The sequence below is a fragment of the Sardina pilchardus genome, chromosome 24 (genome assembly GCF_963854185.1).
Source record: "Sardina pilchardus chromosome 24, fSarPil1.1, whole genome shotgun sequence".
NCBI classification, from domain to species: Eukaryota; Metazoa; Chordata; class Actinopteri; order Clupeiformes; family Clupeidae; genus Sardina; species Sardina pilchardus.
The window spans coordinates 24,816,249-24,888,076 of NC_085017.1; the positions used below are offsets into that span (position 1 = coordinate 24,816,249).

The window sequence follows — 71,828 nt, forward strand, 5'->3', positions numbered from 1 at the left end:
ACACCACCTCCAAAATACACTGTCTCTCCCTGCTGGATCACCATAGTGGGGCAACGTGTGGGGGTATATGAGCATGAATCAATACACTATTACTGGCATAAACAAACCTCAGTCACTCACTATAATTGGAGCTGCCACTCATCCGGAGGTCCTGCATAAATATGGAAGTGACAGCTTGCATTTAGACACCGACAGGCATGGGAGTATGAGTCAGACCACCAAGTCAACAGGAGCCAAAATCCGTCCCAGCTCCGAGAGTGCTACAGGAGAAGGTTTTTAAATTATTATTTCAAAGGTTTGGCCAAGTGATGGCAAGAAGCAATGAAGACCTCTTTTCCAAAATATATATCTCCATTTTAAAAGCATCTTTAAAAGCATTAATAAGTATGTTTTTTAATGTCAATAACATTACAGTTATTACAGTTGTATTGTTTTGAATGAGTAAAGATACATTCAAATAACAATAGCCCAATATAGTTCCACAGAAAAAACCTGGAAAACAAAATGTTTGGAAATTCATTAAAATGGATTTACAGCATTTTGGAAAAGACCTCTTCAAATAGTATACTGTCTACTGTACAAGCTGTTTCACCATTAAATGTCATGGGGTTATTACTAAACTAAGACAACTCCACAGTAACTGGTGAGTACTCGCCTGAGAACTTTACTGGCTTATACATATGAATAATGAATGAAGGCTACTCACAGGCTTCAGCTACAGAGATCATACTTGTCTTTTAAAGAACTTAAATCAGTTACTCAAAATACCACAAAAAGTAAGGGAGTCACGAGGCGTTGCTTGCTGTGAGCATGTTTGGTTTTCAGGCAGCACTCTGCCATGAAAATCGAAGTTATTATTAATTCAGTCCGCCGAAGACGGGCTGAAGTACATGCAGGTTGGAAAATACTGACCAAGCCAGAGGGCAATTTCACCAAACCAGCAGGGACACCACAAACCTACCCTGTATTTTTTGAGAGAAGTCAGGCATGCTATTTACCCACACAGTCATAAAAGTGAGTTCTATATCAGTCACCAATCATGGCCTTGTCAGAGCCTGCTATAAAGCATGTACACTGCCTGGTGGAGCTGTGCATGAGCTTGTGGATCCATCACCCCTATCCACCCACCTGATGAAGTTTGGTTGACCAAATAACTGTTCATGATAGCGCCTATAATTACGAATCTCATAATATCCATCATTCTGGGGGCCAATCTGCGTTAATAACCTCCTTTGCCTGATGTCTCTCGGCCCCCTTATGAACTGCAATTATGCCGAACAATGCGAGGGTTTTGTGCTGCGGGGTTAAACCCACGCGATACAAGCAGGGCAAACGCAAATGAATGTTATTAAAAATGCCTCGGAAAGTTGGACGAGTTTCAAATGTGTCTCTGGCGAACTGAGTTATGAGAGAAAACTTTTACTGAACTGGAAAGCCGTTTGGTTTTCTCTGCGAGAGGGCCTAATAGTTTATTTGTATGTTCCCATGGCCAAGCATCAGTGCAAGGGAAAGGAGATGAGGTCATTCTGTGAGGTGAAAAGAAATCCGTATGAAATTCAGCAGGACGATTCTGTAAACAGAGGGGTCGCTAAAGAAGAATTACTCAAGATTTGAGATAAACAACAAATTTATTTCGTAAAAGTGCCCAGAGACTTCAGTCACAAAAAAATACACAAAGTAGTTGTCATTGGAAGGGAAGAATAAAAGCATACCGATACAAACGAGCATGTTATGAAAAGCATATTCACATTACGGCCGAGCTGCCCAGGAGTAAAGCATGTCAGTGTCTCACCAGGCTGGTGGTGCGCCTGAGTCATGACAGCCCATGACCCAGAACTGAGACAAGCACACTGAGCTGCATATCCAACAGGCGCACACACACACACACACGCATACGCACACGCACACGCACACACACACACACACACACACACACACACACACACACACACACACAGAAATGCATACGCATACGCACACACACACACACACTGTCTCTCTCTCTAATTTACCAGACAAACTTCAATACAAACACACAAACAAACACACTGTGTCTCTGTCTCCTTATCTCCCTCTCTCTTTACTCTCTCTATTTGTCTATTATTTACCAGTCAAACTTCAACACACACACACACACACACACACACACACACACACAGACCAAAGAGAGGGAACAGCAGGGCACAGGGAAATACCATTCACACACTCTCAGCCAAAAAAGATTTTCCTGCAGGCCCTGTAGGAGAAAGTGGGGCAGTGATCAGTTCACACTCAGCATGTCGTTTGTAGAACAACCCGCAACCAAAATTCAACCCTGTAGAACCCTGTAGAGAACATGAGGTTCCGGAACCATCTCTCCTATCTGCTCAGCACCTTTCCAGTGAACTTCAGTGCAAAGATCCAAGGATGCAGAATCATAGGAAGATAGCCCATATAGTAACATCAGAATAGCAAATAGTGGCAACACCACAGTATTAAAAAGGAGAGCAGGAAAAAAAAAAATGTGATAAGAACCAATCATCGACAATGTGTGCTTTTAAGTCCCTCCCACGTGCTTGGCATTCTCAGACAGATAGTGGTGGGAGGACTAGCTGTCCCAGCATGCATTTTTGTGCGCTGTCGAGCTCGCGTCAGGGCTCCTTAGGCTTGCTGTCGTGGGAAGGCGTGGCCGGCTTCGCCGTTGCCGCGGCGCCCGGCTCGGCCTTGCGCTGCCGCTCCTGCAGCTGCTTGACCTCCTCCAGCACCTCCTTGGCCTCGCGCCACGACACAATGGCCTCCTGGAGGAGGCGCTCGGCGGCCGCCCGCCGCACCTCCCAATCCGAGCCCCCGACCGTCGCCGCCATGCCGCCCTCACGCAGGGGCGAGTCCCTGAGTCCGCTCCGCAGGTGCGGCGAGCTGGCCGCCCTCAGGTGCTCGGCCCCCTTCAGGTGGGGCGAGCCGCCGCCTTTGGAGTGCGGCGAGCTGGAGGTGGTGGACAGCGGAGAGTCCGAGCCCTTCAGGTGCGTCAAGTCCAAGTGCTTCACCAGCGGCGAGTGGGGGGCCCTGGAGTCGGGCGAGTCCGTGACTTTGCCCCGCGGCGAGTTCGTGCTCTTGGAGTGCTTCGAGCCCTTGACCCGCGGCGAGTCTTTGGCCTTCGATCGGGGCGAGTCCTTCCCCTTCGGCGAGGACGAGTCAGAGCTCTTGCTGTGGGGCGAGCCGGAGCCCTTCGACTGCGGCGAGTCGAAGCTCCCCCGCAGGTGCCTCAGCCGCGGCGACTCCATGCCCCTGGCGTGAGCCGAGTCCACCCGGGGCCGGTGCGGCGGGTCCTGCTCCTGGATCTCGGCCAGCAGCTCCTGGGTGCGCTGCAGCCGCTGGGCGATGAGGTCCTGCAGGTGGCCCGTGGGGCTGTGGGCGAGCGCGACCGCCGCCGCCGCCGCCCGGCTCTGGTCCTTCCGGCCCGGCCGGCGGTCCCCGCGCGACAGCGCGTCGTCCATGGAGGCGCAGCGGCTGCGGGCCTGGAAGGCGGCCCTCTTCCCCGGCTGCGGGGTGCGCGCGTGGGCCGGGGTGCTGTGCACCTGGCTCTGGGCCTGCGCCTGCTGGCCCTCCGCGTGCTGCGGCCGAGTCCACGACATCTCGCTGCCCCGCGGGAGGCTGCCCGTCTTCACCCGGCCCTCGGCGGGAGCGGCGCGGCGCTTGGAGGCGTCCGTGCCCGATCGCCGGCGACCCGGGCCCAGCTTGTCCAGGTCGACCCGGAAGTCTTTCACCCAGACGTCCCCCTCGTCCTCTGGCGAGCTGCCGTCCTCCTCGTGGACCAGATCGAGGGTCAGCATGCCGTCAGACGAAGTGGAGGCCTGGAAACAGACAAGTCCCTCTTTTAGCTCTCTTAACATTACTGAAACACTCTTTAAATGACTGACACAAGGAACTACTAGCCTGGATCAAATTATGCCATTATAACAGAAGTGGGAAAAAACGAGGGGGAAGATCTTCCTTTGCAAAAATAAACTGTATCCACATTCATTATCATAAAGTTATGGCCATAAAGACTTTTCAGTAATCAAGAGAAAATAATCAACAGAGAAAGTATATAATAGCATGGCACTTCCCTCATATCCACTCTGCTTTTCCTGTCTGCTTCATTTGTTTTTATGACCTTTTCACTCCTCTAATCTCAATTACCCTCCTAAGGGTGTGGAAGTGTCACACTGTCAGGCCAGGCCACTTTGAATTGCAATGTTTTCACAAAGGGGGGGCACCACACCAATAAGTTGATTTGATGTGTTTTGACTCCCACTGTGAGGCTCATGGCACTTTTTTTTTTCTCTACCGCTGCAGTAAAGATGCTGTCAGATTGTTGCCACGACTTTTGTCAGAAAGGTCACAAGTTGGTACAAAACAGGGGCGACGCCACCCACCACAGTCATGAGATGCCCGCGAGTGGGCAGCCGGCGGCCTGGAGGAATCTTGGCGCGGTCACGTGTCGGGTGCGCCAGGAGGCTCTCCTCCTCAATAGTGACCTACAGAAACAGTGCAGAGGCCATTGGTGAGGGAGGGAAGGGGGGACAGACCAATGAACTCCGGTGACCTCTCGTCTTAGTAAAATTCCACTGGAGAATTCTCTGGCATAATTGAAACCCTCTTATTATCAGAAATGAAAAAAAAAAAAATGAAGACACATTACAGTAACAAGAAGAGCTGAGCTAACTCCTGACAGTGGTATTCCACTGACCCACTGCGGCCAGACTGGGCAGTCAGGGTTATTGTGGTTAGTTAATGAGGATAGCCACTGACCCAGATTTTACTTGGCGCGTTTGCCTCTGAAATACATGCACAAATAGATGATGTAAAACGTTTCCAAAAATAGCGCTGTGGTGAATAAATGCTGTTTGTCACATGATAACGATGTGAACTCTCTGTAAATGGTGGTGTTGGGGAGGGGGGATGGGGGGGGGGGGGAGCACTCAGCGCTTGTGTACTACAGACGTGTCAGTTTGTACCACACCACAGCGCACTCCGTAGGGGACCTCACATCAAACTCCCAGATGGAGCGCCACACTGAGGGCAGACCACAGCGCTCACTCGCACTCATTCTCACTCAGAGCGATATGGATTTTTTACACTCTGTGGTGTGTGTGTGTGTGTGTGTGTGTGTGTGTGTGTGTGTGTGTGTGTGTGTGTGTGTGTGTGTGTGTGTGTGTGTGTATGTATATGTGTGAGAGTGTGTATGTGAGAGAGTGTGTCTTTGTGTGTATATATATGTGTGTGTGTGTGTGTGTGTGTGTGTGTGTGTGTGTGTGTGTGTGTGTGTGTGTGTGTGTGTTTGTGTGTGTGTGTGTATATATATGTGTGTGTGTGTGTGTGTGTGTGTGTGTGTGTGTGTGTGTGTGTGTGTGTGTGTGTTTGTGTGTGTGTGTGTGTTTGTGTGCGTGGGCATGTCCGCACAAGTGGTACATGCCCATATTTGTCTGTATGGAAGTACAGACTTTGTGTTACAACATTAACAGAAAGATTTGCTCTCCTGAAGTCATACACATGCAATACAGCAATTAGGGGAAAAAAGGGGAGCTAGTGTTTGACCAAGTGTCAGATTTTGCAACAGCACAGTACTCTGTGCCTATCCTTACGATGTGATTCTACTGGCTCCTAGTGCATTAGTGTCAGTGGATTTGAAGTAAAAGGATTACTAGAACAGAAACTACAATCCAATAGAGCAGCAAGAAAAGAGTACAATAAAGAAAAGTAGGGACAGATGGAGAGACGGAGATAAAGGAAGCAACGGAGAGAGAGACAGAGAGAGAGACAGACAGACAGAGAGAGACAGAGACACACACACACACACACACACAGAACAAGATGAGATGTAGAACTGATAAAAGGATAGAAACAGATGGAGAAAAGCATTCAAGGGACTTACAGTAGAGTGAGTAAGTGAGAGAGACAGAGAGAGAGAGAGAGAGAGAGAGAAAGAAAGAAAGAGAGAGAAAGAGAAATACCAACCTCATCAAAGATGCGATTTTTGGCTCTGAGGATGGCTGCATTCAGGACGTTGATCCAGGACTCTTTCTCCTCTGGACTTACAGCCAAAAACACCAGATTGGGGGTCTGGGTGAGAGACAGACAGACAGACAAGGAGAAATGCTGTGAACTAGGGGAAACGGCAACGAATCAGACAGGGTTCTTACGTCCACAGAGCTGAACAAAGCCTGGCTAATTCTAAACGTGAATTGGATCTAAATAGTCTTCAGTCCATTGTGTTTGAATTAGAGGAAAGAGGCAGCCCAGTCTTTATCCGTTAGTCAAATAGAGAAAATCTCTGAATTTTAGCTGGCTTTGCTGAGATTTACCATCTATTCCAAACTTCTGCACAGTACTCCTCCCTATCAGTCTTCTCCACCCTCTCTCCCTTTCTCCCTCATATAGAATGATGGGCACAGACTCTGGGTTTTCAATTTCCACAGATGTTAAAGGAAACGTCTGATGTCAATATGGAGAACCATTAAAGGAGATTACGTTCTACATGACTGACAGTGGGATTGCCCGGTTGCATGATGTTGTGGTTCATGCAGTTGGGACCCAATAATCTGCCTGCATATGCTTCTATGAAATCCGCAGCAATATGGACTCATAAAGAACCAACCAACACATAATACATCTTCACACTCACACAAGGAAAAGCTACAGCGCAGCTTAATAAGAGGTGTTTGTGTTAAACCCAGAGGGCTCTCTGCTGTCATGAGGTAAAACCATGATATCCTGATATATTCAGATTCTGTTATGTTATGGAATTCAACCCATTGAAAATGTCATTTCCTGCAGGGTTGTATGAGCATAGGGTTGTATGAGCATAATGTCTGCATTGTGCTTGGAAAACATCATGTTAAGAAAGCTTGTATTCATCTCAGAGAAACAACGCCAGAAGCTAATCATGCAGTTTTTCAGTCAACTTCCATTAGGGGTACTAACAATTTCAACTGCTGACACTAGGTCACAATCTAGATGCATTTTGGATCATATTTTCTTTGCATTAGGTTTAGCTCGTTCTGGTTGTTTTTACTTAATGTATGTACCTTTCTCTGGACATACTAATGTAATTAAATATGTAACAAACTGGAACGTTGAATGTGAGGATATCATTGTAATGTTTTTTTACTCTAAAATTATGCAGAAAAATGTTTTTTTGTGAATTTCGTGATTTGCTGTATATTTTCTCTCTAGGACATCTTGGGCTACCTCGAAATACTCTCTGGTGTATACATGGCCCCATTTGACAAACACTGCTCCATATCCATGCATGACAGCCTTCCAGGGGCAATGGCCTTGATCAATTTTGCATGAGACAAAATGTTACTTTGGAGAACAATTTAACTGAAAAACGATGTCAGGTTTCTGCTTACTATGAAATGAACTGACCTTTCAGAAGAAAAGAAGAAAGTTCTTCATAAAAAGTCATCATATGTGACATAAAACTGTGGATATAGGATGACAATACACACAGAATCTCGTAGATCATTATTACTTGACTGAAATTTAACTGTGTGTAGTCCTGATCTAAGTTGTAATTCATTTACGTAGGCGGGTGTTTTTGAGTGCTTGCATGTGTGATGCCTGCGTGCATTTGGGTGACATGCGTGTGAGTGCACCTGTTGTTAGAGTAGGACTGCATGTTTAATCTTCTGCGTTTGGTACAAAATGTATTTTTTTGTGTGAAAGTGGAGCACTTTTTGCCTCTTTTCTGGGTCAGTGGAATACGATTAGCAGGATGTGATTTATTCTTTGGTTCATGAGGTCAGAACACACTCTGTCTAGCGAAGAGAGACAGAGCGAGAGAGAGAAAGAGCGAAAGAGAGAGAGAGAGATTGAAAGAGAGAGAGAGAGGGCACCCGCACAGACTCAACCACCACCTCTGTCCTCAATGAGTCTCTGTCCTCAGGCCAGCAGCTGACCTCCGCGTCTCTCGTCTGAACACGCCGCTCCCTGTCCTCTGCCCACCTCACACTACCAGCCCCGCTGCCGCTGCCGCAGATCTCAGGGTGACACTCATAAGGTATCCCTTACACCGGTGGCCCACACTGACATATACTGGGTGACAGTTCATCTCTCTGTCTGAGGCGGGGGCGGGGGGGGGGGGGGGGGGGGGGGGGGGAGTCCTGCCTTCTAAGACAGCATTCGGTGGTAGGAAGGCATGGAAGCGTGTCCAAATATACCTGACAAATATTGGAATATCGTAAAATTCGACCTCCTAATTTGTATAGAACTACTCCTTGCCCTCATCATTTAGCAGAATTTGGTATCACTTGGAAAGCCGTGTGCTTTGCATGCATCCTTCATGTTGCGCCCCCCCCCCCGCCCCTCCATCCCCCCACCCCCCCTCAGTTGTGTGTCTGTGTCACAGTGCTCACCCTGTTCCCAGGCTGCCGGCAGCGCAGGAGTGTGAACTTGCTGTGGTTCTTCTTGCTGCGACTCTTGGCCTTCCTCAGCTCCTCTGAGCGCTCGTACTCAGCCAGGTCGAACACCTCGTGGGTTTTACCGTCGTCCTTCATCTGTGGACAGCAGAGGGGGGAAAAAAGACACAGTTATATATGTGTGATGTCACAGTAAAAGATCTGGCCTTTAGGTGAAGGTCATCTGATCTACTAGGCTCTTTGTTGAATAAATGAATGCCATCTGCAGATTATGTACACACACGCACAAACATAAGTGTCTTTCTTTATGTACAAAGCGTTCATACACACGCGTGTGCATTTCACTCTCTAAATGTCCCCCTAATAATAATATTACACACACACACACACACACACACACACACACACACACACACACACTCACACACACACACACACACACACACACACACACACACACACACACACACACACACACACACACACACACACACACACACACACACACACACACAGACAGAAGGTCTGACCACTGCTGATCACAACAGAATGTATTAGCCCATTCCTCTGGGAGCAGACTCATTATTCACAGTTGCCATTTACAGTAGTTGCATCACGGCACAAAAGCACTTCTGCCCTCAGTTCAAACAGTGCAGTATTTTTCCAAATTATTCTTTACTGTGAGCAAGAGTTTCTACTGAGTGGCTCATTAGTCCTTGAACCATGTAGGAAAAAGATCCATTTTTGGACGCTCTCATTTGTATATGGAGGGGCCATAAAAGATATGAATATGTAGACAAATTCAAAGATTCTTTTCAAACACCATTAGCAAACTTTTCTGCCATCTACACTCTACATCCCGTGGGCAAATTTACTGTGTTTTTCATCTCTTTTGTCCTCCTCTGCACCATATCACCCATGCTGGGTGACCCCTTCTGTGCAATTGCCTAATTTAGACCTAAATCAATTCTCATTAACAGGACTTATGGGGTGAAAATACATGGTTTCAAGCAGCCTGAGGGACAGGCCTTCGACATCAGGCCCTACTGGGACCTTCCAGCTCCCCAGAGGCATCGGTCCGAGCCGAGGGGGGGTGGACCGCAGGGGGGCAGTCGTTTGGGGACACACAGAAAAAATCTGTCAGCGGGAGGGACGTCCTTGATGTCCGCCAAAGGAAGCGCTTTGACGGGTGGACGGATTAGATCAAAGTTCCATCCGGTTCTCACCATGGCAACAGGACATGGGTGACAAGGGACGCGGCTAACGATAAGACATTGCACAAGGTGAGTCATGCTGTCAGTCTGCGCGTCTGTGATCAAAGAGCTCGGTGTGAAATTCTAAAAAGGGGACCAAAAGGAATCCATTATTCTGTCTTCCAGACCGACCTGCTGTCATCTGACTCAAAGCAGGGCTTTCATTCAATTTGCTAAGGGATTTCAAATCTGTGAGCATCACTTTAATTTGCTGATAATGACTATTGGCTTGTCCTACAACTTGCGCTAAGCGATTAAAATGTTCTGTAAAGCAGGGCTCCGTTTATGATTTCGTCATCTGAGGCTGATGGTTTTATATATTTTTTTGTAGATTTCAGAGATGTTGAGGCATCTGAGACTTCAGCGCACTCAAGAGAAGCTGTATCAGTAATATCTTCCGAAGCGTGACACATTCCCAACCACATCCCCTGCCATGTAAACGCCATAGTTTAGTGGAGTAAAGCGGCCTCGGTTTAACATTCTCCCCCTCTGTCCCAACGGCAGGGCCCGTGGCCCCCCCCCCATTTCCTCATGGTTTAACCATCCTCACGGGGTCGCGCGTCTGAGAAAGCAGAGGCGAGGCGGAGTGTGAGAAAGCGCCTCCAAACGCTAATATGGGGCAAAAGACCCCCCCGAGGACCGGCACTGGGCGCTGGGCAGGCAGCGCATCAATATTTCAGTCCCCTGCTGTTGCACAGCAAGTTTTTAGGCGGGGGGCCATCTTGATCCGCGGATTAACCAGCTCCAAAAATAACCCAGCAGCCCCCAAGACTGCTGCCATGAAAACCAGAGACACACACAGTGCAGGGAGGCGAAGCATGAACAGCATGCATGGACAATGCTTGGAGAAAGAGAATACACATCGCCGAGGAAAACGCAAGGATTTGTGGAAATAAAAACACCGGGAAGAGTAGTTGAATTTTGCATGAACTGCTCACACAATCAAATGTACTGCTGTGCATATACAGTATGCATGACTTTGCATCGTCACATAATATATGCTAGAATTACCATATCATCAATGTATGGCATACGAGTGTGTACTCTATGCTCTTCATTACTTATGAACTACCAACAGTGCCAAATGCACTGCACTTCTTGGCGTGCTGCTGTGCTGAACAGCACTACAGACTTCTTCACCAATTACTTGAACATATAGGACAGCGCTTCAGGTACGGTGAACAATTTGTTTATCCATGTGTGTCAGCATGAGGAGGAGGAGGAGGAGGAGGAGGAGGAGGAGGAGCCTTGGAGGTCTCATCGAGGGAGGCTCCGCAGCCCAGCGGTTACGACGGCGAATCAGGCTGATGTGAAGTTAATACCCTGTAATCAAAGCCGCCAGAGGTTTTATTTTTTACATAAACCGACTGGGCATTAAAGGGAGAAAATGGATTAGTGGCGCTCTCTCCGAGTCACGGCAGGAGGGTTGAGCTGGCGCGCTCGGCTTTAGAGTTAGAGGACCAACTTATTTCCAGATCGACTGAGGAGGAGAGAGGGTCTCAAAATAACCGCCATTACCACCACCGAGACCATCATTGTCATCAACGGTCTTGTAACCGCATTGCAAAGCCTGAATGGTCTGACAGGGATTATTATGTGAGTCAATGGCTCAAACCACTTCCCTTGTTTTCAATATCAGAGCTATTACATAAACTACACCATCTGTTTCAGTCAATTAGACTACAGCATTAGTGCACTACAGACCATCCAACTTCACTCAGAAACATATGTGCCTGTACGTATGTTTATATACATATAATTACATATTAGTGCAGCAGATTAGTGAAAAAATCGTTCACTTTGGTATAGAAGCATGAAATTTGGCACAGATACTCTCTAAGGGCCATTATTCTGGAAAAAGCCGCTGGCCACTCAAAAATTCAATATGGCGGCCATTTTTCAAGATGGCCGCTATTTCTGTCAAATGCTCATTATGTTGATCGTTCAAACTGTGATGAAGGCATAACATTTTGTGAAAATAGTCTCTTAAGAATGTTTTTTGGAGAACGGTGCATGCCTAAAAAAAAAATCAAGATGGCCACCACCATTTTTCAAGATGGCCGCCATTTCTCTTAAATCCGCCATTGCTATTCAATAGTTATTATAAATCATTCATCAGTGATCCAAGCATAACATTTGATGTAAATACTCTCTAAAGGACATGATAATGGATGGAAAAAGATGCTTGTCCCAAATTCAAGATGGCTGCTATTTTTGGCCACCGTTCCTGTACAATATTAATTATTTCAATTTTTCATATGGTGATGCAAGGCAGAAATACTCATCAAAGAACACTTTTTGGGGAAAAAGGTATGTGCCACTCAAGAATTCAGGATGACAACCATTTTCAAGATGGCCACCAATTCTGTCAAATAGCCATAATGTCTGCTTTGTCTGCCTCCGCTCCTTTGACCTATCCGGCTTAGTTAAACTTGCCAGGGATATAAAATCCATGCCGGCATAGCTCTCAGGTTCATTAGAGACCACAAGCCTCTCCACCATGACAAGGTGCAGTCCACAGAGTGGAGGGACCACTGTTAGAAAAAGGAAATGTCTTTACACCTTTTTTGAAACAGTCAGTGGATTGTGATGCCCTGAAGGTGTCAGGGAGAGCATTCCACAGATGTCGGGCAGGAGCACAGAAGGCCCAATCTCCCATGGTCCTGAGTCTGGTTCTGGGTATGAGGAGGTGTGAGTGAGTGGAGCGGAGGGAGTGTGTTGTGTTTTGTGGGTTGATTTTTGGGGTGAGATTTGGATGTACTCTCTCTACTTTTGGGATGTAAGTCTCTGCAGACTCTTGCTAGGGATCCTAATGAGAAGTATGTTACAGTAGTCCAATCTGGAGGAGACAAAGGCATGAGACAGCTTTTCGGCATCTGAAAGAGAATGGGGTGGAGTTTGGAAATGTTACGGAGGTGGTAGAAGGTCTTGCAGAGGTGATTTATATGGGCTTCAAAGGTGAGCTGGGAGTCCTTTTTTACACAAAGAGTTGTGACTGTTGATGATAGGGGGATGTTTGAGCCAGGAAAGGTGATGCTGGTTATGGATGATGATTTGATTTGCTGAGGGGTGGCAACCAGGATGGCTGTTTAGTTGGAGGAAGGTGTGCTCCATCCATACCTTTATCTCCTCCAGACAGGAGATGATTTGTTTTGATGGGATGACTGTGAGGATGGGGTTGCAGCTGTGGCATTTACATAGAGCTGTGTCTCATCAGCATAGCAGCAGAATGATTTTTTTTGCTGCCTGATGATTTGGCCAAGGGTGAAATAGAGGATGAAGAGAAAGGGGCCAAGGGCTGAATCCTGGGGGACGCCACAGGTGACTGTGTGTGGATTTGATCTGGAGTGACCCAGGGAGATGTATTCTGTCCGGTTTGTGAGGTATGTTTTGAACCAACTGAGAGCAGTGTCATTGAGTCCAGTCATAAGGTGGAGCCGGTTTAAAACGATGTCATGGTCAAAAGCATCAAATGCAACAGAAAGGTCCAGGAGGATGAGAAGGAAGGGAGAGCCACCATCAGATGAGATGAGGAGGTCATTTTTGATTCTGATGAGGGCAGTCTGTGCTGTGGGCAGAGCAGAAACCGGACTGAAATTAAAAGAGTTGGTGGTCTTGAAGGTGGGTGTTAACTGCTTTCTCAAGCACTTTCGATATGAAGGGAAGATTGGAGGTGGGCCAGTACTTGGACAGGTCTTCTGGATCAAGAGTGGGTTTGTTGAGCAATGGTCTGATTATGGCATATTTTTAAGGCAGGAGGAACGTGACCAGTTTGGAGGGAATGATTTATAATAGTGGTGGTCAGGTGGGTAAGGACAGTGATATGGGTTTTCACCAGGGAGGTTGGGAGAGGGTCCAGGGGACAGGTGGAGGATTTCATCTTCCTGATGATGTTCTGCACCTCTTAAGATGAAACCTCAGGAAAGCAGTTTAGGGGTTGGGAGATGTAGGAGGAACAGTTAGGGTGGGAGGACCCAGAAAGGGCAGAGTGAATATGTGCAATTTTTTTTTTTTTTTAAAAACATGAATTTATTTTACTGCTCTTCTGTAATGGCAGTAAGTGTGTGTCTGTCTGTCTGTCTGTCTGTCTGTCTGTCTGTCTGTCTGTCTGTCTGTCTGTGTGTGTGTGTGTGTGTGTGTGTGTGTGTGTGTGTGTGTGTGTGTTGGGGGGTGGGTGGTTTCAGAAGGTGATTGACAGTGGAGTAAAACTGCTTGGAATTTCCTGGACTGTTTCTGATGCCATCAGAGTAAAACTGTGATCATACATCTTCGAGGGACTATGAATATTTGAGTTGTTGCTCCCGGTAGTTTGTGGACAGTGAGGCCAGAGGCTTTGAAATGCTGCTCAAGGACCCGTCCTGCTGCCTTCATTTTACAAAGCTCATTTATGAACCATGGAGCTGGGCAGGTGAAGGTGACCATTCTGATTTTAACAGGGACATGGAGGTCCAGGAGGCTGCTCAGATGGCTGACGTTGAATGTCTGCTGCCAAGAGTTCTGGGTTTATGTTTTTGAGGTTTCTGAAACATATATTCTGCTTAGGCTTGGAGAGGCTGGATGGGGATTGCAGATCCATAGAAATGGCCTTGTGATCAGACACACCTAGATCATACACCTGCAGGTTGGTGAGAGTTTGTAATGACCAGGTCTAAGGTGTGTTCCCTGGTGTGTGTGGGGACATCAACAAATTGTTTTAAATTAAATGTTGAACCCCACGTTGAGTTCCACGGCACTGAAGTCATCAGTGTGCCCTGGTTGTGTAATAACGTTCACTTTATTAACCAAAACCTTCCTTTACACATTAAAGATATACTATGCAGGATTGGCGATTTCATCACCGGTTTCGCTTTCACTTTTCATTTTCGCTCGTTTTATGCTTGCATATTTCTCTGCAGAGCTTCCCCTACAGCTTTAGCGTGTATATTTTACAAAACTCCTCAATCGGTCAGTCTGCCGTGCCTTTTCATGAGACTTTACATGACACTTCCTGGAGTAGAGCATGGGTGCGTGCCCGAGGTCTCCTGAAGTTGCAAGCGTGGTTCTACCGCTACAGACCACTAGAGCGGCCAAAAAAAACACAGTTCGGCCGGTAATGACTCATTTAATCATATATAACAGTATGGAACGAATTGATTAACTGAAAAACGTTGCATAGAATACCTTTAAACTGAACTCTGACAGAAAAGGTGGCCATCTTGAAAATGGTGGCCATCTTGAATTTTTGAGTGGCATACACTTTTTTCCACGAGAATGTTCATTGAAGAAGGTTTGTACCAATCTTGATGATAGCATCATCCTTTCATAAATTGAGGTAAGGATTTAAGAGAAATGGCGGCCATCTTGAAAAATAGTGGCGGCCATCTTGATTTTTTTGAGGGACAAGCACCGTTCTCCATGAAACATCCTTAAGAGAGTATTTTCACAAAATGTTATGTCTTCATCACAGTTTGAACGATCGACATAATGAGCATTTGACAGAAATAGCGGCCATCTTGAAAAAATGGCCGCCATTTTGAATTTTTGAGTGGCCAGCGCCTTTTTTCCAAAAAGTGACCCTTAGAGAGTATCTGTGCCAAATTTCATGCTTCTATACCAAAGTGAACGATTCTCTTGAAATATGCAATTAATCTGCTCCACTATATGTGTGAATGTGATGGTTAAAGTTCTTTAATAGATTCAATATATATTTATTATCTTAATGAAGTCTGATGTATCATATGAGGTCACTGTGTGTAGAAATGGGAGAATCAACTTTTCCCAGTTTCGTGCTGCACCCAGTATGTCTGATTCATTTGCTCCAATCACATTCCTCAAGATGACACGACAGAGATGTCATCATCTTACAGAGCTGGTTTAATCCTCAGGTGCCCTGGTTCATATTCACCAGGAAACAACACCTCCCACCACATAATCCAGTTAGACACAGAAAGACGATTAAATGAATATTCAGGTGCTGCCGCCTCAATTCTGAATGAGAAAAAAAACCCTCCCCGGACAATGAGACGAATTCCATTCATGTTCAAAGGCCGTTTGAGAGCACTGACTGTTTAATTACATTCACAGTGACCACAGACTGCGCAGTGGCGACGGCTATGTCAGCCATTATTAATTAGTCATTTCTTGCATCTACAGTCATTCATCTTCCCTGCGTGTAGCACTCTAAAACATTGCACAGTTGTTGTCATATTTCTATATGCCACACATTTCCTTTACAACACATACCGTGAGCTCATGAATGGTTTTACAAAGGGGGGGGGGAAAAGCTTCAATGCTTCCGCCCAACTCCACTGAGGACTGCCCTATATAGACAATGCACAGAATCCACTGGCCCATGTGATGCTGTGAAAACAGCCACGGCCATTTTTTTTCCGCCCATCTATAAGCGCAAGTGCGATCAATAATTCACACCGCAGCGAAACAGAGTGGCCGTGCGAAAAGCTCTTAGAACAACCCGTTAGGATGTTCCACTGTCCTGACCCTGCCCTGAGACCGGAACCCAGCACAGGAACAGCAGGCAGCAGTGCAGGAGAACACGGCGTTCCCTTTTTAAGAACTGCATGGGGTGTGTTGTGTGTGTGTGTGTGTGCTGGGAGAGAGAGAGATCACGTCATCAATATGTACTAGGTGGTGACCTCAGCCAGGGTGCATAATCCTGAGGTGCTGTCGGAAGTATAAACAGGCTTGATTGCACACAAACACACAGAGACACACACACACACACAGAGAGACACACACACACACACAAACACACACACACACACACACACACACACACACACACACACACACACACACACACACACACACACACACACACACACACACACACACACAAACACACACACACACACACACACACTTACACGGCCTCAAAAATGCATTGACACAGATGTAAGTACACAGAACACTCCACACTTTCACACACAGCCTGAAGGACACACATGCGAGACGCGTGTCTAGACACACACACACAAACACATACAAATGTGCATGCACTTTGATGGCTTGGTCTTAGTCTTGGTCTTCTTCTTGGTCTAGAAATCTCTAACTAGACTGCAAATGGATTCACAATCAACAGGACTTCAGGAACTGTTATCATGCACTTAGTGGATCAACACATTAGATCTATAGTTTCATAGTGAAGAATAGGGTTTGTAATCGCAACCCAAAGATACTTTTCCTAGCAACCTCTTGTATGACCTGCTCAGTCAAACTATGTTAACAAATTCTTGTCGCATCATTTAGTGTTGGCCAATGAGAACCATGAATTGGAAACATCTGAATACTAGTAATTTCATTACACAAAGTCATTTGAGGCGTCGAGGATCAAGACCCAGTTGTTGAGAACACAGAGCTCCTCCTTTAAGACACAACAGTCACAGAAGCACAATTTCAAATCACTCGAGGCCCAGCAGGGCCTCCAATCAAAATGTCTTACAGCAGACAACATGAAGGGAACATGAGAGGCTAAGTGGCTCTGAGAGCTCCATGAAATTTCAGAGGGCGCTCCCCAGAGTGGAGGGATTAACAGGTGTACACAATGGCTGGGATCCAGAGAAGAAGGCACGCCACAGCATGGCAGAAAGCACGATGATCAGGGAAACATGAAAACGACTACGGCTACACGCATTATTTTGTAAATGTTTATACAAGAGAAGCAAAATGTGAATGTTGTTGTTATAATCAATGTCACTACAAAGCTGGCCTTGCACATTCTTTTGATTCTTCTTTCTTTTTGAAGAGTTCTGTGCTTTCATTTGCATCTTGGCACAGCAGGAGGTCATGGTTGATTACTTCTCACAGCACATTTTCTTTTCATAGCTGAAACACTTACACATTAACTCAGAGGAGACAAATACACAAGACGATTGGCGCTACTGCATCAAATATTGCTCCAAACAGTGATAACCCTACGATTCAGTCTGCCAACTCTGCAACGGCATTATTAGCCACAGACATCACACTAAAGAGCAGCCTGTCAGGTCCTCTCTGCCCGCAATGAATGACTAAATCCGTTCCTGTCAGTTGCCCCTGCCCCTGTCAGTGTCGACTGAGACATCACTAAGAATCAGGTGATGTTGTGGAGAACACTATCTAGCGTCTGCGAGGCAGGTAATCTCCTGACTCAGACGGGAATGTGTGGTGCTGAGCCATGGCGGCAGAGCTGATCCTGTGTTAGCAAGCGAACACGTGAATCAGCATGCCACGTAGCTATATCCAACGCGGGCCTACTTCAGTGCACGAACAAGAGAGTCCTTGTCAGCTGCAGCAGGCACCGTGACGACACTCAGGAGAGACAAAAACCGTAAAACGGCGATAAGACCTGCAGCAGGAGGCTGAGAGCGGAGAAGTTAAGGGAGCGAGCGCTGGAAGTGCTTAGCCCGCGTGGTGCCTTTTAGCGAGATGCAAATGCTCCTCGTTCGTCTCCGAGGCCTCGCGAGGCGCTTTTGTTTGTTTGTGCAAAGTTCACATTTAAATAATGCGGCTCCATTAATCAAGTGCAACTCTAACAAGCTGACAAGCACTCTGCCACGGTTCGCTTGCATAGCCTGCACTCTCTCCTTGGCTGGTCAAGAGGCTCAATATCACACAGGGCACACAGGCCACATGACTGGTGGCCCCGAGCCGGAGGTTCACAGTACAGAGCCAGTGCTGGAGCAACTTAACCCTGTGAGATGAATGCTGCTCTGAAAAAACAACGAAACATTTATTAAGCGTAATAATTGCACTAATGAAGCCTGCTGGATTAAATGGTATAGAACAGAGCTCTTAAGCAGCATCATGTCTCATTATCGGGACCCCACCCCTCCTGCCCCCCCCCCCCCCCCCCTGGACTCTGTTACTTACAGTAAGCACTGTCCTGCAGAGCACTAACGGTCTGTGAGAGTAACCACTGACTAGGCAATAGTCAAACAGCTCATTAACTGGCACCACATCCACAGACAACACGCTGACGAAACTGTACAGGATCTCCATACGCTCATACTGTATATGGACTACATCGAGCATCAAGGAACAAAGACCCACACAAGCTCATTGTAATCATTGCATTATAGAAATAATGGCATCTATATGCAGAACGGTTTTGCCACTGAGAGGCCTTTTTGTCTACTCTGAAAGGGATGAGTGTGTGCAGGGAGCTCGTCTGAGGACTTAGGAGTAAATGAGAGCGGAGGGATGTAAGACAACCGCGCCTGGAAGTAGCCCCGGCTCTCACTAACCCCTTTAGACCTCAGTGCTGACACAGCAGGCTCGTAAATTGAATTTATATGGGATCACAAGGGGGAGAGACAGGTGTGTGTGTGTGTGTGTGTGTGTGTGTGTGTGTGTGTGTGTGTGTGTGTGTGTGTGTGTGTGTGTGTGTGTGTGTGTGTGTGTGTGTGTGTGTGTGTTTGTGGGAGAGAGACACTAATGCTGCTTCACCCAGAAGGACTTGGAGAGGCATTAACTGTGCCAAAGTCTGGGGGCCGCACTGTGATTGTAAATGTCTGATTAATGTGTATTGTCACAAAAGGGGCCATTAGGAACCGATAATGGCTCCGTGGGAAAAAAGAACGCTAAAAATCTGATACCCAGTTATTCATAGAAGGCTTTTTGGATGGCAGGTACATCGATGTCTAGGAGGGAATAACTCCTGGCCCATGGAACACAGCTTTTCAAACAGAGTGCTTGTCTGAGTATTAATGAATGTCTGTCAAGTTGAATGTCTTCAGTTTATACAGAATAATACTGAAAAAGTTACTGTGGTATGAAAACTGCAAGGGTACTTGCAATACTGTTAGTCATCAGAGCGGCTTGTTGCATTGATATTTCAGGTATCTACTTGTGTTTCCATTACACGGACCTCTGATGTTCAGCTGAACAAGCAAAAATGAGCAAAAGTGCTTTTACTGAGATGGCCTTATACATCTTCAGGATGCAATCATCTCAGGATGCTCTTAGTCTTGGATAAAAGGAAGTGGGTATTGTGCTAAGATCTCTAAGAGAAACAAAGATGGAGAATTTTGAGCTTGCCTGTATGAGTGAATGTGAATGTGAATGTGTGTGTGTGTGTGTGTGTGTGTGTGTCTATGTCTGTGTCTGTGCTTTTGTATATAAGTGCGTACAGTGTGTTTGTGTGCATGTTTAGGTGTGTGCGCCCAGATGTCCGCGAGCGGGCTTAGCAAAAGCAAAGCCTTGGGGACCCTCCAGCTCGGCGCTAGGCACAGCTGTGCACTTCTCCGCCTTTCATCTCGCCAAACCCGCGCACAAAAAAAAAACGGCAGCTTCTGCGCAGGCAGCTCACGGCAGGGGTGCGTGTGAAAACCAGGCCATGGCGATAAACTCCTTTAAAAGCACATTTAATGTTTTAGCACAAACTAAAATAAGACAAAAAAAAACGGGAAAAAATGGGAAGAGTGAAACTGACACCCCTTTCGGCTTGGCTGCGGGGGTCTCCCATTAAAGTGCTGGAGTATGATACCCTCCAAAAACTCGTGAGGAAGATGAATCTCGGCTCCAAAGCAGAGCCCAGGGCTGTTTCTGATAAAGACAGAACAAGGCCTGTGAGCATGGATGTCCCCATCTGAACCACATATATAGCCTTTTTTCATTACAGTCATCTCTAGTATGTGTTTTTGTTTGCGCACTTTAATATTTTGTCAAGTGGACCATGGATTTAATTATCCTAATGCAAGCTTCAAATGGACCCAAAAATGAATTTTGATGGTGGTGTTTTTTTGCCGCCCTTAAAGTGAACCCAGCCTGAAATTCATTGAGTGTCCTGATTATGAAATCTGACACATGATGTTTACATAATTTGGTTCATTTTCCAGCTGAACTGTTTGACTCTCTGGTAAATGGCACACCTGAGCATGGCAGGGACACGTTCACTGTGATGACTATGTGTGTGTGTGTGTGTGTGTGTGTGTGTGTGTGTGTGTGTGTGTGTGTGTGTGTGTGTGTGTGTGTGTGTGTGTGTGTGTGTGTGTGTGTGTGTGTGTGTGTGTGTGTGTGTTTGTGTGTGTGCTCTCTTTGACTACGCTGTACTGTACAGCTGGGTTGCTGCAGCCTTAGGACTGACGAAGGACTGCGTCTCAGAACATATCACAAGGATGTTGTAGTGGAAAAAAAAACAACATTAAACGTTACCAATCCTGAGATAGTAGGTCAGGACCCCTGACACAGGTCGGGAGAAAGCAACGCACATATTGTCACATGACTAATGTTAATACTAAGCTATATTTCAGAGCGCTTGATTCTACCATGAATAAAATGGCACAAATTCTGTAATCTACAAATACAAAATACCCCTATTCTACAGGAAGCTGCAAACACATATAGCCTATTGTCTATTTAAACTGAGAGTAATTTCAGCTGTCAAATCAGCATCTTTGGCTACAGCTTGGGGGTGGGGCTCAGACACTCATTTCCATATGGCTGTCATTGCAGAGCCAAGCTTTGAACTGATGCTAACTGTCCTGACGTGAGGAGAGATAGAGATGAAAAGAAGTTGTTCTGAATTCTGAAGCAGTTGAATGTGCACTCAGCCACCGATAGACAGGGACGATATCTTTACAACACTAAGTACATAGCTAATACAGTGAGCGCATAAGGATGTCTCGTGTTGTCTTCTGTGGCTGTCACCACATAGGCTGTTGCGGTTCAGTGAATCACACGCCCAAATGACGGCCTCGGTAGAGACACACGCAAAGTCATCTTCGCTCTATAAGAAGCCTGAGTTAGCACAGTTAATGCATCCCTAGTGAAAGTGCCACACGCAAACTTGGCAGAGGTCTTACTGCCATGCGCTTAGGGGAAACTTACCTCCTTTTCAAAGATATACAGATGGTCTCCTTTGAGCATCACAAAGCGGTTTTTCCATATTTCTCTGAAAATCCCTCTGCCACAGAATTTACGAATCCAGCCTACTTTATCTGGTTGCGACGACAGCTGGTTGGCATCTTGGAGACCCTGTTGAGAAAAAAAAAGCTTGTCAGTGCGGCGCAAAGCTTACATAATATGTGCGTGAAGTGTGAGGGCGCTGTCCACATAAAACAGCCCTATAAATGACCAATTTCCCTTCCTGACATTTAACCGGTAACCTATTCCGTGAAGGCAAACCATATGAGTAGGCTATACATTTAATTGAAGGTGTCGTTCAGGGTGTGGCTAATTAAACATTTCGGTGCATCTACACACAAGTGTGCTATTGCAAATAATAGCCTACGTTATAAGTAACAACAAAAATGCATTGGTAGCCTATTTGGTGTCCAAGCAGGTGCCTAGATTTATTTCATTAAGCATCTCCCGTAGGCTTTGGGCTATTGGTAGTCTATACATTACATTAGATAACTCGGCATGGTTGGCAATCCAAACACGCAAAACGGATGCTGTCAGACACATTTGAAAGATTGACTGTTTCAAGGCATGGCGCTCTCGCCAACGCTTGAAGATTATCAGCATCTGTAGCCTAGTTGTGCCTACAGGATGCTGAAAGAGGCATTAACACATTTATATAACATACCAATGGCATGCTTTGGAGAGATAGCTTACCCTTTTTGCCACATTGCTTTTCTTCATGATGAATGTAGCCTTGTTTCCACACTTGCAATCCAGTGAATTTCCTTACTTCCCCGTTTTCCCTCAAAGCTGTGCCAAATAATAACTACAAAAGGTATTCTTTGTGATGTCCTTAATGATGTAGCCTGCTTGTCTCCTCCACTGCGTTTCTAATGAACTGTTTTACAATTTGTCTGAGGCGCGGCACTCGTTCATTGCGCTGTGTGGGAAATGTCCTGTGCTACAGATCGCGGTGTTCGAGCATTGTCTTCCCTCTGACATCCGCGCAGCAGACTCCGAAGCGCACTGTGGGCTCCACGTTGAAGGACTGAAGGGGTATTCCCGTATATAGGACTCGACTGCTCCATCTATTGCGCCGGTTGGGCTGTCACCGTGATGTCACCAATTAGGCGCGGACGAAAACGCGTGTATTTTCCCCTAAACTGAAAAGGTTTGATCAGTTATAATGATGAAGAAAGCTATTACTAGAATGCTCTACTTAAATTAATTTGACAAAAATAAAACGTAATATTAAATTATTGAAAAATGAATCAGATCTGTCCCGTCTTAATATCTAAATATAAAATGCACACTCCATAAGCACAGTCAATCCTAAATATAAGTCATTAGGTTGTCATTAGATTGTGTATCACTGACATCAAGAAGATGAGAGGCCTCAAATCATTTGGGCACTTCCATGATTTAACCTTCCCTGAGGCACCTGTCATGATGATTACAGTGGTGATGATGATGATGAAGATGGCAGTGCAAAGATGCTCTTGTTTACAGCTAACCTCAGTGAAACTGTAGTAATCACAAAAAATAGTATCACTGGTATTAGTTACAGCCAGACAACTAATCCTACTTTTTTTTTTATTTATTAGGTATTTTTTCCTGTACGTTTTTTACTAGGTCAGTAACTGGGTCCCAGTTTCCAGGCTCCTGTGGAGAAGACAGAAGGCAGACATGAACACGGACAGACAGACCGCGTCGCTGCTCTGCTCTTCCTCGGTGAGAGTGACACAAATTGACCAAATTATGCCAAAGCATGACTCATATGCTTCTGGTTCACAATGGGGTCAGCGCAGCTCCACGTTTAAGACAAAAGGCCTGGAGGTCTTTCTGTATCCTCCATTTCTCCCTGCGTTTACCTTGCTGTATGAGTAAACCAAACAGCCAAATATCTCAAGCAGCTACACCCAATTTCATCCCTCCTTCCCCAGCCAGTCTCCACTACAGAGCAAGCGAAGTTATGCAGTTGATTTAGAGAATAGTGATGAACAAAGATGAACAAAATAGTACTACCACACAGTTGACTGTGTCAACCCGGTCCCAGTTACATCTTGACAATTTGGCTATTTTCCATGTTTGGAAAAGGGGGTTAGGGTTTGGGTACAGGGTTGACGTCAGGGTTATGTTTAGTGTTGGGATTAAGGTTACAATCCAATTCTGAAAAAAACACCCTCTGCCTCAGAAGCAGAACATGGAGCTTTAAAGAGGGATAGCAGTATAGCTCTGAGGTCCAGTGTAGCTGGCCACAGCAGTGGATGTTTTTGTTGATGCGAGGCAGATTAAGCGCTGTGAGCCCGGGGGGGGGGGCTTAGTCAGGACGCAACGAGATGCAAGCCAGAGAGCCCAAGAGCGCTGAGGACAGGACTGCTGGTGCTGGGGTCTGTAGGTGAGGAGGAGAGGAGTGGGTGGTGTAGGTGATGGGGGGGAGCGGAGCAGGTGGTGAAGGGGAGGAGCGGGTGGTGCTGGGGTCTGTAGGTGAGGTGGAGGAGCGGAGCGGGTTGAGGGGGAGAAGAGCAGGTGGTAGAGAGGAGTGGGTGGTGCTGGGGTCTGTAGGTGAGGTGCGGGTGGTGGAGGTGAGGGGAGAGGAGCGTATGGTGGAGGTGAGGGGGAGCAGAATAGTTGGTGTACTGTAGGTGAGGGGAGAGGAGCGGGTGGTGGAAGTGACGAGCAGGTGGTGTAGTTGAGGAGGAGATGAGCAGGTTTTGGAGGTGAGGGGGAGAGAAGCGGGTGGTGGAGGGGAGGAGCGAGTGGTGCTGGGGTCTGTAGGTGAGGACAGGAGTGGGTTGTGTAGGTGAGGGGAGAGGAGCAGGTGGTGGAGGTGAGAGGGAGCAGAATAGTTGGTGAACTGTAGGTGAGGGGAGAGGAACGGGTGGTGGAAGTGACGAGCAGGTGGTGTAGTTGAGGAGGAGAGGAGCAGGTTTTGGAGGTGAGGGGGAGAGAAGCGGGTGGTGCTGGGGTCTGTAGGTGAGGTGGAGGAGAGGAGCAGGTTTTGGAGGTGAGAGAGAGAAGAGCGGGTAGTGTTGGGGTCTGTAGGTGAGGAGTGGGTGGTACTGGGGTCTAGGTGAGGTGGAGGAGAGAAGCAGGTTTTGGAGGTGAGGGGAGAGGAGCAGGTGGTGGAGAGGAGTGGGTGGTGCTGGGTTCTGTAGGTGAGGAGTGGGTGGTACTGGGGTCTAGGTGAGGTGGAGGAGAGGAGCAGGTTTTGGAGGTGAGGGGAGAGGAGCAGGTGGTGGAGAGGAGTGGGTGGTGCTGGGGTCTGTAGGTGAGGAGATGGTCTCATATCTATTGTAGCTGCAGTATAATAGAATTAAACTGTTGACAGTCACATCCATTTTAAAGCAACCCTAAAGCACCTTGTCTCTGTTCTACGCACGCTATTTGTTTAAAGTATCTAGCAAATAACGATGTCCACAGACAATGCAGAGTGTTGTATGATTTTATGACAGTCTGATGTATTGCGACATCAAAGCAAGTCAAATTTGTAGTTTCTTTTGTCTCATTCCACCAAACTACAGATCTGCTCTGGTAAACTTTCTTTGTGCGGTTATAGCCAATATGAGGGCCGCAAGCGGATGCAGAAGTGCTGTTCAGGCTGTTATGAGTTGATGAGCCACAGAAATGATTTTGGAAACATTATTTCAAGGTATAAAAAACACTTTAGTGTTGCTTTAAATACTGTCCCATTAATATATTCATGGACATGTCCACAGTAAAACATTCACAGTAGTCAAGGGATTTATTTTCCGCAATTGAATTTCTTACATCACCACATGGTCAACTGTACAAAGGCATTGATAAAAATGTATACACAGAAATGTACACACATCCTCAGGAGGAAAACCAAAAAAATGTACATGGGGCCCAAACTGCAAGAGTTGTTTAAAATAGACTCCAATTAGATCAATTCTGAAGAGCATCCGTTATCCAGTTAAGATGGCCTCCCTCCGAGGACTAGCTTGAGAATCACTGGTCACCATTTGCATGCGTTTTGCACTTTTTTGAACTGTGAAACACAACTGATAAAAAGACAAAAAAAATAAATAAAAAATGAAAGCCATGTCATAAAGTGCGACCTTCGTCTTATCCGCCATGACCTTGTGAAAGCGTTGGATTTGCCTTTAAGTTAGTATTCATAACAGCAGTGTTTGTTCTGAGATGACAAAATCTCCATGATCTGAGTGGAAGAGCAGGGAAAGCACTTGAACAGTAACAGGAAAAGTGATATGGTGGTGGATAGTCGGGTTACTTTGTTATGTTTCAGGTTTTTAAAAAGAACAGGTAGATCCATTTCACTTGACTCAAAATAATATAAAACATTTTCAAGCAATGTTGGAGGAGTATTGAGTTTGAGCAGAAGTTCATACCTATAGCACATATCAGAGTGCCCAAGTCTGAGAGGAATGTCTAAGAGTGAAAGGATTATGCTCTCAAATGAATGTGTATGTATGTGTGTGAGTGTGAGTGTGTGTGTGTGTGTGTGTGAGTGTGTGTGTGTGTGTGTGTGTGTGTGTGTGTGAGTGTGTGTGTGTGTGTATGTATGTGTGTGTGTGTGTCTCAACGTCGGTTCGGATGACGACCCATTCCTTGCGAGTGTCCTCCTTGTCCACCACCGGCTGTTGATCTCACCTCCTCCATGAAGCTGTAAAAGGACAAAAATAGAAAGACACGCTTGTCAAGCTCTAACAAAACGCCAAATTCCATCTCCTTTCCCTCTCCATCTGAAACATTCATCACCGCCTCATTCGAATCACATCCATTCCACTCACATCAATTAAAAATCTTCGCACCCTGCTGACAGCAATTACAGAAACATCCGGCACCGCGTTGTTTACAAACAAAACATCCACAGCCTGCAGAGGGGACTCTGAATCCCTGAACAATACAAACCAAGTTCACAAGAGGACTCTGCTCTCACTCAACCAAATCAGAAAAAAAAAAAAAAAAACGGCACAGTCACGGCTTTGTAAGTGACACACATACATAGCTGTAACAAGCATGGCACACCAAGCCTGGAGGATCGTCTTCGGTAGGGGCAGTGCCAACGTTGAGGGACGGCGGGGCATCAGTAAGTGTGCCAGCCGTGAGTATTTAGAGGAGGGGAGCTGATCTGGGGCAGCGGATCCCCCGCAGAGGGCGCGCGGCTGGCAGACGTCAGATTGCCGCGTTCAGATTGGATTAGCGGCCCGCTAGGCTACGCCGGGCCGCAGACAAGACAATAGGCTCACGGGCACTGCCCACCGAAACCGACAGGAGACAGACAGCAGCGTTTCGCAAAGACAACATCCCCGAGCTTAGTGGGAGATGACCGGTGGCAACGCGCGGTTTAAGCTATCTGCCCGTCACACAAGGGCGGGAAAATTGTATTAGCAGTCAAAATAAGGGATGCAAGCGGTCTGTTTTCACAAGACTGTTTTCAGTGCTGCAGTCTGTTCTTGCACTGGAGAACAAAGGCAAAAATAACAAAAAGTTATTAATTAAATAATGAATTGCACATCAAAGGGGTGTTTTTTTTCCCACGACACGTGGGCCTAAAGCTCTACACACCAAAATAACAATTCCACTGCCATTCTGTTTGAACTAATCGTAAACAGAACTAATGGTAAACAGAATTTGACAAGGACAACAAATTGATCCAGAGGTCTGCCAGCCAAAATCTCTAAGCCTCAACAGAAGCCCTGTGCAGCTGATGCACTGTATAAAAAGCTGGGCACACGGCTAGGTTACACAGAGATGCTCCCTGCCGATAGCGCTGCTAAGCAACCGTGCAGAGTCCCATGACACTGCATGAGGCGGAGGGGCTGCTTATAAAATCTCTCTGCTTGTGTAACTGCAAGTCAGCTTTCCAACCTCCGCCCCTCCAATTACCTCACTCAGCCCTGCTCTCTCCCCGGACTCGCCATCTAGCTACAGTATAGAATGCACACAATGCACTGTATCTCTTTTTCTTTTTTATCTCTATTTCTCTTTCTCTCTCTTTCTCGCTCTTTCTTTCTCTCTCTCTCTCTTTCTTGAGCAATCTCTCACCCAATCATTCATTAATTCATCCATCCATCCATCCGTCCATCCATGCTTTCATTCTGCTTCTCTTTCTCTCTGTCCACTGCTGAAGAAGAGTTGCATTAAGTAAACTCTCTCTCTCTCTCCCTCTCTCTCTCTCTCTAGCTAGCAATCTCTCACCCACCCATTCATTAATTCATCCATCATCCATCCATCCATGCTTTCCTTCTGCCTCTCTCTCTCTCTCTCTCTCTCTGTCCACTGCTAATGAAGAGTTGTGTTAAGTAAGGCTTCAGTGCGGTGAGCGCGCTCTTAAGTGGATGTCCGCGGCGCCCGCATGCTCCATGGCTCCGAGCTACACTAGTGACCTGTCATCGCTTCGGAGTGTGCGAGAGGGAGAGAAAGAGAGATAGAGGGAGGGAGGGAAAAAAAAGAGAGGGATAGATGATGCCTCCTTTTCAGGAGTTTCTCCCTGTTACGCAACCGTGTAAATGTTCTATTGAACTCTACACTATCATGCAGGAAAAAAAGAACAGTATGAAAGGAAAGAGGAAGAGAAGGAGATAAAGATGGAGATGACATGAGAAGGGAAAAAAGAGAGGGAGGGGAGGGAGGGAGGGAGAGAAAAGAGGGAGAGAAAGTCCAATAGAGTATCAGAGACTTCTCAAAGAGAGGACCATGGAGTGAATAAAAAAAAGAGACGAGCACAGAGGGGTCACTGTGCGAACAAATAGAAGAGAGATAGATGACCCTTGCCTCACCGCTCCCCACCCACCCACAACACGGTCACACTAGCCCTATGCACTCATGCAGCCAGCCCTGGACAATGTAACAAAATGAAAGCAGTCTAAACCATGTTATAAAAGGCAACCTCCGCCTTTACTGCCATGACCTTGTGAAAGCGTCAGATTTGCCTCGAAGTTAGTATCACAACAAGAGCAGTGTTTGTTCTGAGATGACAAAATCTCCATGCTCTGAGGAGCGGTGGAGCAAGGAAAAGTACTTGCACAGTAACAAGAAAAGTGATATGGTGGTGGATAGTTGGGTTATTTTGTTTAAAAAAAAACAACAAAAAAACAGGTGGGTCCATTTCACTCGACCTAAGCTAATATGGACCTCATCTCACTCATCCAACCTGCAGTACTCCTCATAGACGAGCCCACAGGCCTTTGGTCAACCACAGGCAGCGAGACACACGGGTGGATGCTGTGAGAGGAACCCTGACCTGGTGGTGTTGTGGATGGTGGTGCCGCCCAGCACGATGCGGACCCCGGGCATGGTGCGGTTCAGGTTGTAGACGGTCAGCGCCTCCTCGTAAGTGGCTCCACCGATGATGAACACGATGATGTCCTGCGGTCTACAGAGATAGAGGGTCACACAGAGTATTTGTATTGTATGGGATTACTGCTGTACTTACTTGCTGTGTGTGTGTGTGTGTGTGTGCGTGTCAGTGTTAAAGTGTACACTGGAAGGGAAAGAAAGAGTGTGTGTGTGTGTGTGAGTGTGTGTTCTTACCGGTCCCTGAGAGAGCTGGGCCCCAGGTAGGGGAACTGGCTGTCCTTCAGGCGACCTTTAATCAGCTGGTCCAGAGTGTCATGCAGCAAGGGCTGGTGCTGAGTGTACACATTCTCAACTCCCTATACACATGGGCACACACACACACACACACACACACACACACACACACACACACACACACACACACACACACACACACACACACACACACACACACACACACACACACACACACACACACACACACACACACACACACACACACACACACACACACACACACACACACACACACACACATTTAAAAAACACACACATTTGCATAATCTTAGTCATCTTGTTTCTATCCAACAAAATGTGTTACTGAGACAGCACACATTACCACAGTGCAGTGATTCAGGGGAGCAAAGTTCAGCAATGGATGACTTTCTCACTGGTTTCATAACAGGCACGCCACACCAATGAACAAAAGCAACATACACGGATGCTTTTCACAGCTACATCCCCAGACACAGAATCAAACACCTCCCACACACAGACAATCACACGTGCACCCAGACGTGCGATCATCCACCGACTTCCATCAGCATTGTTAACGCGAGGAAGGCAGACCATCCATTATTGACAGACAATCCTGTTTAAAATTCCTATCGAGGAGCAGCGCCAACTGGACGTCTACCTTGAGCCCTTTGAAGAACTGCTTAGTGATGGCCACAGCATCTGTGGGGGTGATGAGGTCAGTTCCTCTCACTCTCTTGCCTCCGTACTCCACCATGGACTGAACCATCTGGAAGAAATTATTTATAGCTAATGAGCCAGACACATATAAACACACATAACCCCAGCAAAGCATATGGGTTAGGTTTATTAAATAACGGGTGTGTACTTTGAGTGCATGTGTATGTTATGCAATATGAGTGTGTAATTCTATGTGCATGTGTACATTTCTATGTGTTCTGTTTGTGTCTTGGTTGCATTTGCATCTGTTAGCCGCAGCTTATACACTGATTTTGCTAAATTTCTTGAGGCTAATACACGGGGGTAGTTAATATGGGACTAATATAGCTTCCGTTGTTTCTTTTAACTTGCATAAAACAATGTCCTGCAGCATATACACAATGCGGCTAATACACAGGAAATGACTGTACACATGTTTTGTGAAAGTCTATGTATTTGAACTCTAACAGGGGAGCTACATCAGGCGCGTAACTGAAGCGTTCCATTCGCAATGCGTAAAATCTATTTTAGAAGACTGGTATATTTTTTTTGCATGTACACTCCGCTATCACGTCTGCTGTAGCTACTTCCATTGATTATAGTGGAAGCTAATTGTAGCAGCCAAAACACTTCAGTTACGCACCTGGTGTAGCTCCCCTGTAAGTATCCACATCTATGTTTATCAAGTGCGCTTTTTGTTTGATCATGGGTTTGTTTGTTTGTTTGTTTGTCTGTTTGTCTGTTTGTTTGCAAGATAACTCAAAAAGTTATGGATGGATTTCGATGAAAGGGAAGGTCTGAAATGACCCAATGAAGAAACGATTACATTTTTGGGAGTGATCAGCATCACCGTCTGGATCCAGGAGGCGGTTATGTTTCCACTTGGCGGAGGTTTGCGCTCTCTGGGCCAGATGTACTAAGACAGTGCTAATAGCGACTTTTTGTATGCGCAGAGTGCGAACGCTGTGCTTTGCTATATTGCGTGGAATTTACTAAGCTATCACTTCATTACGTTAACTGCGTTCCGTGCCGCCCGTTCCCGCCCCCTTTACCACGCCATTTGCGCATGCAAAGCTGAACAATGAGCGCAGTTGAATATTGCAACATTAAAAAGAATCAAAGTTTAGCGATCATACATGATACAAAGAGATGTCAACAAGCAGCGACAGACAGAGTAGTCCTAGTAGTTCTACAAATCCACTTAAAAAATACTTGAACTATTTACTGCACTTAGACTTGGGATATGATTTAATGCCTAACAGATTGGGAAGTGTAGGCTATGTCGTGAAAGAGAAAATACGATTTTAGAGAGGGAAACAAAAGTTAAGGGTGCTTTTGACATAGTACAATGAAGAAAACGGATGCTCTGAATATTGATTCAGCTGTCTCTAAAAGTTTTTCTAATAGACGCATTTAACCGCAATCTGGATTACACCTGCTTTCAGAAGGCGGAAGTTTTTCAACGCAAAATAGACGTGCGCTGTTTTCATACATCTGGCGGAATACTTAATCAATCGCTATTAGCACCTCTCCTCCCCTGTACTTGCGCGTTACACCCATTTTCAGCTGATCCGCCCAGGAATTAATATGCATGACACGGAAAAGCGCAAATAGCCATTTTCAGCCCCCACGGCAGGCAGTCTGCGCGTTTCCCTCATTGCGGCCTGTCTGTACATATCCTCCCCATGTTTATACGCGCACGTTACGCCCGAAATGGGCGCAAAACGTTAGTACATCTGGCCCTCAGAGTTTTGTTTCTTTGTTATTTAACACATCTGCGTCCATGCAGCGTGTGCTACGTGTGGAGACTGCTCACCTTGCGGTAGCGCTCCGACACCCCCTTGCGCTGCAGGTCGTCCATCAGCTGGGGCAGGATGGTGTTGCTGTGCTTCTCGTAGCGCAGGGCGTAGAGCATGACCAGCCGCACGGCGTCCAGATCCTCCAGCCGCGGGTTCTGCAGCAGCCGCCGCACCATCTACACACGCAGGACAGGACAGAGACGGGCAGAATAGAGACAGGACAGAGACAGGACAGAGACAGAGATACAGGACAGAGACAGAACAGTGACAGGACAGAGACAGGACAGACAGAACAGAGACAGGACAGAGACAGGACAGAGACAGAGGATAGAACAGAGACAAGACAGAGACAGGACAGACAGAACAGAAACAGGATAGAACGGAGACAGAACAGAGACAGGACAGAGACAGGACAGAGACAGGACAGAGACAGTACAGAGACAGGACAGAGACAGAACAGAGACAGGACAGCAGCATTTTAATATTCACAGCATGCCGTCAGGTGATAGCGGTGTTATATAACCACTCAAACTGAAATGCAGTGACACTCATTTCACAACATTTTAGTCTCATCAACAAAAAGTAATCAAATCAACTTTTGCACACAGCTGAAAACATCATCCCATTTTTGTCCTAGTTTATACTAGCCTACACTAAATACGCTCCTGCATGATTGAATGGCAGCATATGTGCTGTATACCTGACACAGAGCTTTTCATAGCTGTGCAGCCTTTATGCTCAACACAGATAGCCTTAAGGCTGGTATTTCTCTGCGCGTGAGAGGTATTTGACCTACTACTACTACTACTAGGTTATGGCAAATAGAAAAGAAAAGATTCTCACATGTTTGTGTCTGCATAGTCTGCACACCTATAGTTACAATCATGTTCATATACTATATGGTTGGATGGCACCAAATGGTAACTTTCAAAATGCACTTTGCAGCCTTTCAGCTCAACAGAAATACACCTTAAAGCTGCCAATTCCTCTGTGTCTGTAAGGTATTTAACCTACTATTTTTCGGTCTGGTCTGGTGTGTCTGTGAGGCACCTGAAGGCCCGTGTGTGTGTGTGTGTGTGTGTGTGTGTGTGTGTGTGTTGCGGCACAGCCTCACCTGCTGAGCGTTGCTGTGGTCATTCTGGCAGGCCAGCTCCTGCTCCACCTCGGACACCTCCATCAATTGACGCTCGCTCACCAGCCGCGACAGCTCACCCACCACCGTCACGTGCTTGGACACGTGGCCCGACATCTTCTTAAACTGAGGGTAGTTCTCTACAAAGGCCTGCAGAAGGTGCAACATCGTTAGTGTGTGTGTGTGTGTGTGTTTGTAGAGGGGGGGCTTCAAAGTTCTGATACACCAATGTCTGTTTGTTCTGTCTCTGAAATACAGAGTGTGTGTGTGAAGCCTAAAACAAATGACAAAGTGCTTTCTGAACAGTTCGATGTGATAAATGACTGAGCAAGCCTTTTGAAATTCTTTCATCACTCTCTCTGCAAGTTCTCTACCAGCACAATCACATCTCTACATAGTAAATTACAGCAAATGCGCCCCAAATCTAAAATCCACCAGAGCTGAATCCATCAGAAACTGATGATGCCTGTCAGGAGGACTGGGTTGCGTTGTGCTATGTCTGACCTTCATGTCGGTGATGGACTCCAGTTTCTGCTGGCCTTTGGGCTTCTTCTTCTGGAAGTCCTCCATCAGGTTCTTGATGTTGGTTCCGATCTCACCAAAGTTCAAGTACAAATTCTGAACCGCAAAAGGAAAACAATGCACCAGACCAGAAATGAGCTACTCCGAAAACTCCATACTGGGGTGTCAATAAAACAAATAGAGTGAAACAGAGAAGACATGGAACAAACACAAAAGATGTTCGGAACCCACATTGGCATAGAACTCATCATTTTCTGCCGAGAGAACAACCTCTCGCAGGTCTTTGCTGATGCCCGGTACTCTGGATAGGTCTATACGGTTGTTGTTCAAGCCCAGAAGCTCATGCACCATGGCCTGATATGTCCACTAGAAAGAGCAATATACCACAACCTTAGTTACTCAAACAGACGATAAATATCTGATATAATAGCTATGCATACAAACATAAACTAAAATATAACAAATAACTTCAACAGTGGGGATATTAAAAAAAATACTCCAATGGTGAATATAAAGTGTATTTGCAGCTCTGATGGGTTGCAGCTATGGTAATGCAATATGTGTCATTTTACTTCAAGCATCTTTGTGCCTTTTTTTCACCTCAAATTTTAGGTCAATGTCACACACCATTCATCATTGTGATTTTAACTTTCACAAATGGTCTTTTGCTCTATTGTAATTTCCCCCTATTTGATCCTGCGTCTGATGAAATCTGAGCCTATCCCCTGCAATCTCAGACACATGCACAGAATAGAGGAATGGATGCACCAAGGTTACATCGAGACAGATGAAACACTACACTCTAGCGCCCTCTAGTGGCACCTCATTGCCATTATCCATTCTCAATGAGAGAGGACTAGAGGAGCTGAGATGTGCAGAGGTACTGTAGATCTGTAGGGTGCACTACTGGATATTTGAAAGGACTAGATTCCTAGTGTTTGCAACACTTCTAATTCAGAGGTATTGAAGGATGGCTGCTATATATATTTATTACACAGCTCTCTGGAATGCTTCGCGTCGGGGTCCTGTTCGCCCTGTCGGTACTTATTTTCCGATAATGACCAGCGTTCTATACATTATCCCTTACATATATATATATATATATATATATATATATATATACACACACACACACACACACACACACACACATATATATATAACATATGCACAACATATAACTCTGGCTCTGACCTGGTTGAGGAGAGGGGTGATGGCATCATCGCTCCGGTCCAGTATGAGCAGAAGCGGAGGGACTTCTGTCTTTCTGAAGTCGAACAGCTCGTACTCCTTGGTAATGATTTGCTGCGTGAGAGAAAAAGGCCTTTTAAACACAGTCCAAAGATTAATAGATTTTAAATGCGTCTCAGAGTTTGTGCAGGTGTATGTGTGTCTATTCAAGAAAAGTGTATATATGCACTACTACTGCATATCCATACAGGAGAATCCATGTTTGTGAGCACTGAGCAGACGTGTGCACACAAGAGTGGATGAATGAATTCTCAGTAAACATGAAATCATTGCACAGCCAGTCCATTGCCTACGTAATACTATCCCAACTTTTAAAGGGATGCAGGGTATCTAGTATGGGGGTGGGGGTGGGGGGGGGGTATTCTGTCTGTGACAAACAGAGCATATCTGTGTGTGTGTGTGTGTGTGTGTGTGTGTGTGTGTGTGTGTGTGTGTGTGTGTGTGTGTGTGTGTGTGCGTGCGTGTCTCTGTCTGTCTGTCTGTCAGTCTGCCTGTCTACCTGTCTACCTGTCTGCCTGTCTAAAAGAGGAGACTTTTTCTAGCAGTGCTAGATTGGCATTACTTCCATATAGTGCTGTTTCCCTGACACAGTCACACGTCAGTGGCTGTGTGGACTTGGTGATACCTTGACAGACTCTGCAAGCCTCTTGGCCATGTCTGAGGAGAGCTGGTAGCGGATCATGGGGCATTTCTTCAGGGCCAACAAGACTGAGGTCAATCCCTGGGTGGTACGAGTGAGCAGACTAGGCTCCCAACTGCGACCCTGAAAAAACAAAAAAAAACAACAGGAAAAAGAAACATGAGCCACATGAGTCAGACCACACTTTACAATTACAGCACATCCAGATCATTGCTACGGCATACAAAACTAAATTAAACATTATAAATCCTACATCTGTATTATACTGCACAATTTCACATTTTACAATGCTATGACAGATAAAGGAATGACAAAGCATTCAATAGAATGTTTCTCTCTGCACCCTCAAACAGTCCTCTCTATAAGTGCAAGAAAAGAACAGAAGTTGGACACTCTCTTTCAAGATCTTTGATCTCAAATCTAATATTTCAACAGAAGTTTGCATACATGCACTGACAGCATAAACGGTTTTGTAGGTGTGATGGTAAAACAAACCTGTAATCACCAGCAGCAAGATTCACAATGACAATTAAAAACACTATGGTATGTTCATAACTACCAACTTATAATAACAATAACATAACTGAATTTGAAAAATGTCTCACCCACAAACATGAAACCATAGCAAACAATTAGTTGACCTATTAGTTAAATCCATTCCTGACCATGTTAAGCAAGAAAGAGTAGTCAAAAATCATGTTTCAGCATATAAGAATGGCACCAACTTACTCTGGCTACTCCACTGAGGTTAAGCGAGAACACATGTGGGTTCACAGCAATGAAGTCCCCATAAAACTCCTGCAAGACAATAATAGCTCATGATTGTATGCATACAAACTGTGGCAAACAGCAGCCCACATTTAAAGTTGAAAAACCTAATGGATCTGTGGGAGATTATGTTTGTTGACACATGGTAGCAGGGATTCAGAGGGACACACACACCTGCATCTCTGCCACCACTTCCTGTTCATCGGCCTCTGCCAGGGCTTTTACCTCACTCTTACTGATGACGTTACTGAAGTCTATAGAAACCAAACAGAGAAGCTATGAATACTTCAATACAAACCCTGGAAGGTCAAGTGGTTAGAAAAAATGTCACAGCATTTACATGGTCAAATCCTAACAACACTAAGTCAAGAGATAAAACAAATCAACAGAGTGATTATAATGCTGGTGCTTACAGATGAAGTAGACACTGTATTTTGGCCGACGCAGTTCTTGAATCAGATGTTCCACATTCTCCTGTAAGTTGAGAGATTTGTTAAACCATTAACAGGCATTATAGATGTGCTAGATCTGCAACAAGCATTCTGCAGCTTTCTGACATAATGAATGCACTACCTTGGTTGGTCGAAGGAAGCAAATTGCCTTGAGATGCTTCATGTTGTCTCGATTCTGCGAATCAATACGCTCAAAAAGGTAGACCTCCTTCTGCAAGATCTCTGATTGAGTGTATACGACACTGACGATGCTGGTCTAAAGTATTGGAAAACAAACATTAAACAAACATCAATGCTAGCCCAGGCCTGTCTATGAACACAATTCATGACGTGTTTGAACAATATCACTCAACAGATCATATGCTACTTTGAATCGTCCACAGGGATCACATAAGGCATTATACATTAGGCATGTTACTATTAAGGCTATAGGCTAATTGAGTTGTAAAGCTGCTGGGTCGGCGACTAAAAAGATTTGGATGCCAAATTGACGTCGAAACAAGAGCATGACAGGTTCTTCAGGTTTATGAATGCGGATTCATACAAGTCACAAGTCAATATGAATTCATAATTAAGCGTATGTTATTACCGTCTCCTTATCCATCAGCAGGACCTTCATGCCTGGCCCGCTGCTCTCAATCATTTTTGAGACATACTGTTTGACAGCGAGGGTGACGTTCATTTTCGAACAAATATGTGCTGAGCTTTCTTTAAACCTGAAAGACCACCCCAAGATCCCACAAGCAAGGAGGGGGTTGAATGAGAAGCTTTATATTCAGTCTAATTCTTCAGCGCTCCAATGTATTATTGACAAGAATCAGCTGAGGCACAGCTTCGTTGGAGTGTTTTCTTTCACTTCCGGATGAAAGGGAAGGAAATTATGTCAAAATAAAGGTTCGTCAAGAACCCGTTTACGAAAATTCTCATTTTGACGTGAGATAGGCTTATCTATCAATGCTTGGTGCTATGTTATAATAAACGACCAGAAACTCAGTGAGAAAAAGATTGAAAATAATTAACATGACATCATGCAGTTTTGAAGCAAATGGCACATTTACACACAAAGTATAGGCTATTATATGATATGATTATTATAGATTGCCGTATGACTTGGTGTTTTTTTTTTTTTTTTTTGACAATTCTTTATACAACAATTTTCCAGGGCATCAAAACACCGGGGCACATAAACTTGGTGGCACAGCCCCACTAGAATTTTACTGAAAAGCGGCGTTTCACACCTGTAGATGGCGGTGTTGAGCGAAGGGTTGGTAAGGAATGTGGAGAGATCACACACCTACATTCATAAATTGGGACACAAATCAACGCATGAACATGTACACACACACATACAGTAACACAAACACGGAAACGGTTGAGTAGTGTATGTTATAGTACACAGTTACAGTACAGAATGTGTTTTATTGCATGAGAATTCTGCAAAAAGAGTGTGAGATCTGCAAATTGTTATTCATATACATATGTGTGTGTGTGTGTGTGTGTGTGTGTGTGTGTGTGTGTGTGTGTGTGTGTGTGTGTGTGTGTGTGTGTGTGTGTGAGATTGAAGGTTTTGCCAAGAGGTTGATTGATTCTAGAAATGTGTTCAGGCAACTGATAATTTGGTTCAGAGAATGGACGTGTTTTAGAAATCACATCAATATAATGTTCTGCGAAAAGAAAATATGAGGATGATAATAATGTGCTTAAAGGTTTGCAAATCTGGGATGATATTTTGGATATTCTGGAATACTTTTGATTGTAGTGTTTAAGGAGTCGTGGGGAGGAAATCCTCCATTTAACAGAACTTATACTGTTGGTGGAAATTAATTATTTTGCTTTCATGTTTAGAACAGTCTAATTTTTCAGTAATCTCTGGGTATCTTCATTGTCGAACTGTGACTTACACATGTTGGATGCGATGAACAAAGCATGAACAGTGTATTATTTTGAACACACAATCATTTTATTCAATGATAGAAATGAAAGCATTAAGTATGTTTGTGAAGGTTTTTTTTTAGGGATTTCTAGAGGAGTTGATCGTGAGCATCCATCTATCGTGGGCGTTCATCTGTGTCCCTGGAGGAGGTGCAGCAACTAAATGCCCTCCTCATCCTCTGAAAGAAGCCTTTCAGTCCCTTCTTCTTGCTGTGCTTGACTCTCTCTGAAAAAAGAAATAGTAGCAGATTTTAAATCATATACATTTACATATGAAATCCAGTAAAATTATAAGCTATATGGGTAGAGCTTACCAGATGGTAATGCTGCTTGACTCTGGTCATCTTTTGAGTCATTTGACATTATACTCAATGCTCTGTCTTGGACACACTGAACAAAAATGAAATCAGGGCATTGGTTATTGTCATAATGTTAATGTCATAACCACAACCACATAAACATAGATAGACCTTTTAGAAAGGTATAGTACCTGATAATTTTTTTCGATGTCTTGCATGTTATCCTTCATCTCCCAATCCTGAACTTCAGGGCACAATTCAGGTCTTGAGCTCTCAGAGAGATGAGACCCAGATGGGAGCTGTGCTGCAGGAGAGGCATCTGGAGGCAGGAGCCCAGGAGGCAGCTTCACTGGAGGTGATGACTCATTTACAGCAAATCCAGGGGGTAGCTTCACTGGAGGTGGGGTGTTAGGAGGAGCGAACCCTGGAGGTGGCTGCACTGCAAGCGTTATGACAGGTTCAGCAAACCCAGGGGGTGGGTTCACTGCTCCTGAGGTGTTAGGAGCAAATCCAGGAGGTGGCCCTACTACAGATGATGAAGCAGGTACTGCAAACCCGGGTGGTGGCTTCACTATCAGTGGGGCATCAGGAAGAGCAAACCCTGGAGGTGGCCGGGCTGAAGATGCTATGATAGGGACCGCGGGTGATGCGACAGGCGCAAAGAACCCTGGAGGTGGCTTCACTATGGGTAAGATGCCAGGAAGCGTAAATCCAGGAGGTGGCTGCACTGCACTGCAAACAGCATCAGGCAGAGGGAACCCGAATGGTGGTCCAACCGCAAATCCAGGAGGCAGAGTGAATCCCATAGGTGGTCCGCCTGCAAATCCAGGACGCAGAGAGAATCCTGGAGGTGTTTCGAGCGCAAATCCATGATGCAGGGAGAATCCTGGAGGTGTTTCGACCACAAATCCAGGAGGCAGATCGAATCTTGGAAGTGGTCCAACTCCAAATCCAGGAGGAAACCCAGGAGGAGGCTTCACTACAGGTAAAGAATTAGGGCGCATGGACTCTGGGGGCAGCTTCACAGCATATGACGCGTCAGGAATAAAGAAACCTGGAGGTGGCAGTAATGCATTTGATGTGGGTGACTCCTTGCGTTCCTCACATAAGACGTTATTCAGTGGTTTCACATAATCTTGCAAAGTTGTGACAATCATGTTGCTAATCAAAGAGCTGTGAGGTTTATCTTTCAACAATGTGCGTATATGATCCTGAATATCACACAAAGGGATGGACTCTATAAATTGATTGTAAACCAGGTCACCTAGCTGTTCGATTGCATGTGATGGCAGTTCTTTCAGCTGACAGGCAAGAGAATGTGTTTCCTGGGATTGGAAAACAGCAACTTTAGTGAGAAGACGAATCTGGTCCGCCAGTTGAAGGGACAGAATCAGGTCCTCTTTATCTGCTAGAGTCACTGGGATAAGGTCATGGAGAAATCTTGCCACTACACCACATATGACATGTCCAAGGTCAGCGCAAGGTGGAAGCTCAACAGGTGGTGTGTCTATTTTCCTGTAACGGCATACCATCTCAAGTTGGACAGACACCAGACGGCCAATGTCTCTGGACACTATCCTGTTCTTATTGGACAACGCCTCCATGAGAGATTTCAGGTTGCAGTACAGTGTCAGTAGGTCCTTACAGATGGAGTTCACCATACACACCACTTCATCCATGTTGAAATAACAACTCACTTTATCGTGCTTCTTGGTGACGCTGACACCAGAGAGGGACAGTTTGTTCACCACATACTCGACCAGTGGCCACTTATGAGCTTCGAATGTAAATTCTCTGCCCTCCTCGGAGTATGTCTGCATCAACACAAGTCCCAAGAGTGAAGTCACTGTCTCCGTGTGAATCGCAAGCTTCTGGGCAGCAGTAGATACACTCCTCTGGTCACTTGCAACCAGGAAAAGCCTCAGGAAGGATGGTGGTGCTGAAGGCCTTTGAAAAGACCTCTGAAAAAACCTGGCAACTTTCACTGACACAGTATGAATAACGGCAGCCATAACACTCTCGTTGCTGGTGCTCAAGAACCTTTTCATGTCCTCAGCGGTGTACATGGCCTTCACAAGCTTACGATAGATAGAGTGGGCCATCCTAGCAGCAGCCGGATGGGAGCACTGTGCTTGTAGGCTTGACAGTGAGGACAAGTTCCTGAGCACCGCATGGACAACATCCATAGCCAGGTCCGTGAGGTTCATGGAGGACCCGTTGAAAGGAGTGCCACTGGGATCTGTCTTCATCATGAAGAACAGTCGGGTGACGACGTCCGCCACGACCTCCGAGCGGGTGTACAGACGGGAGCATTGGCAGTATGTCATCTCCTCCTCAAGGTCACTCAGGATCCTCTCGATAAGGGCCATCTTGAGGTCATCGGAGCTCCTCGGAATGTCAACAACGGACTCTCTGTTGGCAAAAAAAATTGTATGAATAACTTTTTTCCAACATTAAAAAAGGACCACCTTTTGTTAATAAATGATACAATAATATCATTAAATGATAATAAAAATATAATAATACAGTTATGCTAGACCTACTCTTCCAGAGGAGCTGGACTCTTTCTATGCCTGCTTTTGTCACACCAGTTTAAAGCGCTTACATTGTTCTCATCATGTAGACTATGTAGACACTAAACACTTCAGTTGATATGTTCTTCTACATGCACTTCGGATAGAAAATGACCATTTAATGAACTACTGTTTTAATACTATCTTTGAACTTACTAAGTACACTATAGTTGGCTCTGAGACTAAGAATTTCAGAACCAGTAATACTTTTTGACTATATGGCAATAAACTTAACTCAAACTTAAAACTAATAGCTAAGTACACCCAAGGTGCTGTATTTTGAGCCAACAGGTTAGTTAATCAAAGAATTTGACTCACTGATCACAAGGAGCTGAGGGGATACCACAGTCCTGCAGCTCATCACCCTGACAAGAGACACTTGACAGACGTCTGACTAACAGCTCCCTCCTGACCTCCTGCTCAATGTCCTGCATCCTGAGTCGAGCATTCACCTGCCAAGTCTAAAATAACACAAATAAAATACTATCAGCTAACAAAGGACTACATAACCTGAATATTTTATAGGTAACCATTCTACTAATTTTACCAATAAAAGATAAATTAATCACTGAACATTAGTAATCTAACTTACCAGCCAGGTATTGTCATCTGATTCACGTGACTCCTTTAATTCAAGAAACCTAAACAATAATAAGAGGGGGTGTTTAATGTTCTTTGCTTATATATTTCAAAGAAATTGCTTCTTTACAGTTTAAGCACCAGACTTAGATTAGGCCACTAACCAATCCGTGAACATCTGCCTCTCATGGCAGAGAAACCATTCATTTACATCCTCTACAGTCACGTAGGAGATAATTGAGCCTTGCTCCTGCAGTTTCAGGAACAGTTTCAGAAGTTCCTTCTATGAGAAAAAAGTAATGGGTAAGATATGTATTGTGATGTTCTTGTATTTTCTTAAAAGTAGCAGAAACGTCTACATTTTCTAGTGTTGCACTTTTCATTCTTATGTTAGCCTACTTTGAAGTTATTCTTGTGAAATAGCTGCAACCACATTATAATCAAGGTGTGCAGGTTCCCCACTATCTATAGGCTACTTGTATTTTTCTTAAATAGAGGAACCTTACTTTTTCGTTGTATGCCACTCTGTCCAGACAGAAGGCAGCCTTCTTCATGTAGCACAGACAGTAGGGCAGACACTAACAGAAGATAAACACACAATGTTAATGTTAGCTGGTTATGTTCCATAGCTAAATTGTGATCTAGACAAACGTGTTAACAACATCACTGATAAGGGATACAACAATATAACTGTTATAGACTAGCTACACTGTACAGCACAGGCTACTGTAGTCTTTGAAAATAAAACTTACAGTAACTGTTGAGCCTAGCCTAGCCTATAGTTTTAAGGTAGGCTAATGCTAGGTACGTCTGCTCAATCCGGACATAACCACAGAATTGATAGGTAAGAGCCATGGCCCATATATATAATATTATGTAAATTTGAATTACCCCCGGTCTGTCCTGCATATTGTGAGGCCTTTTTACTGGCCAGACAATGTCCTGAAACAAAGTGAGAAGACTGATGTCGAAAGTTGCTTAGAGAAAAGATCTGTGCTGCTGCTCGTCGAAATTGCTTTCCAAAAGTGATATTAGATTCAATCTGCAACATTGTATCTTAAAGATTCCAAACATCAAACAATCCATTACCATAGAAACAAGGAGTTCGTCATAGGAGAAAATGTCACGTTGTCCTGGTAACGTTATTTACAGTTCTAAACAAACAACTGCAAATGGCATTTTCCAGAGCCATCTTTATATGGCTCTGGCATTTTCTAATGCCTCTGTTGTTTCTTTCAAAATGAAAATAAATGAATTTTAATCGGTGAAAATCACTACCATGTGGAGGCGTTTATGTATTCTTCTGGTGTAGTAAAATGAGAAGTTCACGCTATCATGAAAAAGTTTATAATAATGGCAAGCTGGCCTACAGCCTAATATCCTTCATCAAGGTTTGCTGTTAATCTGATATGTTTTTTTTCCGTGCGTTGAGTGAAGCGTTCGTGAGATAGGCCTATAAGAGCAGGCCTAAAGATGGATGAAGCACAGGCCTACGTCCAGAATGAAAATAATATAACAATTCATGTAGCCTATGTCTTGATTTTTCTCGCGAATTGTTTATCATAGCCAGTAGCCTGAGCAATTAAACAGAGAATGTGAATTTGGGTGCATATTATTCAGGCTAAGTCAAATCAAGTCAAGTCAAATGTTATTTATATAGCACATTTAAAAGCAACAGCATTGCACCAAAGTGCTTTACATAGAACAAATAAATAACAATAATAATAATCATCAATAATAATAACAATAATAATAATAATAATACAATATTAGTAGGCAAAAGGATGGGCATTGTGATAATATTAATGAAACATAGAAACTAAAAATAAAAACAAATAAGAAATTAAAGAAAAGTTAAGAAGTTAACACAACAGTGGAGATAAACAAAAAGGAAACATTTGAGGGAGAGGTGGAGAGGTCAGGGTGTGTAATTTCTCACCCCCTACCAGCAACTCTTCGCTCAACACCACCATCTACATGGTTGTAGTCACTAAATGTACACAGAAATTAACTTAATGTATATTGAAACATTAGCCTTCTGACATTGTTGCTTTGACATAGCCTACTTATTCATTTTATTCACATTGCACATTCATAAATTGTTGTTTGTTCTATCAACCTAATGTTTTTATTATTAGGCTACTTTCAATTTTATTTCGCAGGAGACCAAGAATGAATATTGAGGAGTTACACTTTCTTGGCAAAATGTCTGCAGTGACACATGTTTCCAGTCATAAGGACACAATAAAGCTGAAAGGAAGGAATCTAAAACCAATACATTATGGAACAACTGGAAAAAACTAAAACTACTGAAATCGTGTCAGGTTAGACCTGACACGATTTCAGTAGTTTTAGTTTTTTCCAGTTGTTTCATAATGTATTGGTTTTAGATTCCTTCCTTTCAGCTTTATTGTGTCCTTGTACCTAAATGTGTATGTGATGTACCTAAAAACCCAATTCACTGCAGGCTACACACTGTAGTCTGTTAAAGCTTGAATCAAAACTGTTGACTGAAGCGTCTTCTTAACCACGAACCCCTCCTGTCAAACAACAGTGATTTTCCATCCTGTGCAGCCCCGTACAGGAAATGACAGAAAGGTCAATGTGTTAAGTTCTCTAGATGGACAAGTCTTCATGTCGCAACAGTATGCAATTGATGCTGGCTTTGTTTTTCCTATCATGTAAGATTACTTGTGGGGGTAAGTAGATCTTTTTTTTTTCTTTTTTGTTCTTTTTTTAAAAAAATTGAAAAATTAAAAAAAAACTCCTCAATGAGGAAATTCTACAATAATGTGATGTTCTAGAGGTAAACGCTGTTTGACGGCAACTTCAGGTTTTCGATTGAGAGCTTTCCCCAGTGTCAAATAACCATGTCTGACAGAATACAGTATGTTGTTCCTGACAGTCAAGCAGGCTTTTATACTCATATATAATATATCACTATCATAGGCTGAAGAATCTTTCTACATAATCTATTATAATTAAATTCTACATGCTGATTATAATGACTTACTCCACACAAGACAGCACATTTTAACAAAGTTTAATTTTATCAGTTTGTCTTAATAATGTTTTAGAACAGATTGTGGTAAGAAAAAGCATGAAGAGCCTCACTTTAGTTACAGACATTGCTTTTGTTTCTCTCACTCTCTGTAGGCCTACCCCTTACCATTTCCTTTTGCCTGATGTTATCAATTCACTGTCATTTACAGTTTTTCACGATTGCGAAAACATTAACTTCACTTTCACATATAAAACACTAAAATACATTTTGCATTGTGGCGCATAATGGACCACACATGGCAAAAGGCAACTAAAAATCTATCACACTTGTTGCAAATGATCTGACAAACAATAAGCTCAGAGTGCAAAAATGGGGCTGAAGAGCGTATGTTTGTATCAGATAGATAGATAGATAGATAGATACTTTATTGATCCCCAAGGGGAAATTCAAGGGGCAACAATGGGCAGAAACATACGGTGAGGTATTTATGTACTTCTCATTTACAGTACTGAAATGAGTCTTTTCCGGTACATTCTTCCTTTCCCAATTGCATTTTTTTTCAACCCTCCACCCTTTTCTCAAAACTGTAGAAACAAACACCATTCTGAAAACTTAATTGCTACTGGATTTACAGTAAATGTTGAAATGTTGAGTTATGAAACCTTTTTTGCTTGGTTTTGTCTGTTTTTCTGATACAAAATGCATTTACTGTATTGTAAACAATGCCAATTTCTCCTGGTGCTATATGCGCTGCCCTGTGTTTTCCATGTTGATGTAGTGTGTAATGACTGCTCAGCTTTGTAAATGATCTGAAGACAGTGTTTGAGTTTCGAGCACAGGTACAATTGTTTGAAGCTGAAACTGTTGGGTTCTGCAGAGGTTGTCAGAAGTTTTGTGAATGCAGTTCGAGATGTGGGGTTTGTGTTTAGCAATAGTGGAAAAACTGTAACCCTTGTGCTTATCCTAAGGATCTGCATTCACTCAACGCCTGAAAAGAAGCTCAATTTAATTTTAAACCTGAAATTGATTTTGCGTGAAGAAACAACCTGTTAGCCACCATTAACTTTACAAAAATGGTTACAAAAGGCCTTGCCTTCTCCTTGATTGTGTCAACAAGAAGAAAACAAAAGGTCACGAAGGCAGTTACATCATCAAATGATCAAAAGGTCTCGGTCAGAAGGGCAGTTTGACCAGGTTTTGGTGTGATCAAAGACTGGGGTCGTGTCTAAAGCGATGATGAAAATATTTCTACTGTTCAATCAGTAGTAGCCTACTGTGTGAGTGTTTGATTGTGTGGTTGTTTGTGGGTGGATGTATGAGAGTAGGCATGTGTCCATGTGTTTTATGGTGTGTACTGCCGAGTCACAGGACCATATGTGTGCCCTGGTTGTGCAGCTTTTATGGATGTCCAAAGCAATCACTGGGCTCTTATTACAGTAGATAGCGAGCAAAGTGCAAATCTATCAACAAGCAAAATATCATGTGCATGAGCTATAGCTATTGTATGGCATTTGGTCCTTATCAGTGTTTATGGTTAAGGTCTTCTTGCCCATGATGTTAAAAACAATGCTGAATGACATTGTATTATGCCTATGTTTGTGTGTCTTAGCAAACACTGTTGTCTAAAGCCAAACCAGTGCCCCTCAAGAGACTCTACCGGGTGTTTTGTTATTGTCTGACGGACGGGCTGCCCCCACTTTATTTGTTTCCCCTTTATGTTTTGTGGAAGACCATTTTAAAATAATATATTCGCTTACAATCGGCACCCTACCTTTTAATTAGCATGTTGATTTTGCCTAGTTATTAAATTAGCTTTAGGAAGACTCAAGACTTTGCACTTTCCCCATCATTCAAATTAAAGCCTTTTGACTTGTTCTATGTCAAATTACTCAACTTTGTGTGCTGCACCTAATCTAGTCTTGTTTCTTTCTAAACCAGGTAGCACCCCACTGCTGTCCGCAATCTATGTTAAGTAGACTCAATGACAATGTCGCACTGTTTTGTAACATCTCAGAAAGACTGCATGGATTTGATAGCCTCTCGTGGCTTCTGCATTAGAACAAGTCAACTTCAGTGATAATAACCACAGAAAAGTCAAAGATAGGAGATGTTGCCATATTGATTCATGAGGACCTGGCACGTTTTGTTCCAGTGATGGACAACATCACAGGGTTAATGAATTTGGTGATAACAGACGTGAAGGAGTCCGATCCCGGAGACTATCGCCGCATCGTTCGAGGATTACAAAACTTGGCATGTTGGGGAAGGCATCAGATTAGCTATTAAAGGTTGGTACAGCTACAAGCCTATCTGTCAGTATTATATGGGTAATAATGTGGAATATCTTACTGCATCTCTTACACTTCTTTGCCTCGTTAGGTGCCTCTGGACCATCCCTACCTCTCCATCAGAGCCTTGTAACAGAGCCCAATGAAAATGTCACACTTCCTTGTGACCCGTCATCCACGCAGAGCAAACCATACCAAGTGTCATGGTTCCATCAGCGTGGTTTTAAGCTGACAGCACTGATGGAAATAAAAATGTCAAGGACTACGAGGTCTGTAACAGTCATGAAGAATCTGGACCATGCCCATTTTGCCCTAGAAGATAATACCGAGGTCTCCTTCAGTTTAGTGATCGTTGGAGTGAGGAAGTCAGATTTGGGAGTGTATCACTGCATAGCCCATGTAGGGGACAAACGCTTGCATTTAGGGAGAAGCATCAAAGTATCTTTCAGAGGTAAGTGGCCCGGCTGCTTGTTTGTGTTACATACATATACATACATCAACTGTGGTTGTTTTTTAAAGTGCTATATAAATAAATTGACATTGACATTGACATAGTAGTTGACATTTCTCCTACCACTACCTTGTCTATCTCCATTTCAGGTGGAAACTCCCCCCACCCTGAGAGGGCTCTGCTGTTCTCAGGAAGTGCCTTAGCTGTCCTCGCCTTCTGTCTGGCCACCATCGCGGCTGTTAAGGCCGCAAAGCACCAACCACCCAATAGACACACACCTGAAGAAAGGACTGTAGTTACCCATGTTGCACAATGACATATAGTAACTCGGCTTAAACATAACCATTTCTGGGAATTCAGTCAGATGATTTCTCCCCATAAGCAAGATTTGTATGTACAAACTTAGGATTTCCAGATCAAAGTCACACTTCACATTAATTCCACTGATTGCAGATACCTAACGGTCCAACATTAAGAGACTTGTTTTGTTTACCCTAGACATTGTTGTTATTCAGTCCCACTCCCAACATACAGTCATTTCCGTGTATTAGCCACATTGTCTATACGCCGCAGAACAGTGTTTTATGCAAGTTAAAAGAAACAAAAGGATATTAATACCATATTAACTGCCCTTATGTATTAACCTCATGGCTGAAAACATTTTGCAAAGTCAATGTATAAGCCGCGGCTAATAGTTGGGAAATTACAGAAATGCTACGCGTCGTTTTCAATATTGTAATGTCATTTCCAATGTAGCATTACACAGAAAAAGAAATTACAGTTAATCAGAGGTCTGGTGTCTACCAATGTACATTTTTAATGAAAACAAGAGGCATACAGAAACTTTCATTTCATCTCATCAGTCTGTCTATCCTCAGTTTGGTCCATCACAAAGAAATCACGTAAAAGTTGTGTGTGTGTGTGTAGGAGTATGTGCGTGTGTGAGTGTTTGAGGACAGGTGTGTGGGATGAGGGAGACCCGAAAACAGTCAGTCATGATTGTCTTGAAGACACACAAGACATTTGTATTCACTCAAATGTAAACTTGTGGGAGGGGGGGCGGGGGGGGACAAAAAGATGAATAAGAGAAAAAAAAAAACACTCGGAGAAACTCAACACTATAGGCTCTACGTCTGTAAGAGGTGAAAAGACCCATGAACAACTGTTCCAGTTCCATATCAATAACGATACTATACGATACTAATTCAATAAGTTGAATTAAGCTGCTGTTTGTACAGATGCTCATGACGAGACGGTGGACTACATTCATTACCGAAGTTATTTCCACAAGAAGCTCTGCTCAAAAAGGAAACCACTAGAGCGGAAAAGACAGTGGTTTTAGCATATTCAAACGCCACAAAACAAGCATCTTATGTTGACTAAATCCTAATAGTAGCTCTGCCTTTCTCTCCAATGACTTGCACGCAGTGATTCTGGTGAGGATTCTTAACAGCCACAAATCTGATCTCTTAACCATTAACATTCTCTTCAGGGAAAAACAGCTGACATTCGCAAAATTGTCTAAATCCGTAAAAGGACCAGACAGGCAGGAAACGAGTCTCATGGACACCAAGCACATTGATAGCGCATATCCTTTGAAAAATTCTAAAACAAAATTTTATAAAAGCACAATTTTTCAACACAACTTACACATCTGACAAAATAAAAACAAACAGTTAAAGTAAAAACAGCACAAACATAGGTTATGTGGTTGATTCAACACCTGATTCCTTGTTGAATCAACACCTAATTTATTCTGCGCAGTGTAGGAGTAAAATGTAGGGTATGAAACGAGTGAAGTGTGATCCCATTTTGAGACCCGCTGGAATGAAAATGGACGTTACATGGTGCTGGAGGGACTAGACACCCATTTCATACACTCCTTTTAGTGCCTGCCAAGTCTCTCTTGTGGTGTAACCCCTCTCTGAAGCGATGACTGAACCTGCACAGCATGACAGAGTCCACTGCTGGTGCTCTAGCCACAATATGACCTTTTTCTCACCCACCTTCCTCCAGAGCCTTCTCTCTCAGCTCCAAAAGTAACACAGTTCAGCGTGACGATTCTCCATTGTTCCCAATCTCCTAATCACCATTCCTGTCCTCCATCCCCTCCCCTCTGTCCAACTTCTCCCTCGTTCAGTCATCCCTCGCTCCGTCCCACACTTTGCGAGATCACTCGTACTCAGCAATGAGCACCATCATGCCGACTCCGAGGAGCATTGCCAGGATCTCCAGCAGCGACTGGCCAAGGCTGGACCGGCCCACCAGCAGCTCGGGCAGGACCGTCACCGTGGCGATGTAAACAAAGCCGCCGGCGGTGAAGGGGAGGATCCACGCCGTGGCGGCAGCGCCTACGCCCTCGGCCAGGAGAGAGCAGGACGTGCCAGCGAGCGCTCCGACGGCAGTCAGGAGCTGGAGACACATAGCCTGGCGAAAAACAGGAAATGAAATAGCACATTTTAAATTAAAAGTACACACAAAGCAGGCTAAAGTAAATTAATCAGGAAACTATTTTCTAGCAGAACATTTTTTGGGCCAACCAAGCTTCTACCTTCTTCTTAGTGCAGCCAGACTGGACGAGGATGGCAAAGTCACCGATCTCGTGAGGCACCTCGTGCAGCAAGATGGTGATGGTGGTTACCAAGCCAACCGTAGGCCCAACCAGGAAGGATGCGCCAATGGCCAGGCCGTCCGTGAAATTGTGCGTAAAATCAGCGGCGAGATTCAGGTAGCCAGACACTTTAATATCTGCAGACAGAAAGACATTGGTAATCAATAAATATGCCTAGGTCGACATCTTCACGGTGGAATGCTTTATAAAGATAGCAAAACTATCTCAGGGCAAACGTAATAAACATTTTCTCCCAGCTCTCCATACCTGTTCCCTTCTCCTCCACTGTCTTGGGTGCCTTTTTGTCCTCCTTGTCTTCTTCCTTCTTCTCTTCCTTCTCTTCTTCCTCTCCATCGCTGTCCTTTGCTTTAGCACCTGGAAATAATCCAACGAATGACCAAAACACAAACGGAGAAACGGAGTGAGAAGTGAAGCGCCATAACGGCAAGTTATAGATGGTGGTTTAGACAAGGCAGTGGGATAGAGGGCTTGTACACACAGTTAAAGGCTCAATGGGAAATCAATTGTAGTTCCATTAACTTTTATACATACACATTGACCTACATACAGTTCTACAATAACAGACACTATTTAAATAACACTTAAAGCTTTTACCAAAGGAAGGAGAGGCCAAAAGAATGATATTGGGGACTGTTTTATACCGGTAAGAATGGCCAACACGACAGCAACAGAAACTGTACTGAAATGTGGTCTCCTTCATTTAACAATAAGCATCACAAAAGCTCTTCCTGGCATCATTCCTTGTTAAGAGCTACATGTTGGAAATGCTCCTACCATGGGAGTGTCCGTGTCCGTGTGAATGGGAATGTCCTCCTTTCAGGAGACGGACAAACTTCTCCACCATCAGGAAGGCCATGAGACCACCCAGCACCCACAAGCCCACAGACATCATGTGAGCGTGTTTGGCACCTGAGAAGAGACACGGGGAGCCTGTGAGTACGGGGGGGGGGGCTGCTCCGTTACCATGGATCCCTGATTCACATGCAGGGTGATGGCTGATTGAGACTGCAGTGTCTATTTATGCCTACACAGAGTGCACAGTCAGAAGAACATTTGCTTGCTGGCCTCAGAACAGGAGTCTGACGACCACTCTTGATTCAGCAATGATAAAGTAAATCTCTGATCCAGGTTTGAGACGACCTAAAGAAGACATGAAGACTCCAGTGTCTGCACTGTATTTGCACATACGAACTGTATTCAAATTGGTTGGTAACTAAACATCAACATCAGTCAATCTCCCTGAAGAAGTATTTGTGTGTTGCACAATGTTTTAACACCAGAGCCTGATCACGTGATTTGCAGTACTGTGCTGTACAAGCCATTTCTTGAGCGTGAGACACACACCCTGCACTAGATGCTCTCCTGATGTGAGTGGGGTATACCGTGAGAGTGGCCGTGGTCATGTGACTCTTCGCTGGCATGGGCGTGCCCATGTCCCTCGTCTCCATGGTGAGAGTGAGGTTCTGTGGGAAAGCATAAACTATAATCAAAGCTCAAAGACGATGACTAGCCTGCATCAGTATTCACAAGCATGAGGCATTCGTTAAAACACACAAGCCTATTTCACCATGCTACAGAAGTCAAAACAAAACATCCCGAGGGACTGCTGTGGCCTTATGTTTTGAACTACACCGAACACAGCTGTTGCTGATTTGGAGTCAAGTAGGTGAAAAGCAGGGTCAGTTTCTTCATATCTACCACAGCAAAGAAATCAGCAACAAATTATGCATTTACATAATTTACCTGCAGTCTAGCAGTAATGGCAACATCAACAAATCTACTACCCCTACTTGAAGATATTGAGGAATACTAGTCGTGAATTTGGCCACAAGGCAGGTGTATCCTGCTTAAGCCTACCTTACACTGACCAGATTTGGTAAAGATTCTTGAAAGATTGTAGTCTTGTAACTAATGCCCCTCATTCAAGCTTTACTCAAAAGACTATACAATCTTTCAAGAATCTGTCCCAAATCTTGTCAGTGTAAGGCAGGCTTTAAGCTCAGGAAAAATGTGAACCTCATTATCTCTGCTACACTCGACCACAACCGTGATCCTCGCAGACAACAACAAACCCTGCACTGACCCAGCGCGTGAGGGATGAGGTGGAGGAAGGCGTCTCCCAGCAGTCCGCCCGACGCAAAGCTGAGCAGCACTTTAAGCAGGTTCTGGTGCTGGTCCGTGTTGGACTGGACTGGGATGAGGAAGAGGATGAGGAAGGGTGCGGCACTGATCAGCAGAGTGGCACCTATCGCCTAGACAAGCCAGAGGAGAGAAGAAAAAAGCTTAAATGAAATATGGGATAGCATAGGCTCAGAGGCAATAGGTCCGGTTTTGGTCAAAGATTGCACTATTTTGCCTATTTTAAGCGTTTACTCATGGTTGTACTGTGGGTTTTGGCCTGCAATTTGGAGGTTTCAGGTTTTCGCAATGTTTTAAAAAGAAAAGGCAGAAATGTAATTAAATCAAAACACTGCAAACGTTCACCATATCAACAAAGACCTCAGGGTTTAAGAATGCAAAACAGCCGAAGTGTGCTGTCCAGTCAATGACTCACCTCACACTTATGAAAGAGGCATTCAAGCGCCAATATTTGATCTAGTATCTGAGAACAACATACCTCACTAGGCGAAGCATTTCTTCACTAAAAGATCAGGGCATTAAATGCCAGGCTTACTGAAAGCGATTGCAGCCATTTTGTTTGCACTCTGTGAGGGAGGGCACAATCTGTTTACAGAGGGATGATCAGCAAGAGTTTTCTCTCATCTTTGTCTACTAGTCACAGGTTGACACTCTTTTGAGCTGCTGCAGCGATCAGTGTCACAGGTTGATCATTCCATCCAGCAATAAATATGAATCTACAAATCGATAACATAAACACATAAGACAAACACAAAGCATGCATGCACACATGCGTGCACACACACACACAAACACACACACACTTCATTGAAGAAAAGTTGTACCTGCATCCATAGCTCCACCAAGTCACGTTTTTCTGGCTCAGCTTCCTGCTTCAGCTCAGAAGCATGATCATGTGCGTGTCCATGGTGGTCATGCGCGTGTCCATGGTGATCGTGCGCGTGTCCATGGTGGTCATGTGCGTGTCCATGGTGATCATGTGCGTGTCCATGGTGATCGTGCGCGTGTCCATGGTGGTCGTGCGCGTGCCCATGGTGATCAGGGATCTCCTCTTCACCTGTTGGGAGGTTGGCCTCAGCACTCCACTTGCTGGCTCCATGAAACATCTTCGGTGCATCATGGTCGTGCCCGTGGTCGTGCCCATGATGATGGTGCCCGTGGCCATGCCCATGGTCATGGTGATGCCCATGATCTCCATGAGAATGGGAATGTGCCCTGGTCTGGTGGGCAGCTAAAAGCACTACTGCCACTGCTAGCAGATTCAGTGCCAAAATGCATCGACGACCTGCCATCTTGCCTGACAAAAAAAAAAGAATCGTATTAGGCCATTTCTGAACACAGGAAATCGAAAGTCTTCATAGAACCATTGTGTGGTGCAACTAGTGACAAGGTACTTCTGGTTTGATATAGTGTTGAACAGTGGATTGAATAAAGACAAGTAACTTATTAGAGAATCTAGAAAGCTGAATCCAATCAACGATACGTTACTATACTAACGTTACTGCACGTATGTCTGTACAAGCTGTTTTCAATACAGTAACTCAAACGGAAACGTTAGACGAATGGGTGTGTGACACTGGAGAAAGTTTGAATGAGTAAGACATTCACATTAACAACAAACACACATGTGATTAGATAGTGTTAACTGGATTACTTACAAGCTCAACTGACAATAATACCAAGAGCAAACAACAAAGATGTTTAGCTGTTCAAGCTAACTTGCTAGCCACGAGATAGTTAACGTTAATGTTACATGCAGCAATTTTAAGGAAAGCACGGATATGCGACTGTGTATCTTTTGCAAACGATAAACATGGGTTCTACTTACAACGTCTGGAACAGGATCTGCTGTACTAATGATGAAAGCTTCAGTATCCTGGTTATTTCTACCTGTGTGTTCTGATGATTGGATGCTGCACTTTCAAAGACGTGGCATATCGTCAACTGTGTAGAGTCTCGCGCGAATGCTAAACCATACCCTCATACATAAAGGAGACATCGCGAGATTACATGATTTGGAAAGCGTAGAGATCCGGGTTATGCAACAACGCTAATAAGTGACCACTTATCTCTGAATCACTAGTGGAATAGGACTATGATATAGATTTGTCTGGATGTCTTATGAGGACCCAGTAAGTTAAAAAAAAAAAAAAAAAAGAATGTAAAAATGGCAAAGTGGTTGCTTTAACTTAGTTAAATTGTGTAGACCAGCGACAAGTGAATTGTCTCGATATCCATTGTCCTATTGACCCATAACTTAACTCTTAGATTAAGTAAGGTTACTTGACATGGTAGCCTATAGAATGTACATTTATGAAATAGATTCCTCTCTTTTTACAGGCCTAGGCTAGAATGCAAGAAAGCACCTAATGAATTGCAACTGGATTACACATTTAGGTTGGAAATAGCCTAGATATACACTCACTGACTGACCATGCTGTTAAGGATATAGATTACACACTGTAAAAATGGAATTGGCTATTTAAATCAAGTTAATACATCAGTGTGTAGTTACTGTCACATAAACTGGATAGGCCTGTTATCCACCGACATAACTTAACTCAGTCAAAGCAACAGGACGACATGATAATAGATGGTTTTGACTGTAAAAGAGGGCAAAAGAGTTTTACTTAAAGAGAGTTACTTAATGTGGCATGCGCTGTTCCTTTTCTAAGCCATGGTTTTGCAGCTCAAAATATAGCTCTCTCTAGAATTCTCATTTCCAGGGTTGTTCTTTGTGTCGGACATGCATTCGGACTGGTTTGTCTCATCATTATAAAGAATGAACATATTATCTTTTATTTTATTGAAAGGTGATTTGCTATCAATAGTTATGGTTATGGTTCCTATGATTATGGTACATACCAGTACCAGGATCAAACATAACCATCTGATGTCATTCTCCATACTCTCCTGGAGAGGGAAGTGTTGAGTTACCATCTCACAGCCCCACGGCCTGCACTGCTCCCAGAGCGTCTGTTCACCACCGGGTCATTGTTCTACCAGTATGATTGTGTTTCCAGATAAATCACAATGCAGTGATTGAATTAACTCAATGGAGATGCAGATAAACGAATCATTCCCTCTCCTGTTCTCTGATAGCAAAGTGAATAGAGTCTGGCGATTCTCAATTGGGAAACACTTGCATCGCGACGGGCATTGACTTTGAAATCACTGGTCCAGCCTTACCAATCACATTGATCAGAGATCCCTAAAGTTACATCCTACTTCGCCTAAACTTTACAAACTGACAATAAAAAGCAGTCAGGAAACAATGTACGTGGGTCTACCTAATACATTTCTGCATTTTTCCAACTGCAATTTTTTTTAACGTTTGCAGGCGTTCCTGTTTTGGTTTTGCCTTCCCCTCTTGTTGCTGATTGGCTAGACATTTCTCTGAGGGAAACAGTTATGAACTGCAGTGTTCCAGGCGGGGGCTGTGTCTGAAACATCAGTACGCACACTGGGCAGTGTGCATTTTCCGGAAGTTACATCAGAATAGACTGTCAAGCGCTCTCACTAGTTGGGTACTTCGTTTGGCGTGATTTCCAAGCGTGCATCGATGCATCTTTTTTGCCCTCAGATATCCCATAATCCATTGCGCAGCGCAGGTCAAGCTCCACACGTCATGCAAATCGTCAACACACCCCCCTCCCCGAGTCAGGTGACGCCAACTAGTTAGTGCTGTCCAAATGTAGGTAGGGACGCATACTGAGGAGCAAGCTAACTAAGACGCTACTGGAAAGAAGGTACTATCCAGCGTGCACGCTTGACTTTTGGACACAGCCTAGATCTCTGTGAAAGAAGATCTAGGTGGGCGGGGCCAGGCCAGTTCTCCAAAGTTGAAGACTAGTTTCTTGATATGATATCAGACTGACTTCATCACTGCACTTTTTGGACAAAGGAGAAAGACTACTCATGATTTTTGCACACAAATCACTAGCTCCCTTTAATCAATTGAGTATGAATGCCCCAGCAACAGTCACTTAAGCAAGCCCTTTATAATATCTCCACTGGTCTTGTGTGTTTGCCAGCCTTGTTCCCTTGCTTCTGTTACCAGTTCTGCATGCCTTAATTTCTTCCCTTCAGTAGCTTCCATCATATCTTGAATAGTTAGCTTAATAATGTAGGCAATGTGCTCACACTCAATAAGACACCATGTCTGGTCTCAAAGCGGTCACAACAATTATGCACATGCGGTGGAATTAGCAGTTGCCTTCCAACATCCACCAGCAGTTTCCAATCCTGTATTGTTTAGTTTTTATTTACTGTCCCTGTCTTTGGAACAGTGTACTGTCCACAGTACGCACACTCCCTCCCTCCACTTCCCCCCAACATTCAGAATCAATTGTATGCACCATATGTTATACACCATTTGAAAGCTTGGACTCATGAATCCGTACATGACAAAATGTTTCATGTACAGTACAATCTGTATAGTGTTTTGCATTGTCAGTTTACTATGTCTCAATTATTTTATATAAAAATGCCCTCCTCCCCCTCCTTCGCCTTTGGTGCTACCCTGAACTCTGGCTGCAGTGTAGCTGCAGTATAATAAGTAGAAGTAACATATTGGGTACTGAAATATTCACAAGAATCCATAGAAATTGAATCTTCATGTTGTTTTATCCAATATTAGTTGTGCAGATGTACAGTATATATATACAACCAACAAAGTAAATGCAAAATTAGAGACTTTTGTGTAATTATTCCATATTTTCTGTAGTCATTCTATATCAGAACACCTGACATACAATCCAAATAGTTTACAAGAAACCTCTAAGTGTTACCTTTCATTTGAGACCAAGATTATGCTTCTGCACAAAGGGGTTCATGTGCAGTAAAAAACGTAAGAGCATACCTTGGTAATGGTTTACATTACTCATATTTCATGCTATATTGATCTACTTTTGCACACAAGATCTGGTTCTAGGGCTCAGTTGTGTTTCTAAAGTCTATCAAGTGACCTACAGTGTAGTGGTCAGTGACTCAGTTCGAGATGCTTGTTATCTGGCAGAAAGAGAAAACAATGTTCTAGCCTCTATAACGCTGTGCCAGTACATCACACAATTATTCTGATTATTTATTTATGAACAGGATCTCTGCTTTCCAAAGAGGTCACGCATTTGATGTTAGGCCAAACTGAGTGTGTGTGTGTGGGGGGGGGGGGGGGGGGGGTTTAGAACATGATTATGTCTGCAGGTGTACCAACCCTGGGTCAGGCTAGTTAGTATAGTAAGTTCAAATTTAAACTTCACTGGTAAAGCCTGAAGATCTGCCAAGTCTGAAGCTCTTTGTTTCTGATCAATCTTAAAACTCTTAAAGATGCTAAGCAATGTTACACGGTTTCTATTATATTTTTATACAGCAAACATCACCTCACCATTCACTGGTTTACTGTGCAGTTAAGAATCCCCGATCATCAATGTAATCAAATAGAAAGTACGAGCTATTGCACAATGGCCGTTAAGCCATTCATGATTTTCCAGGTTGGGAAGAGCAAGTTGCAGGTGGGCTGCAAAAGGCACACAATTCTCCCCCATTACAGTTTATCATTCAAGTGATTTAGAGGCTGTTATATATCTGCTGGTATGCTCTTCTCAGTGTGAAAAACAAAAATGGCATATCTAAGATTATCAAGGTAAGCAGTAAAATTATCGGTGTTCAACAGAAAAGCTTAACTGCTTTATATGAACAGGCAATAAGGAAGGCTGAATCTATTTTGGATAATTACACCCATCCTCTGCACAGTGAATTTCAGCTTTTGCCCTCTGGCTCCCGTTTTAAATATCCACTAGCCAGGACAAACAGATACAAGCACTCTTTTATACCCTCTGCTGTTCTGCTGCTTAACTCCATTAAGAAACACAGATAGCCATATGTCAGGCTGTGTACTTATTTATTTATACCTTTTATACTGTGCATTTCACTTCCCCATAGATTTTTGTGTATTTATTTATTCATTTTTATAATGTCCTGTGGAAGTGTGTTAGTGTATGTGTATATGAAAGTGTGTGTGCTACTGCTGCAAAACAATTGCCCAAGCTGGGACAAATAAAGCTACTTGACTTGACTTGACTTGATATTTAGGCAAAATGCCTTTAAAGCAACACTAAAGCACTTTTCCTCTGTCGCACAGACGCTATTTGTTTATCCAGCAAATAACAGACAAGGTAGAATATGTTGCATGATTTTATGAAAGTATGATGTATTGCGACATCGAAGCAAGTCAAATTTGTAGTTTCTGATGTCTCATTTCATCGAACTACAGATACACTACCCCACCTTGTGAAGTTACATAGTGCCGTTATAGCTGATAGAGGGCCGCGAAGTGAAAGCAGAAGTGCTGTTCACCCTGTTACGAGTTGATGAACCGCTGAAATGATTTTGGAAACATTATTTTAAGGTACGAAAAAATCTTTAGTGTTGCTTTAAGCTACAGCTCATGAACTGTGGTAAGCACACTTGACATCTCATGAAGTTCATGAAATTTAACACGCTACCTCAGTACCATTCTTTAGATCACATTTTGTGCAGTTCTGTCCATACAGGGTGCTGCAAGACAATTCAATGCCTGCCTTGCATGGACCCTGATGATCCTTGCTTGTGGATGTGTGTATACACGCGCACACACACACACACACACACACACACACACACACACACACACACACACACACACACAGACATACACACATGCATGCACATGTACATGTTCACGTACACACACACACAAGCTCACACACACGCACGCACACACACACACGCACGCACACACACACACGCACGCACACACACACACACACACACACACACAGGAAATTATCCCTTTAATGAGGTGTTATTTTCTCTGGATTGCCAGGTTAGCACCAATCAGGGTTGGATTCAATGTGGCTCACAAAAACTGAGATGACCAATACCATCTCTTTGCGACCTGACAAGATATTTAAACACTGACTATTTGATTGTTAGTTCTCTGTGAAAGCATGCTGTCTCTCCCTTGATATTCATTGTTATAAATAAAACCGTGTTCCACATTTTCCATACTTTTGCCTGACTGGATCTTCATTCACCTCTGGTAATTTTAAAACAAGTCTGGAAATCCTCTGTGAATTTGACAACACTGCCTCTCCTTTAAGTTAGAGGGAAATAATATGTTTACAACATTTAAACTATAAAGATTTTTGAAAATGCCAGACAATTCAAACAGTTTCCATCACTGTTCCACATCCATAAATGTATCCATATCCTTATCTGAAAGATGAAATAGAACAGACTTTTGATTGCTCCACTTTCTTGTAGTGCTGACTCTGTTGAAAAGCATTTAAATCTAAGAGATACGATGGTTTTAAATCCCATTTCAGTTGAGTATTCTCCTTAACAGTATTTTCCCCTGAAATCTATCATTCCTAAACACACATAAAGAGTTGATTTTAAAGAAATACCAAATCTCTTGATTGCTAGCTGGAATCATTTCCCTCTCCGTACACCAATGCCGGCAACGCTGAAAGTTCTATCTGAAAATGAAATACAATAAAATGGATGATTCACAATTTAGTTTTTTTTTTCAGAGGTTTAAATATCAGAGCTATCAGAGTTCTAGAAGACAGACAAAATATTGTGTGCCATTCTTTCAACAAAACAGTCAAATCTCCCCTGGGTCACCAGAAACAGCATCCTTTGGCAGGCCACACAGGTTGATGCAAATGTTTTATCAAAAACAAATATAATTGATATTTCACCCTTTCTTCTGGTTGCCTAAAACCAGCTGCAACTCGTTCAACATAGACCAGCAGGTGGTTCAACTACAACCACAAAGTCCCTAATGTGAGGTATTAGTCAGTATTCCTTAGAAGTTGGTGGAATTGTTAGAACAGTTCTCCTCATCTGTCATTTGCATACAAAAAGCAGCAGCATGTGAAGTATAGTTGTAGGCCATGTTTTCCCAATATAACCACTTTATATATAACCATTTGTTATAGTCTTTGATTCCTGTTAGGCCTATTCCTCTTTGGTTCATGTTATGTCCATGTTGAAATCAATGTGAAAAATCAGAAACATCAGAAAATCAATAATCAACAGCAGAAATGGTTAATCCTGAAAATCTTTCTACACATAGATAGATAGATAGATAGATAGATAGATATTTTATTGATCCCCAAGGGGAAATTCAAGAATGTAATAATATATAATAATAATGTAATAATGTAATACATGCCTGTAAAACATGTAATAATAATAATAATAATAATAATAAAAAATAATTTGCTCATTTCAAAATAATATCTATGTTAGTCCCTATTTCGAAAAAAAAAAAAATCCTCAAATTAATCTCTAAACATATCTTCACAAACCTATTTTGAAAAGACTGAAAAGACGACAGCTTTATATTGGTATTATATATCATATATTGTATATTATATTGGTACTATAGCTCTGCCTGTTACCCGTAACTCCCTGTTCTGTTGTGCACCACATTTCACTTTCACGTGTTTTTGGACATATGAAATCTCAGAGGAAGTAACAAGTGAATTAGTCGAATAGATTCTATGGGAGTCACGATGCCAGTGCGATACTGATCTAATCGCATTTGTTTTTGTTTAGACCATATGACTTTATGAACTGACCATTTTAATGTTAATGTAATGTTTATTGATGTAATTACAAGTCGCTTTGGACAAAAGCAAACAAACAAACATCTATCCCAGTTTCATCACAGGCACACTGAAGTTTGATCCAAATTTTTAAGCACACAAGAAAATGCCAGGGTTCACATTGCACTAATCAGAGTCCAAGTCCATTTCTGTGTCTAGACTCAACCCTTTCGATCCTTTTGGGATTCTTTTTATCTAAAGCAGAATAACAAGTTTGAACATCTGGTCAGCCAGGCTTGGTCTGGAGGCCCTCTGCCCTTGTGGTCCGCTCTGTTGGTCTGGCTGGCCCTCCACCTTCGTTTTCTCACCCTGTCTGTCCACTCTCCTTCAAGTTCACATCTCTCCAGCCTTCTGTCTCTGAGGCTCGCCAGGGCACTCGGTTGACCCCTGAGCCAAAGGCAGGAATGGGGGTCCCCATTGTGATAATGCTAATCACGACGACCAATTGAATATCCCCCCGATTTGATTACAGACATCTGCATATTGAGCATCTGCCCCCTCAAAATCTTCCAGCACCCCTCCCACCCAGTTCTCTCACCCCCCCTCTCGGGTAGCCCCATGACCCCGAGGGCAGCCCGCAGCCCAACCCGGTCCACCCCCCCCTCAACCTCCCTCTCTGACCTGCCAGACCCCTCCACAATCGTAGACCCCGCCCTGGAGACAGACCGGCCTGAGTTCAAGGTAAACGTTCCCTTTCTGCTTTGGCCCTCAAGAGCCTAACCCCAGCCCCTGGTAATCATATGCTCCGCTCTTTTCTGGAGGTCGAGGTGGGGGGTTCTCACACTTTTTTTTTCCATCAACCTCTGACAGCCCCCCCCCCCCCCCCCCCCCCCCAATAGCATGACGGTGGTCTGAAAAATCAGAGCCTTTTCGATTGCTAAATCAATTCTCCTCCAAATAAAAAGGCCTGCTCTTTCTTCTTTAGACATTTGTTTTTCTTTTTGCCACAACCGTTTTCCTATTCTGGTTCTGATTTATCAGACCTTCTGTGTTGTCTGGGAATGATACCAAAGCATGTCAGAAGGTTAGAGCAACAGAGAAACTGGCTGTCAAGAGAGGCGTGTGGTGTGATCTGTCTCTGGCAAAGCAGTGAAATGATGAATAAAGCGGCGAACAATTTCACAAACAAACGTTTTGAAGTACTCCCATTTTGTTGTTTCTCTTTTCTTTAAATTACAGAGGAATAATAATCTATATTCTAATATTTCAATATGGCATTATATATTAATAAAGTTTTATTTTCAGGCTATGTTTCTTGAAAGCCCCCTGTGTGTCAAATAGGTCCAATATATGTGTAATCTCAGAGTCAACAAAAGGAGCCAACAGAGGCACCACAAAAACTCACATCAGGGGGTGCAACAGTCTTCAGTTCCAACTTAGACTACTGATCAAAATGTGAAATTGTTGCCTAAACCTGATTTGAGTGATCTGAATCATTTTGAGGGAACTATCTATCTATTTAGTGATCTAACATGTGAAAAAGTTGAGGTTATTCTTTCAAATGTCTTTTTTTAGAGAAGTAACCTGCATGATGAGTGTCTATTTTTGTGTGTAAAAGGACAAATATTATTGTTATCAGTCATTTTGTCCTCTTTTTGGCCATGATTTTCTGGAGTGTTCTTATCAAAGATCACCTCACTGAAAAAAAAAAAAAGTATTTCAGCATTTCACATCTTACATCTCGGCATGTACTTTTGAAGCAGTGAACCTAGCCAGTACGTTTCTAAAGCAGCCAGTACTTTTCTACAATATCTCTGTATCTAATATTTTCTGTGCTGAACACATTAAGCAGTCTACTTGACAAATTGTGATCCTGAATGACAAACTACAAACCCTCTCATACATGAGTAGGTTATAGGCTAAGGTTTAAACTCAGTTGTGCATCTGAGTATCTATTGAAGAAAATCATGCTCAGTTAAAGATGACTATGCTAAAGATGATCTAGCATTGGGATGTGTCATAAGACTATAACAACTTGAAATTATCTTAGCAAACGTCCACAAGGTGTTACAGCATCAGATAAGCTCTGATGATAGACATACTGTGAAAAACTGTGCAGTCCAAGAATGTAATCAGTTTAGGGATGAGGTGTGATCTTTGAACTCTCCTCCTCACACCCTGATGAAATACGAATTTGTCTTTGATGTAAAATATTTGATCAATGTCCCGGTCTGCAGGGCCACGGTTGGAATGATATCTATGTAGTGCATTTGGTTATGGCTTAGATGTTTATTCTGTTCAGGTGAATCCCTTGGAATCAAACACTATGGCTGAAAATGATAAAATACAGAATCAAGAAATGTTTGTTAAAGTTGTACAGACTGCAGAGGAATCAGTTTTTAACTTAAAAGTGTACGCCTTTTCAGTTTGTGCAGCAAACACAAATGATGAAGTGAAAAACATTTTGGTTCTTTTCTCATCTAAACACTGCAGGACAATAAGTGTTTAATCTCGCCAAAGTACCGCCACAATTCATAACTCGGAGTCTCCGAGATTGAGATATCATGTTGCCGGGGTGTCATTTTTTCAGTCACGGAGGAAGTTTCGCCCCTTGTCTCTCCCTTTGGGCATATCTGTCGCTACAACGCCACATTCAAAGCCTTTGTGGCGCATGGCCTTGCTGTGAACACAGTTTCTGCTGATCCACAAAAGGTGTCAAACGGAGCATTGGACTAAAACTGCCGTGTTCTCCCATGGCTGCCCTTAATCCTATTATCAAAACCCGTTTTATACAGATCAACCCCCCGCTACCTTCAGCCTCTCCCCATTGGGCCATCCGCCTAAAGCCGGCTGGGCACTTTGCTGGGGATGGATGGTGTGGCCTCACATCAAATGCTCGCTAAGCAGGTATGTGTGCGTGTATGATATGGACTGATACAGTGGCCGAGTGGATTGAAATGAAAGATTTACCAAAAAATACTCTATCTATAAGATTAAAGCAACGGTGCCATAGACACACAGAATATTCGTACCTTTATTTTCATTTAAATCATGTAATTTACTTACAAATCAAATTGTTCAAATCAGCATATTTGGAGATTGGGTCCAAATAATCTGTGGTGGTAATCTCATTGCCATAATTTATGTTTTATTCAAGCTATTGAATCTATATGAAATCCTTAACTTTTTTTTAAACAAATTTGCAATTGTGATATTTAAGGCTTCTTGTCCTCTGTGCCATCAGTGAGGATTTCTGGTGCAAAGGACCAGACCAGAATGAAACATTTGCAAATGTCCAATTGTTTCTCTAAGTATCACTTATCTGTCTTAAAGCCCGTGTATGAACACACACACATACACACACACACACACACACACACACACACACACACACACACACACAGAGATCTCCAGGCTGCCCTCAATAGACGCATTTGCGAAGACATTGACCAGAGTCAATTGCCTGTCAAATGCTATGCACGATTAGGCAGCAGTGGCTATTGCTCCTAATATGTGAGGTCTCCCATAGAGCAGCATCGGTGGGCCTCTTTTTTAGATTCACACACACACTCACACGCCTGCACACACGCACCCACGCACACACACACACACACACACACACACACACACTTTCATCTAACCGCACAGTTCAATGCTAATGTCCAGTGCACTGTCCAGTCGATTGAGCCCTGCAAAAAAGCCCAAGAAATCCCTCCCTTTTTTCTCACCCTCATCTCCTCTTGTGCTGTCCAGCTGCCTATAACCTCTGACCCCTAACCCTTACTCCTGACCCCTGGACTCATTCCCACGCCACGCCCTTTTGTGTGGACCTCGCCATGGCAACAGCGCGGCCACGGCTACCACGGTAACAGATGGACAGGGCCTTGGAAATAACTTCATTCAACCGAGCCGCGGACAATCTGCCCCCTGGATCCCCCACCTCCCCCCATCAACCCCTTTCTCCTCACCCCACTCACCCCCATCGCACCCCAATCCGCACAATTCATTCCACTGCAGGGTCTCTGGTCATGTGGACTGATAAAGTCATTACCAACAGCATTGCAGATTCATCTTGGCATGCTACACAGACGTGCACATGGAAATACGATTCAGATATTGTTATCGCATTGGACGACATGATGCAGTTGGCTTATCCGCATAGGGCAGGAAACCAAATCACAGTCAACTATGAGGACATGTGCTGTGGGGTGGCCAGCATATACTCCATGCAGTGTAACAATTATTTATTTCAGCCACAGGTATATAATATAAGTATGAGCATGACCACCAGAGACATCTTTCTGCTTTGCCAAATAATATCTATGTAAAAAAGTCATGTGTTTATTACATCATTTGGTGTCTGTTCAGTTTCAGTTTGTCTGGCCCCTAAGTAGATTTTGTGTGTGTGTGTGTGCGTGTGTGTGTGTGTGTGTGTGTGTGTGTGTGTGTGTGGGTGTGTGTGTGTGTGTGGGTGTGTTTCGGGTGTGTGTGTGTGTGTTTCGGGTGTGTGTGTGTGTGTGTGTGTGTGTGTGTGTTTGTTTGTTGTCATGTTTCTTTTCACTGAGCCCAGTTCCAGTTTATGGCCCTTACGGGGTTGCTTGAAAAAAACAAAAGCACAAGGTGTCGGAAACACTTCCTCTTGTTCCTCAGAAGAGCTTGATGGCCTTTAACCCAACAGAGAACAAACAAGAAAACAAGCGCACAATGTGAGGACACACTCAGCTAATGAAGTCTCTCTCTCCCAACATACTGTTTCCCATATGTTTCAATGAATGCCTTTACAAACATTTATGCTGTGCCACATCAACTCCAGTGGTACTTTTAAACATCAATAGAACCATTTTCATGGTGCAATTGCTCATTTTCCTCCAAAAAGTTTTGAACTTTGACTAGCGCTGAATAAAATTCATTATACGTGTATAATGAGTCGTATAAATGATGCTCAATCAAAGGACTGACCATAGCTTATGCTTTTCTTTGCAACACCACGGATCCACAGGCCCTGAAATCACACAAGTGCAGCCACTTATTCCGTTTTTTGAATTTGCAATCACTCCATCCAGCATCTGCATCACTATCTTTCCCTCTTTGCGCAGCCCTCTCTCCCTCCTCCCCTCCCCCCTCTCTCATTTCTCCCCCCTCCCTCCCTTTTGCTCAATTCATTGTGCCAAAGGAGATTTTCTCCATTGAGGCCCAGTTTCTTAGGTAACCCCAGTGCTGCATGAAATGAGAAGGATAGAGAGAGAGAGAAGGAGAGAGAGGAGAGAGAGGGTTGGTGGGAGGGTGAGTGGGAGGGAAAGAGGGAGGGAGAGAGGGAGGGAGAGAGGAAGGCAGTGAGAAGCAAACTGGGGGGACAGCGCAAGGAGCGGGCAGAAGTGTCCAAGACACACAAGGAAGAGGTCGCAAGAACAGCCAGAGCAGAAGTCCACGGACAAAGTAGGGCAGGTGTCTCAGAGATCACACTACACACTCCAAGGTCCGGGAGAAGGAGGAAAGGACCAGCAAGAAGTCATGGATGACCAACCACTGAGGATGTTCCCAGCAAACGAGGAATTTTTCTGCTAAGAGGGGTTTTTTTTTTTTTCTTTTGCTGGGTTTTCCATGAAACACAGTATTTAATGTAGGCCTAGGTCTTAGCATTCTTGCCCTCTTGAAAAAAAAGACTGAAAGCTTTCTCTGTGTGCCACTGCCGGTCACACAAACTTTTTTTTTTTTTTTTTCAGTTTTCAGTTCTACTTGGCAAATCAGAAAGAAGACGCTTGCCCACTTGCTACAGAATATCAGTGCCGTGTTTTCTATCTATGTGTACAATTGGTACATACACAGCATGTATCAGTCTTGCATGTATTTAGTGTATTTTGAGGGAGTTTTCTTTTCTGAGGAAAGCAGGTGCCATCGTAGTAACCTCCAGCTCGTGGGGAGGCCTGCTGCTCCCAAACTCTGACCCAAAGGGGTCAAGCAGGTGCTGCCGGAGGACGGGCCGGCTGCTGCAGCTGACCAACTTTTGGAGATCCAGTGTGCAGTGAGTGACAGCTGTAACATGTGGCCATGTGCTGATTCAGTGTACGCCAATTGTTCCTTTGGTTATTCAATGGTGAATTATTTGAAACATTGTAAGTCATTTTATTTGTAGCTTAAGTTTTTAGAGTATATTTTATGCACAAAACGTTTACATGTACTGATGATGTTGTGTAAAAACGTTGCATTGGATTATTTTATTCTGAACACGAGGCAAAATTAGTTGATGTGATGGCAAAAATAGTGACTTTTTAGCTCATTTAAAGTTTTGGCGGACACTTGCTATCAGGCAGCTTGTTCCAAACCAGCACATCTGAGAAAGAATACTTTTTTTATGGGTTTTCTTTCTTAAGGCTCTCCTGCCATTGTATTTTTTCCTCTGTTGTTTTAGTGTCTCTTTTGAATGGACCATGCTGGCATGCCAAGTTATTATTTAAGCCTCTCTCCTTTGATCCCTGTGAGGGCGAGGAGCCTTTTGTGAAGGTCACTCTGTTGCTGCCCTGTGTGCTGACCCTTCCTCCGATGCCCATTGTGCTTCTGTGACTGAGAGGGTCAGCCAGTTATTGAGCCTAAGCCCCAGCGCGGGCCTTGCCCCTCTCCTCCTTCCCTCTCCTCCTCGACCCCTTTTATTAGAATGTTCAGCCGTCCCTGCGTCCATCCGCCGGCCCGGGCCGGCCCGAGACCGTCCACCCATCCGCCCGCCCGCCCTGAAACTGGACGTCTGGAGCTGATTGTCCAAACGCAATTCTTGTGTATACCTGTGTGAAAGCAGGAGTTGTGGATGGACATCACGCCCCTGACGGTCCCCCGCTCTTCTAGACATGGGGGGCGGCCGCGATGGACAGTCTTCCGGAGGAGGCCTCTCCGTGGCCATGTTGGCCTTTTGTGTGGTGAGTAGCAGCAGCGAGAACAGCAAAAAAAAAACTGAGAGAGAGAAACGCCCCACCGCAGCACAGCACAGCACAACAACCCAGGACTCAGCAGGGCTTCCTGTCGGCTCAGAGCCTGGGACCTGGGAGGTGGGTTTGGAGTAACACTCCAGCGCCGGGAAGAAAGAAGTTGAGCAAGCAGAGAGTGAACACAGAGCACGAGATAGAGAGAGAGAAAGAGAGAGAGAGAGTGGGGGACTGAAAGAGCCATGGAGGGAGAGAGAGAGAGGGTGGAGGAGTGAAAGAGCCATGGAAGGAGAGAGAGAGAGAGAGAGAGTGAGAGAGAGTGGGGGGGAGTGAAAGAGCCATGGAGGGAGAGAGAGAGCGGGAGTGTTGAAAACACTTATCTCTACAGAGGCCAGTTGGACATGTCTGATTTGTTCTGCCGTTTGTGTACGTTCACCTACTTGTGCGTCTGTTGCCATTCTCCCAGTGGCTGCCCGTCTCTCCCAGCGCCTCTCAAAGGAAAAGGGTGGGAAGTGAGCGAGAATGGGAATGAATGAGAGTGTGTGCGTGTGTGAAGAATGGGGCCAGCGAAAGACAGAAAGTGAGAGAAAGAGGGGGATTGGGGTGAGGCGCAGAGGAGGGGCGCAGCCCAGGGAAAGTGGGATTAGAATAGAAAGAGGCAGAGGAAGACGGAAAGTGAGATTTTGGAGGGACACGAGGAGAGTTTGACCGAGGGATTTTTATTTTTGTAAATCACAATTTTTCCTGGAGTTGCCAGAAAAGTCCCAGATGAAAGAGTAAGTTTAAAATGACTAGACAATAATGTAGCATGAGGCAATGTGATAAAGGAAGGAAGGAAGGAAGGAAGAGAGAGAGAGAGAGAGAGAGAGAGAGAGAGAGAGAGGCAGAGAGAGATCAAGAGGGAGCCAGCATTAATATGCTAATGGCCTGAGTGAGCACACAACAGGCGCACTGACCAAGCAAATCACTGCTGGACACACACTGGGGCTAATCCCCCACACAGCGTTCACACACACACACGCACACGCACACGCACACGCACACACACACACACACACACACACACACACACACACACACACACACACACACACACACGCGCACACACACTCTCTTCTCACACCCTAGTCATACAGTCACAATCACACACACACACACACACACACACACACACACTAGTGTCAACCGGTGACTGATGTCCTCTCACATGTAAACAATGATACAGTGATGTAGACTGTACCAAAATATAACTTTTAGATTATTGTTGACTCTCATTGTCTCCACCTCTCTCTCCCTTATCCATGTACTCACTCGTGTCACACACACACACACACACACACACACACACACACACACACACACACACACACACACACACACACACACACACTCAGCACTCAGTTCGTCTGAATCTCCATGGTTATTTAGCCCTGTGGAACCCTTGCATGGTAGCTTGTGTGTGGATTGTTGTGTGATTGTCGGTTCAGAGTTACAGGCTGGTGGGGCTTTGCTCTGCTGCAGTTCTGCTCCTGTCACCCAGAGTAGCCATATTTGCTGAAAAGATATTTGGCCATCTGTGGCTGCCCCCAAAAAGAACTTCAAACATCTTCTGACAAAGCCACAAATCCAGCTTTAACAGTCATATTTGTCATTGCATTTAGCCTATATTGCTTGTGTTGATGTTGTCTTGATTTTCCTGTGTAAACTTGTTTTTAGATTAAATAAATAAAAACAATAAAATAATTTTTGTACATATTTTGTCATTTTTAACTTTTCATATAATTTCGACTGTTTGATACAACAATGTCCTTACATCATGTCTAGACTATAACAGCAAAAATATATATTATTGGTTGCATTTTCAGTAGTAGGCTAGTTTCAAATACAGAACTACAGCACCCTGGATCAACAAAACAGGAAATAATTATTAAAAGGGGTCAAGTGATATCCAGAGATTTTACCTTTCTGTAGACTACAGTTCTGATGTTATTTTCACATGGTATCACATCTTTGTTGCTGCTGCGCTTATTTTCAAATCCAATATTTATTTATTTTTTCTTTCCCTTGTGTATGCCTATGATAGGGTCCGATCCTATACCTAAAACGTATTTTACATTACGGTATGTTTACAAAATTAGAACCACCAGATGTCGCTATGCTATATAGCCAACTGAATAAAGGAAGTCTACGCAGAGAGATTGTATCCGGCGGAAAGTGACACATTTTGTTGCTGTTAAATGTTGAGCAAAGCAAAATTAACAACTAACTGTAGACTTGCAGATAATTAGCTGTCGTCGTAAATGTTTAGTATTTTTGAGTTGCATCATGCCTAGAAGCGTCATAAGTTCGCTTTGATCGAGTCTTTTCCTCTCCCGTCGTTGGTGAATACTGGCGAGGGACAAGCCAGCTGTTCATCACCTCTTCTACGTAACCACTGAAGTAAGTACGACACAGCTGTTGACAGCTTAAGTAAACCTCCAGGGAATGTGTCAGTGAGCGTTTGATGATGATGACACTGTGATACGGTTAAAAAAAACAGACTGCCTCGAATGCAGGATTGTGCAATATTAAGACTTTCTTACCTTTTTTTGTTGTTCGTGTATTCACCTGTCACTTTGTTGGACATAAGATGTTTTGTTGGGACATACAGTCAGAGTAAGTTCTGCATCATATAAACAGTTGTGTTCTTATTTATGTAGTTAGTATGTACTTGTGACAGACTCTGAATTAAGCACAGAGACATTGAAACCTGCAACATTGACAAGCCATAACTTCCTGAAAAAGAGCACACCTACTCCAGGTAGGCTAGGCCTATCCCCTAATCAAAGACCTACTATTAGGCCTACATTTGATTCTTATGACGCCCAATAGCCTACCTACATAATTGACTGTAAACACTTTATTATAGACAGACAGTAACAGTTACAGTAAATTAACTGATATTGAAAACAGTTTGAATTCATTCTCTGTATCATGTCACTGAAGAAGTAAGTTTTCAGTTGATGAGTAGGCTATTCTGTTGATGTTTGCATCTCATTCTCTGACTCAGCCTGGGATGTTTGATGGGTTACCTTGTTCCTCAGGTTATTCTGACCAGATGGCAAACCCAGTGAATATCCAGGCTCCTAGTAAGACCTGGGAGCTGAGTTTATACGAGCTGCACAGAACTCCCCAGGTAAAGTATCAGTATGACTTCAGCCAGCTCAATCAGCGCCTTTGTAGCCACTCATTTTGGAATGGATGAGCCTAAACATTCTGATTACACAAACATTCTTTCTCAGTGAAATTGACATTTATATGCCTTCCACCCACTTCACTTGAAGTCTGATTTTGAATGAATTGCAAAACGTGTATTTCTTTTTAAAGATGTGAATGTTTAATGGATATCAGTTATTGGTATATAACTAAATTAATTCTGTATTCATTTTAAATACAGATATATTATGAAGTTGAGATCAAGTTAAAAAGCACAAAAGCAGAAATATATATAGCCACAAATATATATAGCCGCAAGTGGCAATGTGGGGGCCTAGCAGTACACTGGCAGGAATGGCTTTGCCATGGCATGAGCTGTCACTCAGAGCAACTTTCATGTCAATTGAATAAGAATGGCTGAGATAGCTCATTTACGTTATTACAGGACCCCTAGAGGCCAAATGACACCACTTTCCTGGTTAGTCCTCAAAATCAGTTAACAAGTCCCCTTACCAGGTTTGGACTTCCTATATCAAAGCATTGCTGAGATATGAGCTCACTTCCTGTTTGCCGGCTTCGCCGTCAAATTTGATTGACTCACTTGAGGTGCAGACATGAAAATGGGTGAAATGAATCATGGGACTGTCCCCAATCAGTGTTCCAAATTTCACAACTTTTTACCATACGGTTGTGTGGGCTGCCATAGACTCCCATGGCAGAAGAAACTCTCAACAAACACAATGGGGTCCTGCAGCTTCGCCAAACCAATCAAGGCCAACCAATGAGATGTTCAGACAGTCAATATAGACATGCCTGGCTGCCAATCATGTTAGCCAATGGAAAACTTAGTTACTAGTTACAACAGTTGGAGAGGGGGTATTGGTATTGTATGTTTGGCTGTGTGTTGAAATTAGTATACTTCTGCAAAAATGACTAGTACTTTTACACAGTAACATTTCATGTGTTCGG

At 44.0% G+C, this 71,828-nt stretch overlaps 4 protein-coding genes across 5 annotated transcripts in view; 1 reads left to right on the top strand and 3 right to left on the bottom strand.

Annotated features, from left to right (window-relative positions):
• Positions 1–1,618: 1,618 nt before the first annotated feature.
• Positions 1,619–22,445, bottom strand: plekho1a (pleckstrin homology domain containing, family O member 1a). The gene is made up of 6 exons (XM_062529605.1): positions 22,169–22,445; positions 21,440–21,586; positions 8,379–8,519; positions 5,977–6,081; positions 4,395–4,496; positions 1,619–3,830 (listed from the first exon to the last, which is right to left on the bottom strand). Exons 1-6 carry the CDS (start codon positions 22,193–22,195, stop codon positions 2,631–2,633), a joined length of 1,722 nt encoding a protein of 573 aa, XP_062385589.1. The 5' UTR covers positions 22,196–22,445; the 3' UTR covers positions 1,619–2,630.
• A 2,735-nt stretch (positions 22,446–25,180) lies between these two features.
• Positions 25,181–37,101, bottom strand: vps45 (vacuolar protein sorting 45 homolog). The gene is made up of 15 exons (XM_062529872.1): positions 36,849–37,101; positions 36,381–36,515; positions 36,221–36,281; positions 35,982–36,061; positions 35,769–35,837; positions 35,025–35,162; positions 34,343–34,453; positions 33,380–33,514; positions 33,131–33,244; positions 32,609–32,776; positions 31,512–31,670; positions 29,658–29,765; positions 28,976–29,097; positions 28,686–28,817; positions 25,181–26,102 (listed from the first exon to the last, which is right to left on the bottom strand). Exons 1-15 carry the CDS (start codon positions 36,939–36,941, stop codon positions 26,018–26,020), a joined length of 1,710 nt encoding a protein of 569 aa, XP_062385856.1. The 5' UTR covers positions 36,942–37,101; the 3' UTR covers positions 25,181–26,017.
• An 11,069-nt stretch (positions 37,102–48,170) lies between these two features.
• On the bottom strand, positions 48,171–54,105 carry slc39a7 (solute carrier family 39 member 7). Its single transcript, XM_062529481.1, has 8 exons — positions 53,985–54,105; positions 52,981–53,453; positions 52,101–52,269; positions 51,400–51,480; positions 50,792–50,926; positions 50,264–50,371; positions 49,937–50,133; positions 48,171–49,812 (listed from the first exon to the last, which is right to left on the bottom strand). Exons 2-8 carry the CDS (start codon positions 53,446–53,448, stop codon positions 49,558–49,560), a joined length of 1,413 nt encoding a protein of 470 aa, XP_062385465.1. The 5' UTR covers positions 53,449–53,453; positions 53,985–54,105; the 3' UTR covers positions 48,171–49,557.
• A 15,758-nt stretch (positions 54,106–69,863) lies between these two features.
• LOC134072487 (E3 ubiquitin-protein ligase RING2-A-like) overlaps positions 69,864–71,828 on the top strand; it is a 7,149-nt gene continuing 5,184 nt past the window's right edge. For both annotated transcript variants that reach the window (XM_062529210.1, XM_062529211.1), the window contains exons 1-2: positions 69,864–70,103; positions 70,748–70,839. In XM_062529210.1, coding sequence (XP_062385194.1) covers positions 70,762–70,839 — 78 coding nt within the window. In that variant the 5' untranslated portion in view covers positions 69,864–70,103; positions 70,748–70,761. The remainder of the gene's footprint in view (positions 70,104–70,747; positions 70,840–71,828) is intronic.

Excerpts from the sequence above, each read along its gene's own strand:
- plekho1a (XM_062529605.1), bottom strand. The coding sequence starts at position 22,195 with ATGAAGAAAAGCAATGTGGCAAAAAGG. Across the intron at positions 21,587-22,168 it reads AAAGCAATGTGGCAAAAAGG|GGTCTCCAAGATGCCAACCA; the intron begins GTAAGCTATCTC and ends TTTTCTCAACAG. Across the intron at positions 4,497-5,976 it reads AAAATCGCATCTTTGATGAG|GTCACTATTGAGGAGGAGAG; the intron begins GTTGGTATTTCT and ends CTGTTTCTGTAG.
- vps45 (XM_062529872.1), bottom strand. The coding sequence starts at position 36,941 with ATGAACGTCACCCTCGCTGTCAAACAGTATGTCTCAAAAATGATTGAG. Across the intron at positions 36,282-36,380 it reads GCTTCCTTCGACCAACCAAG|GAGAATGTGGAACATCTGAT; the intron begins GTAGTGCATTCA and ends CTCAACTTACAG. Across the intron at positions 29,098-29,657 it reads AGTTCTTCAAAGGGCTCAAG|GGAGTTGAGAATGTGTACAC; the intron begins GTAGACGTCCAG and ends CCATGTGTATAG.
- slc39a7 (XM_062529481.1), bottom strand. The coding sequence starts at position 53,448 with ATGGCAGGTCGTCGATGCATTTTGGCACTGAATCTGCTAGCAGTGGCA. Across the intron at positions 50,927-51,399 it reads TGACCACGGCCACTCTCACG|GTGCCAAACACGCTCACATG; the intron begins GTATACCCCACT and ends GTCTCTTCTCAG. Across the intron at positions 50,134-50,263 it reads AGTGGAGGAGAAGGGAACAG|ATATTAAAGTGTCTGGCTAC; the intron begins GTATGGAGAGCT and ends TTCTGTCTGCAG.